This window comes from Nicotiana tomentosiformis, chromosome 8 (assembly GCF_000390325.3).
Source record: "Nicotiana tomentosiformis chromosome 8, ASM39032v3, whole genome shotgun sequence".
NCBI lineage: Eukaryota > Viridiplantae > Streptophyta > Magnoliopsida > Solanales > Solanaceae > Nicotiana > Nicotiana tomentosiformis.
Window position 1 is genome coordinate 72,195,035 of NC_090819.1, and position 72,089 is coordinate 72,267,123.

Sequence of the window (72,089 nt, forward strand, 5' to 3'; positions counted from 1 at the left end):
AGGGAAGGAAAAATCAATCATACAGAAAAAGGAAAAGGAGATCAGCCATACAGAATAAGAAAAAGAAATCAATCATACAGAATAAGGAAAAAACCACATGCAAACTAATTTCAAATCGGAAATATGAAAACGGGTAAGGCAAACCCTAATTAAGTCGGATTCGATGGAAATATGCCCAAATCGGAGAGATACTCCGTGTTTTTTGAGGTATCTAGCCGGAATCCCACGATATCTTCAAGGTCAAGCCCATTTGGACCCAATTTACACGGGATACACCTTCCATATATGGAATGATACTCAGTATTACCATATCAGAGTGGAAAGCGTTCAGAAAAGGCAAGAAAACCTCTGGTTCGAAGGCAATATGCAGAGAAAAGGTGAGAAGAGTTTGGTCCCTAGGGTTCAGGTTTGGGAGATGAAGAGGAGTATTTGAAGGCGGCGGAAATGATAAATGTGGTCTAGGGTTTGGGTTATGGGGATATAAGGAGAATGGAGGATTTATTATTGGCCGTTGATCATTTGAAATCAACGGCCAAGATTAAATATGAAACTGGGCGGGTCAAAGGTAATGGGTCATTTGGTTGGGCTGCTGAGGGATCAAAGAAATGGGCTGGGTATTTGGGCATGTAATTTGGTCCGAAAAGTAGACCTTATATTGGGGCTATAAATTAAATATGAAAAATTTGCTTAAAATAATTTATAAAATGTAATTTATAAGTAATAAAAATATTACTTGTGCAGTAAAAACAATAGCTTAACATTAAAAAATATAATAATCTAATAAAAAATATAATAATGTAATAAAAATGTAATTATGCATGAATATAGACTATTATTGTAAAATTATATAAATAGCTTAAAAATACATATATACTTAAATAACATAAAGTAAAATATACTGAAACATATATGTTGATGCAAATAAGGGGTAATTAATGAATATTCAAGTAATTTAAATGAAAGAAAATTAATTTTAAAGCTCTAAAAATTATGGAATATTATAAGAATACTTGTATAAATCTTGTAAATTAAATAATGATGCAAGATGATATCTTGAAAGTATATATACTATTTGAAAAATATAAGGGCAAAATTGGGTATCAGCAATGTCAGCCAAGACTTGAGACTTAATTGCATTCCTCGGTTTACATTCTATATCGAACTCGCTCATTTCGACGGCCCATTTGGCAAATCTACCCGAAAGCTTGTGTTTATTCAGTATCTTCCTCAGAGGGAAAGTAGTCATCACAGTTATCAGGTGGCATTGGAAGTAGGGCCTCAACTTTCGGGTGACGACTACGAGAGCTAAGGCCAGCTTTTCTAGATGTAGGTAGCGATTTTCTGCTCTCGTTAAAATTCTACTAACATAATAAATGGGAGATTGCATACCTTCGTCCTCCCAGACTAAAACTGCACTTACCGCAACTTCTGAAATGGCGAGGTAGACTAGCAACATTTCACCTTCTTTTGGTTTTGAGAGAAACAGAGGGCTTGAAAAATATTTCTTCAACTCCTTCAAGGCTTGCTGACACTCCGGTGTCCACTCGAAATTATTTTTCTTTTTGAGTAGTGCGAAGAAGCGAGGCCATTTTTCCAATGAACTTACTCAAAGCTGTCAATCTCCCTCTGGACTTCTTTTACGTTAGACAATTGATCCGGGATGTCCTCTATGGCCTTGATTTTGTCGGGATTTACCTCAATTCCCCTTTGTGAGATTAAGAATCCTAGAAACTTACCCAAACTGACCCCGAACGCATACTTCTCAGGGTTAAGTTTCATATTGTGCTCCCTTAGGATGTCGAATGTTTCTTGAAAATGCTCTAAGTGGTCACCTTCATTCAAAGACTTAACGAGCATATCATCTATATATACTTCCATAGTCTTTCCTATTTGTTTTTTGAACATCTTATTCATGAGCCGTTGATAAGTGGCTCCAGCATTTTTTAGCCCAAAGGGCATCATATTGTTACAATATATACCAAAATTTGTTATAAACAAAGTCTTTTCCTGATCTTCTGTGTTCATCTTGATTTGATTGTACCCAGAATAAGGATCGAGGAAACTCATTATCTTGTGCCCGGCCGTAGCATCAATCATCTGATCGATATTTGGCAATAGGAATGAGTCTTTCGGGCATGCCTTATTAAGATCCTTATAATATTCGCACATGCAAAATTTATTATTTTTCTTTGGTACTACTACTACATTGGATAGCCAGTCTGGATATCTTACCTCTCGGATTGAACCAATCTTAAGTAAACGAGTTACCTCTTCTTTGACGAATTTATTCCTAGATTTGTCAATAGGGCGCTTCTTTTTCCTTACCGGGAGGTATGTTAGGATCCAAGATTACCTTGCGTACGGATATCTCCATTGGGATTCCTGTTATATCCTCGTGCGACCATGCAAAATAGTCGGCGTCAGTTTTAACGAATTCAATAAAAGCAAACATTTGTTCCGGGTGCAGTCCTGTTCCTAAATTGAATTTCCTTTCTAGGAATTCTTCGAACAATGCAACCTGCTCTAGTTCTTCTGCCATGAACTTTGTCACGACCGTCTCTTCCGGTACTTGAAAATACCTTGGTACCTGATATTGTTCCGACTCATCTGTCCCCGGGTTATCTTTCTCTAGTTCGGGCGCAGGTGCTTGTTCCAGTAATTGCTATGCCGCACGTTCCTTTCCTTTGCTACTGGAAACTGAAATCGCATTCATCTCCCTTATTGCCGGTTGATTACCCCTTATCCGTTTGATCCCCTCAGATGTCGGAAATTTTAATAATTGGTGATATGTTGAAGTCATGGCTTTCATCTCCTGCAGCCATGGTCTTCCCAAGATGATGTTATACCTCATGTCTCCATCTACCACTTCGAAGAGTGTTGTCTTCATTACTCCCTCAGCGTTTGTGAGCAGCAAAATTTCTCCCCGAGTTGTCATGCTTGCGAGGTTGAATCTGGCGAGGAGTTTCGTTAACGTGATAATACTTCCAGTGAGTTTAGCTTGCTCCAGTACTCTCCATTGTATGATATTAGCTGAACTTCCTAGATCCACTAGAACATGTTTAATTTTAAAATCTAACACATTTAAAGAAATTACCAGTGCGGCATTGTACAACAGTATTAATCCGTCTGCATCTTCGTTCGTGAATGTGATATCGTCTTCCCGGAGCCTCTTATTATGAGTTATCGACACTTTTGTCTTCATTGCTGCCGAAAAGGTGACCCCGTTAATTTCATTCCCTCCGAAGGTCATGTTGATCATTTGGCGTGGAGGTTCTTCTCCTACTTTCGAGGTTTTCGCGTCGCCCCTGTTCCGACCATAGTTATTTTTAGCCCGATCACTCAAGAATTCTCTGAGGTGACCATTCTTTAACAGCGTTGCTACTTCTTCCCGGAGGTGTCGGCAGTTCCCGGTCTGGTGGCCATTAGTGCCATGGTATTCACACACCACCTCTACAACACTGACATTGAAGTCTTGGGAACCATTAGTGCCGGGATCAGATTTCATAGGTCTTTGGAACCGTTCCTCTTTGATATTTCTCATGGCCGACACCACCTCTACAACACTGACATTGAAGTTATATTCTGATAACTTTGGGTAAGAAGAATCTAGTGACGCCGAGATTTCTCTGTCCTGCAGCGATCTGTCATTCCGGTCATGATCAGTCCTTCTATCAACGGTGAACCTGTTTGCTGAACGAAAGTTCCTGCCACGACCTTTTGTCCGCTCGTAAGGGAAAAAAATTCCCCCTTGAAGTCTGTCTATCCATGTCAATATCAACTTTCATTTTTTTCTCTGTTCTTCTCCCGTCCTTTGGTCGACGATGGAAAGTCAATCTGATCATCTTCGATCCTTAATTTTGACTCGTACCAGTTGTGGACATCCGCCCAAGTCGTAGCTTGGAACTCGAGCAAACTTTCCTTCAACTTCCGGGAAGCATCCGAACTTCTCGAATTTAAACCTTTGGTGAACGCTTTAGCTGCCCATTCATCCGGGACTGCCGGTAGCAACATCCTTTTCTTCAGGAACAGGGTAAAGAACTCTCGTAATAACTCGAATTCTCCCTGCGTGATCCTAAATATGTCGGCCTTCCGGGCCTGTACCTTTCTCGCACCGGCATGAGCCTTGATGAAGAAATCTACAAGCACCTCAAAGGAATCTATGGAATGCTCGGAAAATAATGAATACTACGTTAAAGCTCCCCTTGTGAGTATCTCACCAAATGTTTTCAGCAACACAAACATAATTTTGTGAGGAGACAAATCATTTCCTTTTACCGTTGTTGTTTAGGTGGTAATATGCTCCTGTGGATATGAAGTTCTGTAATATTTCGGCACTTCGGCCATTTTGAACCGCTTCGGGATCAATTCCGGGGTTGCACTCGGCTTGTACGGTAACTGAATATACTTCTTCGAGTTCGGACCCTTCAATACGGGTGGCGCGCCCAGGATTTGATCCATGCGGGCATTTACTTCCTTCATAAACCGCAAGAGTTCATTCTGGAACGGATCGTTCTCGTTGTCGAGGCCGGATCTACTACCCCCAGCCCCATCGGAGCCAACTTCGCCCCTAGGAGTATTATTATCAACTCTCTGCGTCGTCTAGCTCGCGGGGACATCAGGAAGAATTGGATCTCGCCTGTTTGCATTATTTAAGGCACCTGATAGCGCCTGCTTCAGTTCTGTCATAACCTGATCCTGCCGCGTGAGATGGCCTAGAATGATTGCATGTTGCTCTTGCAGGACCCTTACTGCATCCGCCACATGCCCCTCATCAGCATCATCCGGAATTGCCTCCCGAACCTGTCGAGGGTACCGCCTTTCATGTTCCGGTGTGGCATCGTTCTCCTCATTGCGAGTGTCACTGATTGAATCCTCGAAATGAGGTTGTTCCCCTTGACTTTTAGGGTTACGTGTGCCGTTAATAGTGTTATCTGCCATTTCTTTTGTGATTTTTGCTAAGACAAAATAATCAAACATGTTAGTAAAAGAGGCAAGGATCAATTTAACTGCACGATTGTCTAGCCCCCACGGTGGGCACCAAACTGTTTACTCGTAAAACGGTACAATTGAATTTGTTCGTGATTTCTAGACAAGTGAATTAATTTGATCCAAAAAGTAATGAAATAACTGAGGAAATATAAAATACTTAGCCTTAGAATATAAATGAAACAGCAGAGCTAATGAGTCTGGGAACAAGATTTTCGGGTACAACAATGATGAGATCAAAAGCGAGAGAATAAACTTGTATTAAAATATTGTATAGAATATAGTATAAGTTTGCCAGAAAATTCGACCCCTTACAATGATAAGTGAGCTCATGCCCTTCTTTAATGTCAATTATGAGGGTCATTGATGAAGATGTAACGTTACACATAAATGCCAAATTCCTTTTAACGGGCCATCATCCTTAATGCTGTAAAATATTCCGTATCAAATGTTACCGGGCGCAAAGCATTTAATATTCCTTTTATGATCGTTATTCCTTCCGGTGACAAGCGGAGCAGCTATGTTCAGTGGACATATCCATCTTGTGTTCCACGTGACCTTTTAAGCGGTCACGTGTCATGTCGTATTTTTTCCTTATAAACCTTTCTGGTAGAAATTAGCATAAATCTAATCTACTGCTTCCAAAGTATGAATTGTTTTAAGGAAAACAATGTAAAAATTGAGGAGTGAACGTGAATGAAACAGGCTGATTTCGCAATGCTAGTAATCAGTAAACCAAGGGCAGAATATATAATTTTTCAAATTAAAAATAAATTATTTTCGGTAAGTGGCGGAAGCTCGAATTTTTGCTAAGAAGATCTAAAATATAAAGAATTAAATACACGAAAAAAATAAGAAAATTTACGTAAAAAGATTAACCCCGATCCGCCCATGTTTGCTTTGGTTCCTGACACGATAATTTTTCAATATTTAATATCTTCCAAAAACTTTTCAAAACCTAAGTAGTGCTTAAAGGTCAATATTGCCTCCCTTGACCTGATTTTTTAATAACCACAAGATAAGGGTACAATTCATCAGGGGTCCATAACGTATTAGATGTTTAGTTTTCAATTAATACTATTCTAGAATACGAAGTGTTTCTGTCATAATTAATAATAAGCAATTTTGAAGTTTTCTCAGTAAAAAAAGTATTTACGTTGTATTTAGTTTGACTTAATGCTATGGAAATTTAAAACGTTTCTTCGACTACGCACTCCACTGGGAATGTTGTTGTTAAGAATCTGCATATGAAGAAAACTACTAACCACAAATTTTTTGTTTCTACTTTTTTTTTTTTGGGACTAGCCACAATTTTATAACATACCAAATGGAAAATCAATATGATATTGGACAATAAAAGCTGTTTAAGTTATAAAATAATTTTTCTATCAGATTAACCATTTGATATTCTGGACTATTTGATTAATTTACCCCGGATTAATTTTTTAATCTTTGTCTATTACGTTCCTCTTAATTCTAGAATAATTATTGTTAAGGGCAAAGTTGAAAAATATAATTAATTAGTTCTCTTTTGATTTTATGAAATAATTAATATTTTCGAACAACTATTTTAATATATATGATAACTAAATGGGAACGAGAAAAGTATTAATAAGTTCTCATTCTAAGTATTCCAACTCAAAATCTCCGATTAGGTAGTAGAGGAATCTCCCATTATTACTACAACGTCCGGTGGCGATTCTAGAATATCGTTAAACCAAAACTAAAAAATACTCCCTCCGTCCAAATTTATTTGTCAAGTATACTAAAAATAGATGTTCATTCTTAGTTATTGAGATTGAAAAATCGATGGATACTTTACCAGTTTATACTTATTTTACTCTTATCATTTCGCAATATTTTCGATTTATAATAGTCAAAGTTATTTTTTCAACAATAATTGAAGGAAAACAATAATAATTGAAGAGTAATATAATAAAATAACCAAGAGTAATATGGTTATTTTATTATATTACTCTTCAATTATTATTATATCAACAATAATTGAAGAGTAATATAATAAAATAGCCATATTATTTATTGTTTCTTGAGGGTGTGCTACGTAGGTGTATCAACCGGGCCGGTCATTCTGAGTATTGGAGCCTCATTCCTCCATTTATTGCTTATTCTATGTTCATTTGTAGTTATGTGACTTGCCGGGGTGGTTGATTTGGTTCCGGTGATGTTCCGGAATGAATTGAGACACTTAGACACAAGGTTGGGAGCTTAAGTGGAAAGAGTTGACCGGATATTGACGTATGTATAAATGACTCTATAATGGAGTTTTGATGTTTTTGATAGTTTCGTATTGTAATTTTTTACTTAAGAGAATGTCCTGATATTGATTTGGAGGTTCGAAGGTCGTTTTGGCTTGAATTGGCGAAAGTTGAAAAGTTGAAGGTCTGGTAGGTTGAGAAGTTTAATCGAGAGTTGACTTTATTGATGACGGCTCAGATTTTGGTTTCGGGAGTTGGAATAGGTCATTTGTGTCATTTATGACTTGTGTGCAAAATTTGAGTTCAGTCGGAGTTGATTTGATATTTTTTCGGCATCGATTGTAGAAGTTAGAAATCAATTAGTTTCACTTGGATTGAATTGGGGCGCGAGTCATGTTTTTGGTGTTGATTGATGTGAGTTGAGGCCTCAACAAAGTTCGTATGATATTTTAGGAGGTATTGGTATGTTTGGATGGGGTTCTGGAGTCCTCGGGTTTGATTCGGATTGAATTCGAGTTGAGAATTGGACTTAGGAAAAATGTTGGAGCTTCAGTTCTTGTGCAATCGTACCTGCGAGGGATTTTCTGCAAGTGCGACGCTATAGAAGCGGCCTAGGGGAGCAGATGTGTGTTTGGCTAGGTTGCTGGTGGGTCGCAGGTGCGAGGGATATGCCGCATCTGCGAGCCCGCAGATGCGTGTTTGTTTCCACAGAAGCAGAGGAGGAGTTGGGGTTGGGAGTTCACAGAAGCGGATATAGGTGCAAAGAAGCGCGTCCGCAAGTGGGGTGGATGGTCCGCAGAAGCGAAAGGTGACTGGAGAGTAAGAGTCGCAAAAGAGGAGAAGATCCGTAAGTGCAAGCTTTGGCCGCAAATGCGGTGGGGCTTAGTTTAAGTGAGTTCCGCATGTGAAGAAATTGGACCGTAGAAGCAGTTCTGCAGAAGCGAAAGATCGATCACAGATGCGAAAAGCCTATCTAGTTTTTCTCTCATTTTTGGACTTGAGGAGCTCGGCTAGGGGTAATTTTCGAGAGGGATTTCACTATAATTCAAGAGGTAAGTGTCTTTTATTCACTTTTGTCCATAAATATTGAACACCCATTGATTTTTACACCTAGATTATGTGTGTTTGAGGTGAAATTTGAGAAAATTTGGATTGGAGAGTGAGATTTGGGGATTTTGGTCGGAATTGGATGATGTTGGTATGGTTGGACTCGTTATTGAATGGGTGTTCGAAATTTGTGAATTTTTTTAGGTTTCGAGGCATGGGCCCGGGGTTGGATTTTTGAATTTGGTTAAAGATCTTACCTTTATCAAATGGAATCGATTCCTATAGCTTATATTGATTATATTAAGCTGTTTGTGAAAAGATTCGAGTCGCTCGGAGGCCAATTCGCGAGGCAGCGATTTGTTGAAGCATTAAGTTGTGTACTTTGATGTAAGTAACACTTCTAAACTTGGAACTGAGGGTATAAATCCTTGAAAAATATGTTATGTGGTTTGTGTTGAGGTGACGCACATGCTAGGTGACGGGCGTGTGGGAGTACACCGTGGTAATCATGATTTGGTTGATTCTTTTGTACCGTGTTTTTAACAAGTCATGTCTTATCTGTGAAATCCTCATTTGTTAGAGTAATTGAACTGTGATTCATGTTAGAAACCATGTTTAGGCTATGTGTTTATTCTTTTGAGACCTAGTGAGGTTATTTCTGTTTTTTTGAGTTATATTCTTAAACTACAATTATGTGCTTAGTCATGATCCTTCATTTACATATTATATCTCAGTCTCCATTATTATTTACTATTACATTACATGTTTTTATTGTTGGGCTGAGTAGTACGAGATTGTGAGCCTATGAGACTTGAGAGATTGATGACTGAGTTAGGCCTGAAAATTGAGATATGAGTGTTATTGTGGATCGGGTTGCATGCCGCAGCAGGCCTTATTGGCTTATTTATTATCGTGGATCAGGTTGCATACTGTAGCAGGCTTATAGGGTTTATATTAGCGCATGGATAGGATCCGCCCCTCCGGAGTCTGACATATCAGCATTGAGTGCAGATATAATAATATGTACACGTGTTTTGGTGAGGGGCATTGATGTCAAGCACCCGTACACTATTAAGTGATTGTGTGAGAGATGAGTGGGTAATTGAGATAGATAGATTGAGTACTCTGAGAGTGTGAGTACTTGGAATATCATGGTGATACATTACATTTGACATGCATATTTGACAAGTAGGCACAGATATGTAACATTCCTCATGCTAGTTGTACTTGACATATTTTATCGGTGTTGGGCTTTAATTGTTGAGCTTGAAAGAATTTCTAAATTTCTATACCCTGAACGAGCTAATTATAGAATTTCTCCGAGTTATTTATTGTCATTGTCATTTTCCTACCTGTGTTGTTATTATATTGATTTTGATTGTATCATTTTGAGCTCGTTACTTCTTTTAGCCCAAGGTTAGTCCTGTTACTTATTGAATATATTGGGTCGGTTGTAATCATACAACACTCTAAACTTCGTGTGCAGATCCAGGTACATTTGGATGCGATGATTGCTAGATCATCACCAGTGCTTGCTTGGAGACATCAAGGTAGCCGCTATAACGTCTGTTGACCTTGACTCTCCTTCCTTTCATGTTTTTATGTATTGTTCTATGATTCAGACAGTTGTACTAGAATTTTGGTTATGTTGATATTTAGTATTGCTCATGTACTTGTTGACACCAGGTTTTGGGATGGTTGTAGTAGAGTTTTAGATATATTTATCAAATATTTAAGAGATCTTTCGCTATTAAGTTTATTAAATTATGTTTTATTTCAAATGATTAGTTGCTATGCGATTGTCGGCATACCTAGCAAGTGTGTTAGGTTCCATCACGATAGTTTGGGATTTTGGGTCGTGATAAGTTGGAATCAGAGCGTTAGTTTACTTAGGTCTCACGAGTCATGAGCAGGTTTAGTAGAGTCTTCCGGATCGGTATGGAAACGTCTGTACTTATCTTCGATAGGCTATTGAACCATTAGGAAACTTTACTTTCTTGTATTCTTGTCATGCGAATTTGTTAATTCTGGAATATAAATTTCTATTCTTCTATTCGCTCACAGATAGATAGGACACGTGCGACTGGATCAGGCGGACGGCCGCCAGTACCACCAGCTAAGGCCATGAGAGGTAGGGATCGCGGTAGAGGCCGAGGTGCAGCTCGTAATACAGCTAGAGCAACACCTGTGAAGCCACCGGTTGCTCCAGTTGAGGAGCAAATACCAGATATTGTTGAGCCGGTGGGTCCAGCTCAGGCACCAATTGTGCCCATTGTGATTCCTGGCCTTTAGGAGGCCTTTACCCAAATTTTGACTGTATGCACTAGCCTTGCTCAAGCGGTTTCAGTTCCGGCTGCACCAGCCACTTGTCAGGCCGAGGGAGGTGCTCAGCCTCCCGTACTCCAGGGCAGCTAGCCCAGGGACTTCAAACATCGAGGGTACTACCAGCCCAGCCGGTTGCAGCTGCTCGGGCATAGGTTGGCCCACCTATTAGTGATGAGGAGTATAAGAGAATAGAGCGGTTTGGGAGGCTTAAGCCTCCAGATTTCAGTGGGGCAATGTCAGAGTATGATCAGGATTTTATAGATAGGTGCCAGCGGATCCTTCGCACACCAGGTATTTCGGAGACCGGTAAAGTTTCATTTACTACTTTTCAGCTTACAGGGGTCGCCTACAGATGGTGGGAGGCCCATGAGTTGAGCAGGCTAGTCGGCACCTCACCACTTACGTGACACGAGTTCTCAGTTCTCTTCCTAGAGATGTTTGTTCCATAGACTCGTAGAGAGGAGTTGTGTAGGCAGATTGAGCAGCTACACCCAGAGGGTATGTTAGTGACTCAGTATAAGAAGAGATTTTCACAGTTGACTCGTCACGCGGTATCGTTGGTTCCCAATGAGAGGGAGAGGATTAGGAGGTTCATTTATGGCCTCAACTATGGACTACGTTTTATCATCACTTGGGAGATTCCGACGAGTGAGAGGTTTGACGAGGTGGTTGATATTACTAGATACCTAGAGTTGTTCACAGTCAGGCGCATGAGGAGAGGGAGTCCAAGAGGCCTCGTATTTCAGGTGGTTTCAGTAGTGCCTTATCTGGAGGGCAGTTCTATCACAGCAAGGGTCGTCCTTATAGGCCCTCACAGATGGCTCGTCGGGTTCATCGTGGTGTAGCAGCTAGCCATGATTTATATAGTGCTCGTCCGGGTCAGTCATCTTTTAGTGCCCTCCCAGCTCAGAGTTCATCCCATGCTCCATTAGTTCAGGGTTGGTTTGTACCAGGTTCTTCTAGTGGCTATTCTAGTTCTTGGGGTCCGATTCAGTACCCTCCACCATTGTCGAATTAAGGTTGCTTCGAGGGTGGAGAGTTGGAGCATGTGAGGAGGTATTGTCCCCGTCTTATGGGAGGTCCAGTTTATTAGAGAGGTCAAGCTATGAGTTCTGCACCAGTTACTTGACCACCAGCTCAGCCAGCTCGGGGTGGGACTCAGGCAGTTCAATGTCGCCCTAGAGAGGGAGGTCCATCAGGTGGCGATCGGGCTCGATGCTATGCTTTTCCCTCTAGGCCATAGGCAATTACTTCAGATGCATTGATCACAGGTATTGTTTCAGTGTGCCACATGGATGCTTCTATATTATTTGACCCTAGTTCTACTTATTCATATGTATCATCATACTTTGCTCGTTATTTGGATATGCCCCGTGAATTCTTAGTTACGCATGTTCATGTATCGATGCTAGTAGGTGATTCTATTTTTGTGGATCATATGTATCAGTCGTGTATGATGACTATTGGGGGATTGGAGACAAGAGTTAATCTTATACTACTTAGTATGGTTGATTTTGACGTGATCCTAGGCATGGATTGGACGTCATCATGCCATGCTATTCTGGATTGTCACTCTAAGACCGTAACATTGGTAATGCCAGGATTGCCCGGGGTTGAGTGGAGAGGTTCTCTGGACTATATTTCTAGTAGAGTGATATCATATTTGAAGGCCTAACGGATAATTGGGAATGGATCTTTGGCATATTTGTCCTTTGTGAGGGACGTTGGTGCTGATACTCCTACCATTGATTCAGTTCCGATAGTGCGACACTTTCTGGATGTAATTCACGCAGACCGTGAAACACTCCCGGGTCATCCAAAATATGATCCGAATATACGCCCAAGTCCAAAATCATCATACAAAACTATTCGGACCATCAAATTCCGATTCCGAGGTTGTTTACTAAAAATATTGACCCAAGTCAAACGTAACCCTTTTAAGCTAATATTAAGTAACTAAGTGTTCTGATTTCAATTTGAACCCTTCCAAACCCAGACTAACCATCCCCGCAAGTCATAAAATAGTAAAAGCACATACGGGGAGTCTTATTTAAGGGAACAAGAATCTAGAAGAAAAATGATTGGTCAAGTCATTATAGTTATCATCGGGTCTACGGTGCAGTGTTAGAGAAGTAGGAGAAAAAACTTCAGATTTGCAGAAGATCTAATCAGCGGGATGTATCGGTTGGAGATACTATAGAGTGCATGACAAGGGTATAAAATGGTTTATGGATGTTGATATGACGTGGTCTCGTGATTTGGGGTCACTCGAGATGTGTGTTGTTTGAAGCATGTTATGTATTTGAAGGGAGTAATTATTATTTCAAAGGTAAGTCAAGAGTAAATCGGAATAAGTTAGGTCAGTTAGTGATGGGTTGCATCATCATGGTTGGGGAAATGACCAGTTCCTTCGGTATGTTAAGCAATACAGGTGATTTATGGTTATATGTGCGGGCTTGACAGCCACCGTAATTTGATTGATTTGGAGGTATTTGATTATAATAGCTTATTATGTGTTGATGGATCCCGGAAGTGTTATGGTGGTTTAGACCACAACTTGAGGTTTGTATTTTCTGCGGTTATAGGAATTCGGTTGTGTGTTGCCATTATTCCTCTGAAATGTGTTGAGTGAAAGGGTTCTAGATGATGAAGTGTTTATTCTGTTGGTGATTCATGAGTTATGATGAAATTCTTGTACTCTCTCGTAGCGGCATGGTAAGTATAGTGAGCGGTATGGAAATTGGAAGTTGAGGATCAAAGGTGTGGTTTGGTGTTGATAAGAATGTCATGAACTCGGAGGAACGGGGGAGGATTTGAGATGTTCAGAGTATGCTCGCACTATTTTCGGGTAGCCTGAGGATGGTCTGTTTTGTGGTAGGAGTGTTGGGTATTGAAATGCGGATGCTTGTCCAGTATTATAGAAATACCATGGTTGATGGCTATTAATGTTCAGATTTTACTACCTGGTGTGTAAGGTTTTGGGATTATATCCTATGGGAAGATCATATAAGTGTGACGTGTTAGTTATTCGATTGTTAGAGATTTAAAAATAGGTATGGAGATTTTGGTACTCTCTCCAATGGGAGAGGTTATGACAGAGAAATGCTCTATTCCTTTAGTTGTGGACTGTGGAAGTTTGTTCCGGATTTGACGGTTGTTCTTATATGTCATGAATAGGGTCATTGTGGATCCACGGAAGGTTAGTGGCCCAGTATGGGATGATTGTAATCGGCTTGAGGTTCGCTAGTAGACTTAATGTGGATGTGTGCTCTACATTAGATCAGGTCAGATGTGTTCGTTCAGCATAGCACTGCTTATGGAGGAGTCTTTGGGTGTTGGGTGTTATTTATGTCGTTAGCTATTCTCTGTAATACTCTATTATGCCATGCGGGTTGAGAGACAACTTGATTATTCGCACGTGTGTGGTGGTCCTGCGTAGCTTACCGTTATTGCACCTTAGTCGAGCTCGAGTTTTGTAGCTCATGGTATTATCTGTCTCCCCAGGGTTGTACTTTCTCACTTGGCATGCTTATGGTCGATATTCGAGTATTTCGTATGTATAAGCATTATGGCTTGATGGGTACTTCCTTATTTATTATTATGTGTGGATCGGGTGGCACGTCGCCACAGGTATGTTATTTTGGATCGGGTTGCACGCCGCAACGGTATCATATGTGGATCGGGTTGCACACCGCAACAGTGAGATTTTGCGTATGGTTCCTTACATCTATTCTTGTGTATTTTGTTTCTCATTCTCTGAGAAGGGTTCATAGCCTCTGTTCGACCGTTTTATTCGTTATGCGGGCTGGGTAGTTCTTTTCCAGAGTCCATTCTTCCTTATGTGTCATATTCAAGTTGTAGCTTGTTGGCGCATTGATGGATTCATATGAGATTTTGGTCAGTGTTTGAGGTGGCTCATTGTCGGAGAAGCTTGTATTGGGTGAGACGAGGTTTTTGGACCTGAAATCGATGCGAGCGGATTTATGCAAGATGTATTAAAGAGAAAGTGTCACTATTCATTTCAGAATGAGGTAACGGTTCTTGCCAAGCGAAAAAACTCTGTGAGTTATTGATTTGACGAATGGTTATGAGTTACTGTGCATATCATTCATCGTTGTAGTATTGTGAGGATTGAAATCGGGCTTATATGTGTTATGAGGTATACTACAGGCGTCGGATCAGTGAATTTGCAGCTGTTGTGCTTGGAGGAGGTTGCCTTGGGCAAATAAGTTATGCGGTGTGTTGTCTGATATCAACATGGGTGCATGATCATGTGTGGGTTCAGCATGTGGGGATTGATACGGTGTTCGTATGTTAGAATCGGGTCTTGTAGAGAAATTCGGAGGCTGGAATTTGGTTCTAAGGCTTATTGACTAAATAAAAGGGAGGTTCTTCAGTATGGCTCGAGCTAATGTGCTCAACTAGGTTGTGGTGGCACGGGTAGGTGCACAAGGTATTGAACAGTGAATTTGGGATAACTCCTGAGCAGTTCTTAGCACGTTCGAAAATGAACGTATGTTTAAGTGGGGGAGAATGTAACGACCCGACCGGTTGTTTTGAGCTCTAATATGTCGTTCGGTGATTTGAGGCCTTGAGAAGCTTCACTTCATGTTTTATGACTTGTACGCGTGGTCGGAATTAAACTTCGGAAAGCTCAGAGTGGTTTCGGAAGAAACATTCTCAATTCGGAAGCTTTAAGTTGGAAGACTTGACCAAAATTTGACCTTTGAGTAGACGACCTTGGAATCGGGATTTGAAGGTTTCAATAGATTTGTATGATGATTTCGGACTTGGGCGCGTGTTCGGGTTGAGTATCGGGTAGCCCGGGAACATTTCGGCGCTTGTTGTGGAATATTGGCACTTTTAAAGTTCAAGGATTTCTTAAGTTTGATTTGAAATGCATTTTGGTGTTATCGATGTCCGTTTGGAGTTTCGAGCATTGGAATAGGTTCGTATTGTGATTTGTGACTTGCACGCAAAATTTGGCATCATTCCGGGATGTATAAGCATACTTTGGACGCGTTCGGCGGAGTTTGAATATTTGAAAGTTTAAAGAAAGGTTTTGATCGTCGATTCATAATTTTGATGATGTTGGATGTGATTTGAAGCCTCGAGCAGGTCCGTGTTATGTTTTAGGACCTGTTGGTATGTTTGGACGGGGTCCTGGGGGCCTTGGGTGTGTTTCGGGATGGCTTCGAGCCATTTTTCTTTGTTTTATGATTGCTGGTTTCTGGTGTATCTGGTAAGCAACATGATCACGGTTAAAGGGACGCGATCGCGAAGAGAAGCTGGAGCTGGGGAGGATTTTGTGCAATGCGAACGCGACAAAGGGGACGCGAATGCGTAGGTGAGGCTAAGGTGGTCTACGCGAACGAGACTGAGCATCGCGAACGCGATGAAGGAGGGAAAAGATGGGGCCTGGAGGCGCTAAGCCATCGCGAATGTGGCTCGAGGACCGCGAACGCGAAGCAATGAGATGTGGAGGCAACACAAACGCGGGGAGGCAACCGCGAACGCGAAGTAGGATTTTATGGTAGCTGGCTCTTGGCCTTCGCGATCGCGAGTGTGTTTCCGCGATCACGAAGAAGGGAATTCTGGGCACTGTTGTTTTAAATCGGGGGTTGGCTCATTTTTATCTCATTTCTTCCATGGGAGCCGGCGTTGGGGCGATTTTGGTGCACCATTTTTCATCATCAAACTTGAGGTGAGTGACTTCTACACTTTGTGAGTTAAATACATGATTTTTATGTGGATTAAAACATGAATATTTATAGATATTTTGGGATTTTAAGAGAAAACCTAGAAATTGGTATTTTTTGAATTTGACCATGAAATTGGACATGGAATTGAGAATAAATCATATATTTGAGTTCGTAATGTTATGGATAAATTTTATCTTCGAAAATTTTCGGAATCCGGACATATGGGCCGAAGGGTCGACTTTGTTGACTTTTCGAGCGGAGTTGGGATTGTTATAAATTAATTAATTATGATGTTGGAGAATATTTTTATTGGTTTTCATGATTGTTTGACTAGTTCGGATCGTTGGGCATTTGGTTTGAGGTCTTAGAGAGGCGTCTGAGCCGGTTATGGAATTTCGAAGCGAGGTGAGTCTCATGTCTAACCCTATGAGTGGGAATTTACCCCGTATGTGTTATATTCTTATGTGCTACATGCTGTGGGATCTATGCACGTATCAGGTGACGGGTGTCCATGCGTATGCTAGAATTCCTGATTATGTTCGGGTAGACTTAGGTTCACGCCATGCTATAATTGTACTATTTGAGTTATCCTTGCTCGCCTAATTCCTTTATTTCACGTTACGACTTGAGACTAGACTTGAATAGGGTGATAGACTCGCTATTGTAGAGATGTGACGAGCTACTTGATAATCCGTGAAATAATTTGTGCTTCCCTTACGAATTTCTCCCACGTTATGCGTATTCATTGCAAAGTTTTCCTTAAATTTCATAATTCACATGTATATTCGTGAGTGGTGTCAAGGACCCGTTAAATCTTCTTATTCTCATGGGATCATACCATTCGTCTAGGCAGGATTATGTACCACCCTCTTATGGGAGCGGGTCGTTCGCCTCGGTAGTATAATAAATACATTTATGGTTCGTGTCGTTCGACCCTTGGTGGTGTACACATATTATGGGATCGGGTCATTCGCCGCGGCATTATAATAGATGCATCTATGGTTCGTGTCGTTCGATTCTTGGCGGTGTATACATTATTATGGGATCGAGCCGTTCGCCTCGGCAGGATCATATTCTTATGGGATCGGGTCGTTCACCTCGGCAGTACCACATTCTTATGGGATCGGGTCGTTCGCCTCGGCAGCGTCGTGCATAATATTTGACAAGAAATCAATGTATCTGTGTATTTTCCTGATTTGAGTTGTGACGACCTATCTGGTGAGGTCCATTTCATATATACTCCGGTTGAGGAGGTAACTGATAATGGAAAGCTTGAGTTTACTGTTCAACGGGGGGGATTGTACCCCGTACCTATATTTGTTTATATTGTTTATTATCCTGTCGTATATTTGTTTACTTCCTATTGTATTTGATTTATTAGACCACTAGTAAGTGTCGATGTCCATCCCCTCGTCACTACTTCTCCGGAGTTAGGCTAGATACTTATTGGGTATGCGTTGATTTACGTACTTATGCTGCACTTATTGTGCAGGTATATGTGTGTGGGGGGGGGGGGGGGGTCTTTTGGACGCAAGGCGCGGCTGTTGCAGGGACTTCACGGTATGGTGCATTCCATGTTACGATCCGCAAACATACATAGTTTCCATTAGAGTTATTTATATTCTCCTGTCTAACTTGTATTCCACATAGATGTTGTATTTTATTATATTCCTAGTAGATGCTCATGCACTTGTGACACCGGATTTTGGGTGTTGTTCTAGAAATTATTTATGGATTGTTTTACTTTGGCACACTTTTACCTTATATTTTCATTAAACTGTAAGTAACTACGATTTATTTTAATGCACTGGCCTCTCTATTTAAACAAGATTTATGATTTTTTTTTAAATAATAATATTATTAAAAATGAATAATTAAGTGTTGGGTAGCCTGACGGCGACGTTGGGCACCATCACGGGTTATAGTAAATTTTGGGTCGTGACAAAGGCCAGGGGGACTGGCCATCACGAACGCGAAGGCCAGTAGGCTGTAATACTTCGCGATCATTTCAGGTGTCTCACGAACGCGATGAACACCTGGCGCCCCGTCTTTAAAACTTCTAAAAATAGGAAATCATCCTATTTTTCATCATTTTCAAGTTTGAGCTTGGCCTAGAGGCGATTTTGAAGAGGTTTTTCATCCCAACTTCATGGGTTAGTAGGTTTTAACTTGTTTCCTTACATTTCCATAATCACCCATTGATTGTAACCTTTAATCTATGCTTTCCGTGAAAGAAATTAGGGGTTTAGGTAGAAATTTAGACCTCAAATTGTGATCAGATTTCGAAAATAATCACATAACTAGGCTCGGGGATAAATACGTAATCAGATTTTGGTTTGAATCTCGGGTTTTGACTTAGCGGGCTCGGGGGTTGACTTTTGTTGACTTTTTCTAAAAACATTAAAGATTGAATCTTTTTCACTCGTGGGTAGTTTCTAAAGTTTATTTTGAATTATTTGAACTATATTTGGTTAGATATTTTGGAGGCTAATTCTAGAGGAAAATCTGTGGTTGAGCACTGATTTGGTTGCGGAGTGAGGTAAGTGTCGTGATTAACCTTGACTTGAGGGAATAGGACTTGTTGGTCCATTTTCTATGTGTTTTATGTGTGGGGACAACGTATATGTGAAGTGACGAGTACATATGCATTGTCATTGGGTTAAAGCGTGCAGGTGAAAATTCTTTCTTTGAATTATATTGTTCCGTTAATTATGATATATATGCTTAGGTTAGATTATTACTTCTTTGATTATTCGTTTCGTATTTATTGCTTAGTTCAAAGTTGTTGATTATTTTTGGAGGTTGAAGTTTGATATCATGGCACCATATTTGAAGTTAAATTTATTCTCCGCATTGTTTATTATTCGAATTCATATTATCATTATTACATGGTGAGGAAGAGAGTAAAAGCACGAAGGGTGATGTCGTTCCATTTCATTTACATTATCATTATTACATATGAGGACGAGAGTAAAAGCACGATGGATGATGTCGTACCATTTCATTCATATTATCATTATTACATGGTGAGGAAGAGAGTAAAAGCACGAAGGGTGATGCCGACCATTTTATTCATATTATTGCATGGTGAGGACGAGAGTAAAAGCACGAAGGGTGATGCCGACCATTTTATTCATATTATTGCATGGTGAGGACGAGAGTAAAAGCACGAAGGGTGATGCCGTGCCATTTTCATATCATTGGTTTGACTAATTTTCCCAGTTTTGGTGATTTACTTGGTTATTTCGTGATTTCATACATGTCGTAGTTATTATATCTTCCCTTTTCGCATGTCCCCTACCAGTTTGTACGCTATCATTCTCTGTTATTACAGTTGTTGTATATACATTTGTACAGGTTTATTTTATGTAGGTGTCTTGTCATAACCTCGTCACTTCCTCGTCGAGGTTAGGCTCGACACTTACGGAGTATATTGGGTCAGTTTTACTTATACTACACTTCTGCACTTCTTGTGCAGATACTGGTATTGGTCCTCGCGACGCTCAATAGCTTTCAGCTCGGATTCAGTCGCAGTCGGAGACTTGAGGTATAGCTGCACAACGTCCCCATCCCTGAAGTCCCCTTCCTTCTATCTTTACTGTTTATATTGAGTTTCAAAACAATTGTATTTTGTTCAGACCTTGTTTATAGCACTTTAGATGCTCATGTATTCGTGACTCCAGGTTCTGGGATATGTTTAGATTTCGTTGTTCGGTGTTATTTTACTCTACTTCAGACTTATATCGTTATCATTGTTAATATTTAGTTTTCAACTGTTAAAATCGATTAATTATATGTTTCATGTCGGCTTGCCTAACAAGTGGATGTTAGACACCATAACGGTCTCGAGGTTGGGATTCCGGGTCATGACAACAGATCCAAGTACATCTGGACGTGGTGATTGCTATATCGTTGCCAGTGCTTGCTTGGAGACTTCAAAGTAGCTGCTATGACGTCTGTAGACCTTGATTCTCCTTCATTTCATGTTTTTCTATACGGTTCTATTATTCCGACATATGTACTAGAGTTTTGTCTATATTGATACTTAATAGTGCTCATATACTTGTTAACACCAGGTTTTGGGATGGTTGTAGTAGAGTTTCAAGTATTTTTATTAGCTATTTATGAGATTTTTCCATTGTTAGGTTAATTCAATCATGTTTTATTTCTAATGATTAGTTGTTATGCGATTGTCGGCTTGACTAGCAAGTGTGTTAGGTCCCATCACGACAGGTTGGGATTTTGAATCATGACAGTAGGGGTACTTATCGGGTTTATCAGGCGGATATTTACGCTTAACCGTTTGGCTTATCGGTTGTCGTTTTATAAATGTTGTAATCCGATCTCCAACCGATAAGACTTCGGGCGGATTGTAATGAATTAGCGAGTATTGAACGGTTTATCGGCTAAATCTAATAGACATTAAAAAAGGAATTAGAGAATTAGAGATAAGGAAAAATTTAGGATATGCCATCTTAATATTGCATTCAATTACCACAGTGAACATTTGTCTTGAAACTTATACCTCATTAAACATTTTGTACTCACCATTAAACAAAAAGAAAAGATAGGAAACGGAACATAATCCTGATAACATAGGCAACAAAAGCAAAAGGGAACGTATATGAAGTCATATTAAAATGTCAAACACAAAAAAATTTAAGATATCAGTCTGGATTCTACTATACAAACAAAGGGTCATGGAAACTCACTTCCGCCACATAGATCAATTTAGATGGTAATTCTTGGGACCGGAGATTCTTTTTTGTCTCTTCTCTCAAAAAGCTTTTAATGTGTGTCACTCTTAAATATGTGATACGACGACATTATTTAAATGTCACTATAAGCCATATAAATATCATAAAATTATTTATCGATATTTATTTTACATTTACATTAAATGTCGAAAATTTCAATGTCGTTAATTTTGCGATATTTAAATAAATGTCGGTAACTAACTAACGACATTTATTTATGACGCCTATCAAATGTCAATAATTTGAGCTCTTGACTTATCTTGTTTGCGACATATATAGAAATGTCATAAATTTTTGAGATATTATTTGAATATTGAAATATTATTGATATATATGGCAAAGATTAGAAATCGAGAAATTATCACCAAAAATTAGTCCCTTTTTGTTTTGCTATGTATTATAGAAAGTAATCTATCAACTGTGATTGACTTTACAATAACATAAACATAAATATTTTTATTCATTGCAAAACTTTCAAGATTCATACACTACATACAATTCAAATAATCATTGACCCCAAAAAAATCGTAATGATATTGTTCCCTTGAGATTTACAAAAACGCCAATGCACTTCAAAGCTTCATTATCCATGTGTCTTTCTAAGTCCATGCCTTTACCAAGTCAAAATTCCTTCATATTAGTTGGTCTCACAACCTTCAAAAATACGTGTAACCAAGATCTGAAATTGAAAAGAAAAAAAAAGGCTATCACCAACTGATTAAGGGAAAGGGCAAGTAGCAAAACAACATTAAAGCCTTTTTACCTCATATGTAGTAACCGTAACCATGTTTGCAAGAAATTCACCTACACAAAGTAAATTGAAATAAACAATAAAGATAGAAAATCAATGCTTTTGATCTGAATATCACAAATCTCATTTATCTCGAAAAAGAAAAGGCCAAACTTATAAAAATGAGTTAGAGTTGATGAACCTGATCAGAAATCTTCACTCCGACAACAGGTATGGCGAAAATTTCAGTTCCGGCTAGCGGCACTTCTAGGTTTTGCAACGAAACAAAGATTAAAAAAGAAAATCTCCAGCCTATAGATTGCAAATCTAGGGCTATGAACATAACAACGAAAAGCTGCCAAAAACAAGACATAGAAGATTCAGATATATAAATCTAAAATTAAGGAAAATCTTACCCGCCTATTGGGATCAAAACCAACGAAAGAAGTCGAGATAAACTGATAATGGAGATTTTGGAGGTTGCGGCCTACGACTTCAAGAAGGAAATAGAGTTTGAATATTTTTAACTTTCTTTTGAAATTTTATAAAAAGAAAAGAAAGCCCAAGTAAGACTAATCGTCTCCCAAAATTATTTTTTTTTTCTTGCCAAAATAATGTTTTTTGACATTTATTACAAATGTTGCTAACTAAATGTAGTTGTATTTCTAATAATGTGACATTTGAATAAAATGTCAAAATGTTTGATGACATTTTTCCTAAACGTCGGTATTTTTGTGACATTTTTCTAACAAATGTCAATAAATTAACTATTCACCGATATTTATTATAAGTATCATCAAATAAATGTCGTCGTATCTCATATTTCCGGTAGTGTTGGTCTCTCCCTAAATTCCTATGGATAAGGATATAGGATACTACTTTATATACATAAATGTAAAAGTGTAAATATAAAAATTTTTAATGAGTTAACTGTTTATCCGATAAGTAAATTGAGTAATTCGTCTCCAACCCGTTAAACCGTTAATTATAAAATCTCAATTCGTTCACCAATCATTACCCCAATAACCCGATATCAATAAGTCAATAAGCTATTACAGTTCGATTAAAGGTTACGATTCAATTTTAAACGTCCTAATGCTAAGTCAATAACGTACGAGTAAACTTGGATGGAGGGAGTACAAAAGGAAAGCAAGGTCCATGTCTTCACTTTCTGTCACAATCAAAAAAAAAAAAAACAGTCGGAGTATTTTCTCTATTATAGGAAACGAACGCATAAAAATTAGGCCACGTAAAGTCTGTACACAACGCAAATTCTCTCCAAAATTCTTTCCAGACGCCAACCGCCAGAGGTACTCACCAGTTATAATTAGTTCAAATTAAATGGGAGGACAATCAAGAAAATGGATGATTTTAGTGGCGACCATATGGATTCAAGCATTCACGGGAACCAATTTCGATTTCTCAGCTTACTCGTCGGAGCTGAAGGCTGTTTTGGGAATTTCACAGGTGCAGTTGAACTACCTGGCAACGGCGTCGGATCTCGGAAAAGCTCTGGGATGGTCCTCTGGATTGGCTTTGATGTATTTTCCGTTGTGGTTCGTCATGTTCGTCGCTGCTTTCATGGGATTCTTTGGTTACGGGATTCAGTGGCTTGTCATTCTTGACCTCATTTCCTTGCCTTATTTTGTGGTTAGTATTATTTCACTCTTTTTTTTCTTTCCTCTTAATTAGAATTAGTTCTTGAGTTTAACTTAGTCTTGAAAAGTTCACACTTTCAAGTGATTGACTAACTGTCCATAAAGAATAAGATTAATTGTTGCAGAATAAGGGAGACAGTGTAAATATTTACTCCATGTAAGTTAAATCTTTAATTCTTGTGTTCTAAATTTTTCTTTTTCGTTTTATTCGAGGGAGGCATGGCATAGTGAAAAGGGTGCAAGTGAAAATGAATCGGATTTTCACTTGGATTTTTAATATCTTTTTCTTTTTCTTAATATCTTTTTAATTGTCTATTCGGATTTTTAATTCTTAAATTCGTAATACAATCCGATTCATTTTCACTTGCACCCTTTTCACTATGCCAATATTTTTAATATTTATGTTAATCTATACTTATATTAATATTTTTCAAATGAATCGATTTCGTTGGCTTTTTTATTTAAATAGTTCATGTTGTGTCAGAATTCAGGAATTTGATATTATTGTAGTCCGAAAAGGTCTAAAAAACAGTGCATAACCAAAAATATTTAAAACCATTTTGTTGTCTTTTTCTGATTTAAAATAGTTCATGCAGTGTCAGAATTAAGGAATTTGATATTATTGTAATCCGAAAAGGTCCAAAAAAACAGTGAATAACACAATATTTTAAAACCAGCCCAAAAAACAGTAAATGACCCGTGCTATCCTTTTCTGTTGCCTCCTTTTTCATTTTTGTTTTAGTTACCTGCAAGGGTCGTAAATATACGAACTTTAGATATACGGATTTTAGTTATGTGACGTATTTAAGCATGAATATCTGTTTCCTTTTCTCTCTTCCTTTTCTTATCACAAACAAAGGTATATATCAGTAATCTGTCATCTAATCAAGCTGTCTTAATCACATAATTATTTCCAAAAAAAATATCATTCATTTTATATTTGATATACGTTGCTCCATCCCAATTTATGTGGCATTTTATGTTTATTAAGAATCAATGCGACTAATTTTTAAAATTAATTTGATTATATTAACTCAATATTTTAAAATTAAACTTTAGATATTAAAAAAATATACGAAAAATATTATAAGTTGTAATTCTTCTGATGTCAATATAAAGAAAAATACATCTTGAAATATTGATCAAAATTCACGTAGTTTAAATCTAAAAAACTGAGAATACTCCCGATGAAGTAGTTGTTTTGTTTGGGGGTTGAAATTTATTTTCATCAAACAGTAAAAATTGAAGTTACTAAGAAGTTCGAAAACATCAAGTTTTCCCAATAACCCATCATATTTTTGGTCCAAAGTTCATAAATCTTCTTCCTTTCTTGTTCTTATTATGAATTTACTCAAAAGGCTACGAAAATTCTAGGATTTCCCACATATAACATACGTATTGCTTGCATCATCAATTTATTTAATATAGGCCCTTTAGCTATTTCATACATGTACTGTCTGTTATTTGTGGCTAAAAAGAATGAATTTTGCCATGCTCGAAGAACACATAAAATTCGAAAAATCGAATTCTGAACCGAACCGAAACGAAATAATTTGGTATTTCGGTATCGGTTTTTTCAGTATTTCGGTATTCTTCGGTATAGGATTTTCAATATTTCGGTATGGTACTCGGTATTGAGATTTTAATATTTTGATATACCGAAATACCGAAATATTTTAAGTCCAAGCCCACCTCTATTTCTATTTTCCAGCCCAATAAGCCAAAGTCCTAACACACCAAGCCCCCTAATTCCTAATCTGTGTAAACTTAAATTCTGCTGCTCGTTAGAAGCTGGCCTGATGCTCGTTAGTTGCTGTTGCAATTGACGAGTTAGAAATTTAAAATGATTTCATTTTAATGAATTCTACTGCTGGCCTGATGTTGCTAACTTGCAAATGCAATTGTACTGGTTGCTTAGGCTTCCTTATCAAACTTTCTGGTCTTCTTGCTTTCATATGGCTTACTTCATTTGTTATCATTATGCACAGAATTGTTTAAGTTATGGATGATGAGAATTGAGAAAGGAACTTTATTTACATTAAAAAAAAAAATGCAGCAGCTGAGCCCCTTACAGTGGAGAAAGTGCCGCTTAATACTCTTTTTCAATTGCTTGGTTCCACATATTTCACACACAATACTCATATGTGAAATGCTTCGTATAACCTGCTAGCTTAGCACAGGGTGTCCACTGTCCACTCTCCATTTATATCAATTATTCACGTTTGTAAATAATTTCCTTTTAAAAGACACGAATCGAATGTATCAAATCGAAATCGTACCGAACTACTTTGGTACGGTATTTGATATACACAATTGATAAATCGAATACCGAAATATCGAACCGAAGTACAGAATGTCCACCCCTACCAAGAACCACAAAATTCAAACTATTCTTTGATTAGTTTCCAAATAACTCCATGCATTTCCTCGTACCTTTGGGAAGGTTCCTGAAGCAACGACCTTCCCAAAGGCCCATATATACCATCCTAGCTCCTTTTCCTGTACCCTACCTTGAATTTTCTCATAGAGGCCATCTATATACTCTTATTTGTGATTATTTTTAACTTCATATGTTAATAGTTTAAGAAAATCCAACCTTTTTCTTAGGTATTTAATTCTTATAATCTTTCACTAATTCCTTCTTGCTGAGCCTGTAGCTGGTAAATTCCTTTTTTGTTCCAAAGTCTCTGTGTGGAGTATGTATTGTAATATTACTTGTTCACTATAAAATATACTTCCTGAATTCCAATTTATGTGAGTTTATTTAACTGGGCATTAAATTTAAGAAAAAATAAAAATCTAATTAATACTTGTAATCCTAAACAAGTTATAATATTTGTGCGACTATAATTCTTTTTGAAACTTGTGGTGTTAAACATGTCAGAGTATTAGTATTGCTATAAAAATTTCTCACTGAGGATAGAATTAAAAAATAAAATTAAACTGTTTTCAAATTTAAAAAGAGATCATTCTTTCGTGAATGGATAAAAAGGAAATAGTTTGAGAATATAGTATAATTAAGTTGAAAACATTAGGAAAAATTTACCACAGCATAGAAGTACAGATTTAGAAGACCACATGAAGATCAACACTGAAACATCTGGTGTACGTTACACCAACACTGAAACATTTCATTTAGATTTCAGAGTGGTCGACATTATTCTACAATTAAAAAGAGTTAGTGAAGAAAGCTGAAAACTCGAAGTTCTTCTTTTTCCATTTTTTTTTTTTTTTTTGGTTCTCTCTTTTTAGAGCATATATATTCTCTGCTTTTTTCGACGAATAGTTCTTATCAACATTTCTGATGTAAAATATGAAGGGAAAATAAAAAAGAATATTTGGTTTTAGTCAAGTAAAGGATATTCTTAGAGGGAAAGTTTTTCCTTGTAGCTTAAGACAAAAGGCATCAAAGAGACACTTGTCCTCCTCTCATTTTGTTCGTTCCTGTGAAAGCTCTCTTTGAAGTTTGAACGGCATTTTGGGGTATGGTCTTACACTATACCTTCCCTATTCCTTTCGTCAGTGAACTTACCTTTCAACCGCTAGTTACAAATCCCCTAACAACTAAAATCATTTTCTTCTAAAGAAAAGTACAATAACAACAAAAATATACCTCAAATCCCTAGTAAATTGAAGTTAGCCATATCAATCACCACTATTCATTTAGTTTCATTTAAGCTCATTTAACTTAATATTATATATAATAAAATTAAAAAGAAATAATTTTAATTTTGGCTCGTATATAAATCTAGCAGGGGTGGCTCTGATGCACAAGTCACTAAGGCAAGTGCCTTAGGCCTCCAAATTTTAGGGGGCCCAATTTTCAATAATAGTTAGTAATTGTAGCAAATAGGCGTATAATTTTCTTTAAATATTGAATTAAAATATAAAGTATAAATTTCTAATAAAAAGGAAAAGACAATTTTTTTATTTTATAGTTTACTTGACCTTATTTATGAATGGAGACCTTTTTTTGGCCATTTGCATTTGACATAAGCAGTGGCATATAACCCAAATTTTGCGTCTCTTTTATTCTTTCTCACTGGAAATGTATATGTTTATTCATTTTATCTATTCTTCCGAGAGAGTCATTATTTTGTCAAAAAACAAGCTTTAAGTGAATTGAAACAAGTAAATTGCATATTCTTTCTTGTTCATTTTCGAATTTTCAAACTGTGCAATAAGCAAATTGAAGTAGTAAATTATCAACATAGAATCAGGTTTCGAATGAATGTATGGATTGATTTAGAAATGAGATTGCAAAAAAATTATAACAATTAATAAAGATATACAAAGAAAAAATTTAGAGACATAGAGCGCTAGAGAGAAGTATTGTCAGAAATAATATCTTAGTTAATATACTTCATCACATAAGAAGACTTGATTCTTTGCTAAATGCCTATATTGCTTATATAATAATGTTTAGCGATTCCTATAATAATTGTCTCAACCGAAAGAAGTTTTTCAAAATTAATATTAATACAATCTTTCCTAAGATCAGCAATGTTAGTAAGCTTAAATTGATTGGCTATATTGTCAATTGAGAAAAAATTAATTATAAAAATAATTAATAATTTTGCATCTCAAAAGCTAATTAAAAAAGACTTCATTAATTATATAAGAAGATTTTTCAAAAAAGGAAAGTCCTCATATTAATGTTTGGCGTTAGGCCACTAAATCCCGAAATCTAGGACTAAAAAGCTAGCGCTCCTATAATGCAATGGGCTTAAATGTAACCTACTAATATGACTAAGACGTAATCTCAACCAATTAGTATCACCAACATATTATTTTCTTCCATGTTAGGAGAAATCAAACAAATTATTTTTAAGATAATGGAAGAAAAAGAAAGCATATTGTTATTGGTTTGATCTTGCACTTCTTTAGTGCTTGTAAATATGTCAGCTCCTTTTGACTAATTGTTGCAGGTATTTTTCCTTTGCTTGTTAGCTGGATGCAGCATCACTTGGTTCAACACAGTTTGCTTTGTTCTCTGCATTAAAAACTTCCCTTCTAACAGACCATTAGCACTTGCACTCACAGTGAGTTTCAATGGAGTTAGTGCAGCCTTATACAACCTCGCTGCAATGGCTATAAATCCTTCTTCTAGTCATATTTACCTACTTCTCAATGCCTTCATTCCCTTAATCACCTCAATTGTAGTCATTGTCCCAATCCTGCGACAACCCCCTATCGATTCTCTGCCCTCTGATGCCATCAAACACGAACAACTCATATTCGTAATTCTAAATTTCCTAGCTGCAATCACTGGCCTCTATCTTCTCTTTGTCCATTCGACAGATCCATCAACGGCTCGTGTAATTTTTGCTGGTGCAATTTTACTTCTTGTTATTCCATTGGGAATTCCAGGCATTATCTATGCAAGGAAATGGTTTAAGAAGAAAATTTCTTCAAGCTTTCCCCTTCAAGGATCCGGCTTACTACTTGTTGATGCTGATGATCTTGAATTTCATAAAGAATTACTTAGTCGCGAGAATAGCCAAATCAATGTAATGTCCTACGGTGTAAATGGTGATGGACCGACTCTTACACTAAGACTTGCGAGGATTATAGGCACCGGTGGAGCTAGTGATCAAGGATGTTGTGAAAAAATAATTGGGAAGGATCAGTTGTACATGCTTGGAGAAGAACACAAGGCAGGGTTGCTGGTTAAAAGATTGGACTTTTGGCTATATTATCTTGCATACTTTTGTGGAGGAACAATTGGGCTTGTGTATAGTAACAATCTTGGCCAAATAGCACAGTCACTTGGACATAGTTCAATGACTTCCACTCTCATCACACTTTACTCATCCTTCTCCTTCTTTGGCCGCTTGCTCTCTGCAGCTCCAGATTTCATCAGATTGTAAGTTAAAGCTCACTTTTCCTCTGTTTTCTTATTTTCTTTTGGGTGTATGAAGGGGTGGGTGTGGAAGAAGGGAATGGATCATAACACTCTGCATAATGACTTTGGTTTTAGTAGGTGTAGAGGCGGATTTAGAGCAGGTTCTATTTTTTTTACTGATCCCATTATTACTTTCTATAAATTAAAAAAATTAAAAATGCATACATGTAATACCATTATACTCATTCTGAACCCACTGACACTAGATCCCGAATTCGTTGTTGCTTGCCATAAATGTAGATATGATGATTTGAATTGAGATGGGAATTGAATGAATTTTACAGGAAACTGTATTTTGCAAGGACAGGTTGGCTAGCCGTTGCATTAGTTCCAACACCAATAGCATTCTTTTTGTTAGCAGCAACAGGAAATGAGGCAGCAATCCAAGCAGGAACAGCTTTAATTGGATTGAGTTCAGGATTCATATTTGCTGCAGCAGTGTCAATTACATCAGAATTATTTGGACCAAATAGTGTTGGAGTGAACCACAACATTCTCATAACAAACATCCCTATTGGATCACTCGTCTATGGTTTTCTTGCTGCTCTCATTTATGACAATAATGCTGTTGGTGCTACTTTTGCACAACACATGATGACTGATACAGTGGTTTGTATGGGGAGGAAATGTTACTTGTCAACTTTTCTCTGGTGGGGTTGTCTTGCTCTTTTAGGACTTGTCTCGAGTGTGTTGTTGTTCTTAAGAACTCGGCCTGCTTATGATCGATTCGAGCAAAATAGAAGAGCAAATTTGTTGGATTGATGTTGATCATGGACTGTAGCCAACAATAATTTTTGAAGAGTTTAAGTGGGTCTATCAACAGGTGGGCTAGAAGATTTTCTTTGCTTTTGGGTTCTCTGGACCTCCATTAGAACATGTGTACAAATTGTTCATTGGAACATCATGGATTCTACTCTTTCAAGGGTAGAAATGACACCAAGTAGCCACTCTAAAGGGCTACTATTTAGAAATTAGTCATTGCGTCCTGAATTTTAGTTTTTCAGTTCAATTTTTCAGGATAAAAATGTCTTGAAGTTAAAATTTTTAGTTTAAAATTTCAGAACAAAATAAGTACCGGCTAATCTCTAAATAACATTCATGAGAATGACTATTTGTGCACTTGCCCTCTTTTAATGCCGCATGCCGTTTATATCCACAGGCCCATCAAAGGAGAATGACACAAATAGTGTTAAATAGCTTGGATTGGTCAGTTTTTAGATTGCTAATTGAAAAATAGTCAGTGTTTGCAAAATAACTGAAAAGTAATCACTGTTTAATACGGAGATGAAACTTCAACAAAAATATTTTTTTAGCTGAAACACGAAAAAATCTTGCTTAATATGCTAGATTTTGAAACTCCTGCGTATAAAACTCCAGCATATTATGCTAGAATTCCAGCACATTATGCTAGAATTTCAAACGTGAAAAATTTGAACTCAAGCATATTATACTAAAAAATATTTGAATTTTAACTAAGGGTAAATTTTATTTCACATGAAAAAGTGGCTAAAATTTGATCAAATTTAAAACTATGGCTAATTATCAATGGGCAGTTGTAAATCAGACTAACTCCGGTAACAAAGTTTTGAGAAAACAGTCTCACACCAAATTTTAAAGCACGCTCGTTAGAATTTCAGCAAGTTTTGGCGATCGTAAGATTTATGACACAATCCTGACGATCACTAGAATTTTCAGCCACAAAGTTAAAAAAATCTAGTGATCGTCAAGATTTTGCCACAAATCTTGAAGGATCACCGGTATTTTTCAGCATTATGGCTGAATTCCTGGTGCTTCATAATTTTGATGTTTGCCGGAACCGCTTTTTAAAATTCTGACCAGCGTACTTTAAAATTGGAGCCGGGGACTTATTATTTTCCCCAAGACTTTTACACCAATTGATATGCAGAAGAAGACTCAATTTAATAGAATAATCGAGCGGAGACTTAATAGAAGGTTCAATTGAATGCCACAGATACTTTTTGGGTAGGATGCAATTATATGCACGCCCTTTGTAAATAAAACTAAACATAATTAACGTTGATGCGGAAATTACCAGAGAGAGAATGAAACAATTTCTATATATATACCCCTCAAGAAAATTTCCATGCCTAAAGTAATCAATAACATCAAATATTTTCAAAGAAAATACTAAGTGTAGCTACAAAATGTTGCATTCTTGATGCAAAGGAACAATCTCTCATAAGCCAAAGCCATCTTCTTTGCAGTGAACATAGAAGTTGCATATTCCCTACAAGCTTTTCCTCTTTGTGCTAATTTCTCTCTTCCTTCTTCAACCACTTTTTCAAGTGCTTCTACCAAAGACTCCACATTTGGAGAAAACATAAATCCAAATTCATCATCCACAATAATTGTGCCCTTTATACTAGGAAACCTTGAAGCCATAACTGGTTTCCCACTCATCATTGCCTCCATTAATGTAAGATCAAGCCCTTGTGGTCTAAGTGTAGGGTTCACAAAAATATCTATTGAGTTATAGAATCCTCTTAACTCAGATGAGTTCATTGAACCTAAGGCTATAACTTGAGGTCCTAAATCTTTGTACCTTTGTAACCAAGGTCCTGACCCTGCTACTATTAAATAAACATTAGGGTATTTTTCTTTGAGTTGTGAAAATGCTTCAAAAAGTAAAGGGTGCCCTTTATCCTTTACCAATCTTCCAGCTACACCTAGTACTATGCTTGCATTGTGGGGCACACCTATTTTGGACCCAAAGTCATGGCCTAGTCTTGAATCTTCACAAAATTCTTCTTCATCCACTCCATTAACAATCACATGGACTCTCCTTCTAGGAATTTGATAGACATCTCTAAGCATTTCTCCACAGCTATCACTTATGGCAACATGGTGTGCATAGTTTTGAAAAAATCGAATTTCATTCAACACCTTTGGAATCATGCCCTGTAGGCTTTGATTAAAAGCAGGTGTCATAGGCTCAATTGGATTTCTTGCTAAATCTTGGAAGATGCTTGAATGTACACTCTCTAGAGCTATTCCATGCCAAGATACCACGAGATTCGAAAGGCCAAGAGCTACGTGATTAGGCAATGCCACGCTTTCCGAGTGAATTACATCAAATTGTTCTCTTTCATTTTCCTCTTCATATTGTTCCCACGCCTTATTGTAACGCCATTTCCCTGGTTCGCCCTCGTGCCAATGAATAGTTGGTGAAAGATATGGACTTAGGGCAGAGTCATCCATCATTGGTGGTGATGTGAAGACATGCACCTTGTGGCCACGACGCGCCATAGCCATGTGCAACGTATAGGCATGACGCTCCATGCCACCTGGGGTGGCACTCGTAGGCCATTTCCTAGAAAAGACCGCGATTTTTAGAGTTTTTAATGGGGGATTTTTATCAATAAACTTCAAACGGTTCCATGAAAATTCAGCATCACGTAGATCACCAGACCAAGACTCGATATTCGAAGAAGAGGTGCAGCAAATAGAGTTGGTAGGGGTATGAAGGAGGCGAAGGATAGGAATGGTGAAAAGAACAATGAAAAATAAGGTGGTGCAAAGTTTGGAATTAAGAGAGAGAAGGGGCTTTTTAGGCTTGTTGAAGGCCATAGCGTTTGAGGTTTAAAGAGTGAAGGGGGTATGGAATTATAGCTATATATGACTTTTGTATAATGAAGGCTGGGTTTTTCAAAGTTGAAATGCTAAGGAAAGTGGTGGTGGGAAAGTTTGGCAAAAATCCACGCACTTAAGCAAGTGCACTTGGACTGTTGGATTGGCATTTTGCTTGCTTTTAGTGCGTTCCTCACGCTTCTTCTGAAAACTACTGGAAAATTTAAAAGTTGGACATTATAGTGAATGAAGTTTCATGTGAAAGGCACTAAAAGATGGTTCTGACTTCTAAATGAATTTTAGGTATAAAGCAGCCTAAACGGACTGTATTAGGGATATTACAAAAGAGTAAGATAAAATAAGAAAATAATTACTCCATCCAATTCTTTTCATCTATCACTTTACCTAAAAAATATTAATCTAAAATATTTTTCATAAAAAATATAGAAGACATTAATTTTTTTTATAATTCCATCCTTACTACTTGAAGAATGTTTTACTTGCTCATTTAAAAAGAGATAACGGTATTCTGTCAATTACCCCCCCCCCCCCCTTTTATGATTAATAATTAATACTATACTATACCAGATTATTTTCTTAATGAGTTTGGCAAAGATAAGAAGTGTGAAAGGCGTAGTTTACTAGCTGAGGAATGAGGTTATTTCTTAAAATCAAAGTTTTACATTGTTCTTTAACTTTTGGCATTTTTCCACGATTAAGTTGAATACTACTATTACGTAATTACGTACGCCTTGTAAAATGACCAGAGTCGCGATGCTGTTGCCACATGTAAGGTGTGAATTCGTTTTCGTAAACATCTTCACAAGTAACCTATACTTAACTTCCAATCTCTACTCAGCGCCCTCCATTTAATTTTTCTGTTACTTATAGAAGGGGATTATAAAGTTCTTTTAAATATAGGTAAAATTGTCTGAAGAAGAATTTAATTTGTTATTTTTAATCATGATATAAGTAAACTATTATATTTATATATTCAGTGTAACATGCCTAAAAATATGTAGCATGAGAATAAGTTAAAAAAAAAAAAAAAAGACCGTACAATATTGGTTTGATTCATTAGATATGTAGAATTAAATTAAAAATTCAGTTACTAACATTTAAAGTCACTTTCGTAGAATTGAGCGCCCATAAAACTCAAATCGTGGCTCCGCCACCACCAATGTTATTCATATACTCCCTCCGTTCACTTTTACTTGACATGTATACTAAAAATAGATTTTCATTTTTACTTGTCACTTTACGCATATCAAGAGAGACAAATTATTTTTTTCCTGTTATACCCACAATATTTATTACTCATTTCAAATTATTTTTTCAAATCTAATAAAATATGCATCAATTAATATGGGTATCATGATAAATTAGGCACTTCATTTATTATTTCTTAAGGGGCGTGAAAAGTCAAAATATTTCAACTAAAAGTGAACGGATTGGATTATATAGTTCCTGACTTTGAAGAGTTATTTGTCTCAATAACTTGCCAAAGGCACAGAAGGATATTGCTTTCCTTTATAGAAAGCTAGAGAGAAAGAGAGATGTATAATTAAGTTTATTTATTTATGAAAGTCAACCATTCAAAGTTAACCAAGGTAGACGCATTTGAAAATTGGATTTTGACGTTCTATAGAGTCTAACTAGTCGTATTTAGTATGTTGCGATGCACGTATGTTTTTTAAGAAAATCTTTTCATGCATAGTTTTGTTGACCTTTGCAAGTCTCCCTCTATTAATTTTGGTTGACTTTCTTCTATTCACATAATTATAATTGTTGGTGCTTTTATTTCTTTACCTCTAATTAAACACTAGAGTTGCCTTTGCTACTTTCATGTTCATGCCTAAATATCCTCCTCCCCTTCCCCAAAAGTAGTACTAATTAATAAAATGAGAGTTAAATAGCGAGGACTTTAAGGATTCAACAAGAATTTGCCCCGATACTTTTCGACGATATGGATATTTTATAGAAAGAATTACAAGAAAATACACGTAACTTCACACCATAATAAAATATGGCCTATATTTTTAAGATTTTACCCGATCTAGCCTATATTGTACATATTTTGAAAGCACTAACAAATTCAAAATCTATATTCTTACAACCATTGCTTCTAAAAGCTATGGAGTTAATTAAATCTGTGTCCTCACAACCATTGCTTTCACTCTCTCTCCTTCTCACATCTTCTACATATGCTTTAAGGGGTCGTCCGCCATTACTGCTTCTCCCCCTGTATCACCTGATTGTAATGTAAGAAAATTAAAAAGTAGAAGTACACAATTGAAGGCCATTCAAAGCTTTGTTTTTGAAAATAGGATTTTTTTGAGTTTGTTAGTTGTTTGGATTGGGTGTTGTTTCAATTGATTGAAAATATCATAAGATAGTTCAAAATTTAAATTTGAAGTGATTTGGAATAGATTTGAGCAACATTTGAGTTAAATTTTAGAAAAAACGCAAAGAAGAAGACGAAGTCAGTTTTTTATATAATTATGTATAATCTTATATAATATTGTATAAGAGTGTATAAACACATCTTATACACTTTTATACACCTTTATACAAGCGTCTGTAGACGAACTTCTTCCACGATTTTTAGTTGCAATTCTTGTTCAAAACCAGTCCAAATCTCCATTAAATGACTTCAAATTTTATATACAACCTCCTTATACTATTTCTAAAAAGTCTAAATAACACCCACTCCAAATTTCTCACAAAATCAAATTCGAAATTTAAACCCACATATTTAAGCTTGTTAAAAATCTAATTTTCATCACCCAAATGGATTTAGTTTGTTGAACTAATATTTGAGTCACAGTTACTGATTCGAAAATTAACTTAAAAGCTTGAGCAATCTTTTTAAAAAATTAAATAGTAATTTCGAGAACCTATTGGAGTTGAATGTTGAATCTTTGTGAGTCAGTATATTTTTTCAATTGAATTGAGGATATATTAACTTATTTTTTAAAAATTAAACTTCATATTTTAGAAATTGAGCATAATATATTAAAAGCGATATTTACTTCACTAAAGTGTGAAAATGTTAATGTAATAGTCAAAAATAAATTTCAAAGTAAAAATACTGACTTTTTTTTTTTAATTTAGTGTGTATGGGAAGGGAAAATAAGGGAGGAAATTATAGTTTGAGGAATCAAATCTTTATTAACAAGATGAAAGTTTAGGTAGTGTAGACATATAAATTTTATTAGAATTAAATTCATAAAATAATTTGGACTATATTTTAAATTTAAGATATATTAGTTCAAATAAATTTATTAGGCTAATATAAGTGGATTAATTGTATATGTCTAATTTATATGGGTTAAATAAATAAGCCTTAATCAATTGGGTTAGCCCATTAACTGGGCTAAAAACGATGAGCCCACTTCATGGAACCCAATATATCATCTTCCTAGAGGCCCAGTTTGGTGCCACGTGTCAAATGATGTGGCACGCCAAGTCAAACAGAAGAGCCAATGGGATCATGCCACGTGTCAAAATAACAAGGCATACCAAGTCAAATCAAAAGGCCAATGAAACCGCGCCACATGTGCAAATGGCATGTTCTGGCCAATCAAATGCGGTCATGTCACGCTTCAATTTGATTGGTCGGAAAGAATTTGTTCTTATCATAACACCTCCCTTCCACAACTATAAATAGAGGTCTTAATAACTCACAAAACACACCAGAAGTTATAAAAAGAAGTAAGAGAGAGCTCGTGAATCAAACACCGCAAATTTCTCTACAAGTTTCAAGCTTCAAGCAATCAAGTTCAAGTTCAAGAAATAAAGTTCAAGCTCAAGAATGAAGAATAAATCAAGTTCAAGCTCAAGAACGAATAAATAATCAACATTCAAGGAGTACGAGTTCAAATCAAAGTTCGTGCTAGTTGAATTCAAGATCATCGTTCGTGGCAACAAATATAGATTCAAGATCAAGCTCAAAGGCCCTTGAATTTATTTACTATTGGAAAGAAGAATGAGAGGATTCATAGGAATTGTAACACTCAAATATTCGAAATAAAATACTATGATTGTTGCGATATTTTTCGGTCTCGATTATTTTCTTGACGCCAATTTTATTGTTTACAAATTCTGGCACGCCCATTGGAACAATCTCTACCTCTCATCTCAACTTTTCAATCACCAAAGTTCTAGAACATCGAAATGGCTTCAAAGAAAATCAATTCCAGATCAACTTCCACTAAAGCTGCTAATTCCAAGCTCTATGCTGACGTGGAAAACATCCTCAATATTACCTCTAGAAGCTTTGGGCCAGTCACAAGGAGCAAAGTAAGCTCTTTAGGACAACAAACACTTCAAGTGTCATCCCCATTAAACCCTATTGTCGGATCTTCATCCTCAAAAGAAACAAGATCCTCTACAAGCGCGACCCAAAAAGGGAACGATATCGCCGAAACGATCGAAGAGGTTCTTGCTCAACTTAGTTTATCTAACTCCAAGAAACCTTTCATGCAAGCCGATGTTGACTTGAGCGTTGGATCTCCTCATAAGACCTCTAATCTCTATTCCAACGATGATCTATATTATTCTTCATCCTCAATAGCGATCATGCAAGCAATGGTTATTGAAACTTCTACTGTAGAATAACAACTGGCAAATTTGACGAAAGCAATTGAAAGCTTATCAAAGCACATGCAAGATCAAGATGCTAAACTTTTGAAGTTAACAGATACATTGGATAGCATAGTAGAGGGGGAATCAACACAAACACCTTTAAATCTTCAAAGATTACAAGAGAAAGAAGACTCCTCCAAAAAGCAAGCAACGACAACTAAGAAGATTCAAGTCTCCGCTGAAGGTCTGATTCCCGTTGAGAAATTAAAGGACTTCATCATGGAGTCTATCAAAGATAAACCTGAGTCACCCAAATTATCACTCACATATGCAAATTCGTATACGCAAAGAATTGATAGCTTGAAGATGCATGTTGGTTATCAACCTCCTAAGTTGCAATAATTCGACTGCAAGGGATATCCGAGACAACATGTAGCACACTTTGTTGAAACTTGCAATAATGTTGGAACATATGGTGATTATCTTGTCAAACAGTTTGTTCGATCTCTCAAAGGTAATGCATTCGATTGGTACACACATCTCGAATATGGTTCCATTGATAGTTGAGAGCAGTTGGAGCAAGAGTTTCTCAATCGTTTCTATAGCACAAGACACATCGTAAGCATGATCAAACTTACAAACTCTCATCAACGAAAGGATGAGCCAGTTATTGACTTCATCAAACGTTGGAAGAGCTTAAGTCTCGACTACAAAGATCGCCTTAGCGAAACTTCTGGCATAGAAATGTGCATTCACGACATGCATTAGAGTCTTCGCTACATATCTTACAAGGCATAAAATCCAAAACATTTGAAGAACTAACAACTCGTGCACATGATATGGAATTGAGTATGGCTACAAATGGAGATCAAAGGTTTCTTGACTTTGAGCCTCATGACGAAATAGAAGCAGACGATGCTCAGAATGGGGGCAAATATTCATCTGAAGATGAAACTGAAGAGTCTATGCATGTTGCTATGCTCCTTAACGCATGAGCCTAAACTGCAAATTATATTGCTCCTTGACGCATGAGCCTAAACTGTAAGTCGTAATGCTCCTCAACGCACGAGCCTAAACTGAATGTCATGAAGCTTTTCAAATTTGAGCAAAATCTTCAAGTTGCAAAGCTCCTCAAAATACGAGATTAAGTTGCAAGTCGCTATGCTCCTTGACGCACGAGCCTAAACTGCATGTTCCTATACTCCTGGCCCGCATGAGTCTAAACTGTATACGGCTCACCAAAAAAAAAGAGTCTGCTAGTTTAAAAACCTCGAAAGAGGCGATCTAGTCAAAAGTTAGAACATAAAAAAAATTCACCCATTCTGAACTACGGCATGACTTGATCCTCTTCACCGAGGTACGTAAGCATATTAGAGTTTCATTCTAAGTTCAGTCGCATGAGTTCAAAATATACATGTTACCCCAATTGTTATTTGAAGGAAGAATGATGGAATATAATCCACTTGATTGGAACTTCAAAATCGGGCTTACATGAACTTTGTGCTTTATCAAGGATTAGTGGTTCAATGGGGGCAAGCCTCCATAGCAAATTGGCATCTCCGATGGATGGATGTAGACTTTTAGTATAAGTCCGAATCTTCAATTTGAAGTCATCAAGTTTGCCGAATCTTTAAGTCCATCAAATCTTCAAGTTTGTCGGTCTTCAAGTTGAAGTCTGCAGAATCCGCCAAACTTTAAGTTGAAGTATTCAATTCCTCCAAGTCTTCATGTCTGCCGGTCTTCAAGTTGACTTATTTAAGCCTTACAGGTTTTAAAGCTCAAGTCTTCGAAATTCGCCAAGTGTTCAAATTGAAGTCGTCAAGTCCACCAAGTCTTCGAGTTGGAGATTTATAATTTTCCAATCTTAAGGTGAACGTTGAAGTCCCTTTGCACCTTAAGTTGGCCTCTTTGTGGGTTTGTCCTTAATAGGAACTATAATTTTCCAATCTTAAGGTGGACATTTAAGTCCCTTTACACCTTAAGTTGGCCTATTCGTGGGTTTTGTCCTTAAAAGGAACTATAATTTTCCAATCTTAAGGTGGACATTTAAATCCCTTAGCACCTTAAGTTGGCCTCTTTGCGGATATGTTCCTTAAAAGGAACTATAATTTTCCTATCTTAAGGTGAACGTTTATGTCCCTTTGCACCTTAAGTTGGTCTCATCACGGATTTGATCTTTCTATATGTTATTGAGGATTTGTCCTTTTATAGGTTGCCATGGATTTGTCCTTCTATATGTTGTTGCGGATTGATGCTTCTATATATTGTGAATTTGTGCTTCTATATGTTGCCATGGATTTATCCGTCTATATGGTGATGTGAATTTATCCGCCTATATAGTGATATAGATTTGTCCGTCTATATGGTGATGTGGATTTGTCCGTCTATATAGTGATGTTGATTTGTCCATTTATATGGTGATATGGATGTGTCCGTCTATATGTTGATGTGAATTTGTCCGTCTACATATTGATGTGGATGTGCCTGTCTATATGTTGATGTGGTTTTATCCGTCTATATGGTGATGGGGATTTGTTCGTCTATAAGTTGTTATGAATTTATCCGTTTATAAGTTGTTGCGAATTGATCTGTTTGTAAGTTGTTGCACATTTGTCCGTTTATAAATTGTTGTGGATTTAACCGTTTATAAGTTGTTGCGAATTTATCCTTCTATGGGACGTCATGGATTTGCCCGTCAACTTGGCACTCGATGACTTTTCTCTTCTTGGCCTACCATAAAAAAAAAAAAAAGGGGGACAAAAGAAAACGCACAGAAAGAAAAAAAAATTACCTACGCGTCAATGCTTCCGAGTCCATAAAGCTAGATTCAAATATCTTGCAAATACTGAGAATTGATGCTTAACAAACACAAACTCAAACACAGGGGTTTATATAGATCTTGTAAGGCGGCTATTTAGGGATATATTCCGATGTGAGACAAGCAACTAATTAATCTCCTAATTGAAATGGGTAATGAATGGCGGTTGCTCACGAGAATACCGATATGTATAAGATAGCGTAGAGTCCTCTTTTGCATAGGGTAAGGATGTCTACGTGTTCATCACTTCCAGGTGGCGACAAATAGTTAAAAAAGAAAGTAATTGTCGTTGGTAATATAAGACCAGAAAAATCAGCTCTCCGGGAATTCAAATGGCGCAAGAAAAGAGCTTGGTGCATCAAGAAGGGGCACGTGGTATTTCTACAAAGAACTGGCAGTTAAATTGATGTCATGTTAGATGGAAACAAAAATTCTAGTTGTTAGAATAATTATTGCAGCAAAGAAATTCCATGCATTTTGGTCTACGTGGAAACTGATGGTCTTTTCCATAGTCATTATGAACATCAATTGCAATACAATCATTTTTTCAATTCAAGGAAGAAACAAGTCCCAACATGAATCGCATGGGTATCTTGTTTGATCAGCTAAGATGAAAGACATCAACACCATCCTATGACAGAGAGGTGATAACTTTTTATTCTCGGTGCTTTGGCGATCACGTCTTAGAGAGCATTCTTTTTTCTCAAGAAGAAAATACATGTAATCTCTAAGTACTTCAAGCCTAGTCGAATGTAGTGTGGCAAATTCGTACTCCTGACGAAACTTGAAATAGGGGACATTTGTAGACATATAAATTTTATTAAAATTAAATTTATAAAATAATTTGGACTATATTTTAAATTTAAGATATATTAGTTCAAATAAATTTATTGGGCTAATATAAGTGGATTAATTGTACATGTCCAATTTATATGGGTTAAATAAATAAGCCTTAATCCATTGGGCTAGCCTATTAACTGGCTAAAAAAGATTAGCCCACTTTATGGAGCCCAATATATCATTTTTCTAGAGCCCAGTTTGGTGCCACGTGTCAAATGACGTGGCACGCCAAATCAAACAGAAGAGTCAATGGGATCATGCCACGTGTCAAAATGACAAGACATACCAAGTCAAATCAAAAAGCCAATGAAACTGCGCCACATGTACAAGTGATATGTTCTGGCCAATCAAATGCGGTCATGTCACGCTTCAATTTGATTGGTCGAAAAGAATTTGTTCTTATCATAACTCCTTCCTTCCACAACTATAAATAGAGGTCTTAATAACTCACAAAACACACCAGAAGTTATAACAAGAAACAAGAGAGAGCTCGTGGATCAAACGCAACAAATTTCTCTACAAGTTTCAAACTTCAAGCAATCAAGTTCAAGTTCAAGAAAATAAGTTCAAGCTCAAGAACGAAGAACAAATCAAGTTCAAGCTCAAGAACGAATAAAAAATCAACATTCACGGAGTAAGAGTTCAAATCAAAGTTCGTGCTAGTTGAATTCAAGATCATCGTTCGTGGCAACAAATATAGATTCAAGATTAAGCTCAAAGGCCCTTGAATTTATTTACTATTGGAAAGAAAAATCAGAGAATTCATAGGGATTGTAACACTCAAATATTCGAAATAAAATACTACAATTGTTGCGATATTTTTCGGTCTCGATTATTTTCTTGAAGCAAATTTTATTATTTACAGGTAGATAACTAACTAAGTTACTAAGACTCCATAAAGAAAAGGTAATGATTGTAGTTGAAAACTAATCATGTTCTAAGGCTCCAAAAAGTTATTAGTTCTTAGAATATTTCGGTTTAGAAATTTTTACCTGATATATTATAAACTTATTAATTCCCACTAGAGAGGTTAATTATCACTTATTTATTTTTCATATGCAAATTTACTAAAAAATGCCTACAGTTATGAGTTACCCCACCATACTTACGTCGCTCATCTAACCCGCTTACTTACTTACTTACTTTGGTAACTACTAAAGTTGCTTAAATAATTCAATCAAATGTTTAAGCAACTCGATCAGTTATTTAAGAAACTCAATTAATTAGTTAAATAATTAGTGACTTTGTTTAAATATATCAATCATTTATTTTAACAACTACCGTAGTTGTTTAAACTACTACTGAAGTTGTTTAAACAACTCAACCAATTATTTAGTTTCAGTCCATTCCTTCACGGGAATGTATATAATTTATGGGAAAGGGTCAAAACTGTCATTAACCTATTTGTTTTGGTTTAAAAGTACTCCTCGTCCACCTATTTTGTTAAAACTGTCCTCACTCTTAAAAATCTGACCCATTCATGCCCTTATTTCTGATGGACCTTTGGTGAATAAAAAATATTTTATTATATATGATTGACAATTGCTTATTGGTCAAAATTAAAAATCCCACTCTAATCCAAATCTAATCCGTAAATAACCCACCCATGACCCATCTTAATCATTCCAACCCGTTAAACTCCCTTTAGCCCCTCAAACACCAGATTTCATACCCGACTCATGATCTAATCGTTACTTAGGTTTCATTTGTCAAATTTTCATATTTTTTTTTTATTAATTTATTACTTGGTACCCTATCCCTTTCTTGTTCTTGTTCTCCAACTTAATCGGCGACGACAGTTTTCCAACCAAATCACCGCCGACGAGCTGTGAAGCTAATTTGCTCACATGATTTCAATTAATTCCAAAAGGTTACATGGTGGTACAACAAATATAACTTTGGCATAAAGATAATTTATTAAACCATAAAATATTAAAATAAACCATTAATTTAATTTCAAAGACTATCAGATTTCACTCAAAAAATTGATTTTATAAAAAAAATAATTAAAAATTAAATTAAAGCCGAAAAATCTAAGCGGGAGAGGGAGATCCGCGGGTGTTGAAGGGTGAAGATCTGAAAGTTGAAGCCGATGGTGAGTTATTGTATTTTGGATATGGAGGAGGATGATTAAAGAAAATATGGAGTGGGATGGCAGGGATGGAAGAGGAGAAGTTGAGAGGTGAAGATAGGGCACTTTAAAAATCGGGTTATGGGTCAAGTACGGATGTTTTGGGTCATGGGGTGGGCTAATAAGAGGATGTGAGGTGAGGTTTTGATTTAAGCCAATAAGAAATTGATACATAATAAGTAATACAACTTTCTCATAATCAAAGTAGGGTCGCTAGTTTTTAGGGCATGAATTTGCCAAATTTTTAACGGTAAGGGCAGTTTTAACAAAATAGGTGGACGAGGGGTATTTTAAACCAAAGTGAATAGATTTGGATCGGTTTTGGCCCTTTTCCGTAAAACTTATAAAAAAGAAACAGTTAATTTTGATAATTAGTAAAACATAATTAAACCGGATAAAATTATTTATAATATAGTATATATTAGAAAAAATCCCAACCTTATGTTGACATGGCAAATGACTGAATGATATGTCATTGGTGATTGGACCTTGGTTTGGTCCACATGGGCTTTACAAACAAATGATCTCCCTAGGCCGAATATGCGAAAACCTTATGATGGGAAGATGTGGACGATGCATTGTAAAGAAATTTTTATAAAGTACTAAAGTTTAGAATAATACATAACTATAGTTTGTGTAATTATTGTCCGTAACTTATGTTTTGTTTTACTTAGTTTTATATCACTTGTATGTATTCGCATGTATTCGTACAATTTTCCTGTATAAACGCATACAGTCGCTCTGCATACAATTATGATAGGATGTATACATTTGCTCAATTTCGCTAAATCAAAGCATACAGTCGTGCTAGATATAGTTTCGCTGGATAAGTCACGATAGCTTGTATGCGTTCGTTCATTTTGCTATGTTAACGCATACAACCACGATAAGCTGTATGTGCTTGTTCAACAGACTGTATTTTTTCTTATACAACGAAATACATTGTAGATACATACAAAGAAGAAAAATAGAAGGTATCACACCTCCTTTTTCCGGAGGGATAGGGGAGTTTTTTCAATTAAAGTGACATTATTCGAAATGAGATTATTTAATTAATCAGAGTCGTCACTTGGGATAATTTATGGTATCCCAAGTCACCGGTTTATTTTAAAATCCTAAATCGAGGAAATTGACTCTATTTTTGGTCCGCGAAACACAAAAGATTGGGTAAGGAATTATGTTAACCCGGGAGAAGGTGTGAAGCACTCCCGAATTCCGTGATTTTAGTACAGTCGCTCAGCTATTAATAATTAGCCTAATTATCTAATTTATTAGATATTTTAAACCTATGGTGCATTGTTTTACCCTTTAAACTGCTTTTAGTATTTATGGAATTTATTTGAACAAGTTGCGATGTCGCGCACTCATTTGTTTTTGTACACATTGCGAATCACACCACGTGAAACGCACCCGCGATTTACATGTTTATTTTTATTATTGTTTGAAGTTATGGTTGAGTCACGTGAAACGCACAGTCAGATTGGGGATTACGTATCATGACTATGCCACAAAAACCGTACTCATAGTCACGATGATTTATTATTAATCGCGCCTAAAGCAAGCTAGGATGTTTGTGGTTCTATTGTCCTAAAATTTGGGATTTTGCGTGTGAAGTTCAGATATGAAAGAGTTTTGGCAGTTGAATTACTACACAAATTTGTAAAGAAAAACATTTGATTCTACAACTTTAAACGGTTAAAGCCTTAACCATGTGAACGCTTTTAACGCCTAACCATCGTGAATCTGTAAAGTGAATTTAGGCACAACATTAATCCTTATTGGACTCATGCTAACTGAATTAATCCAATGGCATATTTATGAGTTCCAAAAGTCTGAAAGCACAAATCAAGCCAATAAAGTGGCTGGCAAAGAAATGGCCAGTGGGCCCATCGAAAATTGATCTGATAGGCCCAACTAGACTCTCAATAATCGAGTCCAGCCCGATTCTCGACAGGGCATCAAGGACTACCCCAGTAGGCCTATTTTCCACTCCATCAAGCCCAATTGCATCAACCATTTAGCATTTCCAGTTACTAACTAACAATTATACTTCTAACAAAAGAAAAATTACATGTGTTCGTTTAGCTTTACAGTTTACAATTCAAATTCATACAAGGTCACGAAGGAATGAGCTATTACATCTGAATCTTCTAATTAAACAATTGAAACACCCCAATGAAGAATGTACTATGCTATTGGACCTATGGATTGAAATACTTGATCCAGTTATGAACTCAATTGTTTTCTCCTACTTTCCATAACTTCTCAGCCAAATCTCCTCGAACCAAATTACATGACAAATAGTAAGTAAAACAGATTTTTTATAAACAAAAAAAAAACCATCTTCTAACATGATAAATATAGTAAACTTAACTTACAACTCAATTTATGTTTTCATCACGGCAAACAAATAGGATATTCTATAATGAATATTAACCAATTGACAGCAAGGAAACAACAAAGCATGAACACATCTATAAAACTTTCAGTCAAACAAAACAGAGTTTACATCATTTGATCAAGGTGATACCTGGATACAGCAAGTAAACAGAATAAGAAAATAGATCTCCAAAGTTGGAAAAGAAACAGCAGAAAATAGCAGAAGCAGCAGCAGTAACAGCAAGAAAACAGCTTCAAATCCACTCTTAAAATCCAACGAGAATTCAAGAGCTACTGAAACAGTGCAATGGAATTCATAATGGCTTTTCAACTCTCCTTTTTTTTTTTTGGTTTTTTCTAAGTCTAAATTCAATTTTCAGATTGTTTTTCTGCGGAGAATCAGTGAATGTGTAGGTGAGAATGAATTAACATATGTGTGTGAGGGGTGTATGGTCTCTTTTATAGAGTGTGAGAGTGTATTAAGATAGAGATTAGGGAAAAGGGGAGGGAATCAAGGGAATGTGAGCTGAAAATTCGGGAAGGGCATCTTTTAATAACCAATTTGTACAGCTGTCCCATTTTTAGATATTTCAGCATCTTTTCTTAACCAAAATAGGACAGCTGTCCTTTTTTCCAGCTGCTCTTTTCTTCTAGAAACATCTAAAATATTTTTCTAAATTCTTTATTTCAATTAATTCTATTAAATTTCAAATATTTACAAAACAATTATAATAAGAAAAACATGCAAATCCAGAAATCAAAACAAACTACTAGTACGTAATTTAACAAATAAACTGTTTTTATTATATAAGATTAATTAACCTAATATTATGCAATTTAGACCAATTGAACTACTTAATCAGGCAAACTAATTATTGACTCTAAACATAAAACTAAGTAATTTACAAACTACAAATGCAAAGTTGCAATTAATTAAGAACTAAACTACTCTGATTAACACTAAACCGAATGAACAAGAAACATTTGCAATTACAGGCCACAGTAACAAAAATAAAAACCAAAAATGAAGACACAATAGAGTGGGGCGAGAATATACCTATTGAAAGAAAGATGAAGCTACTAAAACAATTTTCGACGAAGCTCGGCCGGTCAGTGGCCATTTGACGATGATCCGGTGACTTCGGAATGAACCAAAACTAACATGAATCGATTGCTCGTGTCAAGAGCAATCGATTCACGTTAGTTTGAGCCAAAATGAATCCGAGATTGCAGAAGTAGACAGACTTGGAAATTTCTAACTTTTTCTTCTTTCTTAGATTTGAAAATCGAACCAACATACAACGATTTGAAGGGAATGACTGTGGGATTTGAGGAGGGGGGAAGGTGAAGATTATCTGGTGAAGGTTTGAAGGTGTTTTAGAGGTGGGCTGCCGGCGGCGGGTTCTTAGGCGGCTAGGTTTTATGTGGGAGATGGGAGAGATAAGGGAGATAGAGATGAGGGGAAATGAAATTGTTCTCTAGGGTTTGGGGGGGGGGGGGGGGGGGACAAGTTCGGACAGCTTTAAGGAGAAAGAGTGATTAGTTCCTGATCGTTAGATTGAAGAGAAGGAACGGCCAGGATAAAGCGAGGGGAAACGGGGTCGTTTTGGGTTAGTAGTGGGGCCAGGCTGGATTGAAGTGGGATGGGCTGGGGCGGATTTGCACAATTGGGCCATTGAAATTGCTTTCGGCCTAATTTTGACTAAGACCAAACAGACTCCTTATTTCTTTTCTTTATTTTCTTTGATTTTAAATTTTACAAATTTAATTAAAAATCCTAATTAAATTCTAACTTAATTCTAATTTGCAAAATTAACCTACTTACTATTTTCTAATATTTCAAATAATTACTAACTTAGCACTAACGAAAGGAAATTATGAATTTAAAACTAAAAGCTAAATGTAGGAAAAATGACCATTGTGTTTTTGTGATTTTTATTTAATAATGCAACTAATAAACATAATTAAATCCTAAAAATGCAAAATAAACAATGAAGATTTTGGATATTTTTTGATGTTTTCTTATGATTTTAAAATATTAAATATGCAACTAAATGCAAACAATAATTAGCAAGAAATTTCTAGAAATTCTATGAAAAATTAAAACAATTAGAAAAATTTATTTTTGTGAATTTTATAGGAGTATTTTACATTGGTCAAAAATTACATGCTTCGACTCAGATTTTGCTATATCAACGCAGCTCAACAGATTGTATTTTTTCTCTCATATAACAAAATACAGTGTAGATACATACAAAGTAAACGAAGAAGATGGCGTAGATCTATACATACAACATACCGTGTTTTGCAATTAAAGATACATACAATATACGTTCGTTGAAGAAGAAGATAACCCAGATCTATGCATGCTATTCTCTCTCGCAGACAAAGAAATACATTAAAGATACATACAAAGAAGAAGAAAAAGACTACTCAGATCTATACAGACAACATACAGTCAGCTCCCAAAGCCGCTCCATCGTCGAATTATCGCTTCATCGGCAATTTTTTTTTTCTCTTCCTCCGACTCTATAACTTGCATCATCTTCTTCTTAAACTCATTGTCGCCGGTGAAATTAGCGCAATCGATTTCTCCGCCGTCGAATTGCCGCTTCATTTGATAGATCTGAATAAGGAAAACAAAGGATATAGGAAGTGGTCTATTATTCCCTCGATTCGGCGGGGTTGCTTGTTGGGCTATTTGCTATAACAGCTTGTTTGGATGAGTGTAACTCATTGTATCGTATTATATTGTTATCAATGTTTGTTTTTATTATTTAGTCAAAATTGATTGTATTATATTGTTAAATTATTTCGAAATAATAAAAAATTTAATTTTTTTAAACAACTAATTTAGTGTGGTGGGATTGCTTACTATTTTCCTTTTCAATTATGTCCTAACTTATTACTTTAAAATTATATTTTACCCTTTACTTTTTAACTCCAAATCTCCCACTTTTAACCTACTTTGTTTTTGTCCTTTTTTTTTTTTCCTTCCGTTGCATACTATTCCCAACTCCAACGTAAAAGGTAGTAAGAATAGGTTTTGCCTTCTTTTTGTTTAGTTTTTCTCTATTTTGAGTTTAACTCCAATTTTAATTACTTTAATTTCCAATTAGCTGTATACTATTAGTTGTTTTCAAGTGTGCAAAGTGTTCGTACTTATTTATCTTTGATCCTTTGTAACTGCACGATCTTCGTTCGTTTTTCTGTCATCGTTCTTTATTATTATTTCTCTAATAATAGTTACTCTTTGATTTTAGTAGAAAGGAATTTTCTTAAATTATTTATATGCGTATTTTTTGATAAATTTAATATTTAAAACAAGTAAGGATATATTTTAGTAAACTTATCAGCTACAATACAATATAGTTAAAACAAACAACAAAATATTATTTAACAACAACAAACAATACAATTTATCCAAATATTGTATTCATAAAATGATACAATATAATACGATACAATACAATACATTATGAAACGATGGATAACAATGATCTAAACAGAGTGTAAAACCCAAAATGTAGTTATAAATTCTAATTATTTTAAAATGTATTTATGTATGATAAATATAGTGCAAGTTAGTTATACTATGTAAGTTTTCCTAAAATGTAGTGTAATACAATAAAAATAAAAGGAAATTAACTTGAATAATCACTCGTCGAAAACAACTTCTTGATTTTCCATGCTTTTATAGAAAAAATTAGATTTTGGTCTCCAAACTAAAATCTCCATGGTTAACAGTATATATCCCAACATTGTTGTCGATGACTATGTAATGTGTATCTTTTATATACACGTTTATCACTTAATCACAACAATTAATATGTATTTTCTTATCAATTTACTATTTACCCATGGCAAATTGATATGCTTAGTATAAATAACGCGAACGAATAAGTTTTATTCCAAAATTATTCATGCCAAAAGAGATAGCTTTATGTCAAAAATTGAAACGAGTGTGTCAAAATACCTCCACCACTATCGCATCGCTATAAAGAAGATTTAGTATATTAAAAACCTTATTGCTTTCATTTATTTACATAAACAAGTTAGACTTCACCTCAAGTACTCCATATATACTTTAGATACAATATTCATATATAGATACTTAATTATACCAAAGCACAATCTCTCGTAAAGAAATTTACTTGCTCTTACTATGAAAAGCCATACGAGAATTCTTGATAACCACTATTTTGCTGTCCTTGTTGCCTTTTGGAGAATAAACAACATACTTATTGCTTGATTTTGGAGAGGGTGGCCATTGTCCACAAGCCACAGCCATGTCCCTTAGTGGTTGAAGGCTTTCTAAGGTTTCAATAATAGCTGGCATTTTGGGCCTGTCCTTTGGGTTCAAACTTGTGCATTGTGAAGCTAAATGGGCCATTTCTTTTGCTCCTTTCACTGAATATTGTCCTCCAAGTCTAGGGTCCATTATGCAACGCAATCTTCGACTACTTGACAAGTAAGGCCTTGTCCAATCGACTAAGTTTTGTTCATTCTTTGTTCTTGTTTTGTCCATTGCTCTTCTTCCTGTTACTAGTTCTAGCAAGACCACTCCAAAGCTGTAAATGTCGCTTTTGGTAGTAAGATGTCCTACATCACAAGTGGAGCATGAAAAAGTTTCACCTTAGTGTATTTAAATAAAAATAGGATAAAGAGAGGATAGAACTATAGAGTGACATGTTAGCATCAACTGTAAGGAATAAATTGTACAAAATGTAGATCATAATAGTACCTGTGCTAACATATTCAGGGGCTGCATATCCGTAAGTGCCCATTACTCTAGTAGTGACATGGGTGTTTGAACCTTCTGGACCCATATGTGCAAGCCCAAAATCTGATAATTTAGCAGTAAAGTCCTGAAAATATGGCACAGAAGGGAAGAAGAAAAAACTATTAGCAAATAATACTTGTTGTTAGTCCAAATAACAAATGAATGAAAACTACAAGAAGGTATAAATACAAAGAGGAAAGTGTAAAATAATAGGAGTACATACAGAATCGAGCAAAATGTTGGAGGTTTTGAAATCACGGTAAATAACAGGTTTCTCAGCACCATGCAAGAAAGCAAGGCCTTTGGCTGCTCCTATTGCTATCTTCAATCTTGTACCCCATGGCAGTGAGTTTGATAACCCTGCAATTTGTTGCAAGTTATAAAGAGGTCAGAAAATCAAATTCTGATTACACAAAATTGTTATAAAAGATATTGTACGTAACTATATATGCCTTATGGTCTATTCTAATTAACTTCTCGAGTCATATTGAAAAATAATTTAGGTTTTGCTAAAGAAAAATGGAGCTTACTCTTAAAGAGATGATTTTCAAGGCTGCCTCTAGGCATGAATTCATAAACAAGGAGGCGCTCTTCATCCTCGCAACAGTACCCAATCAATCTTACTAAGTTTTGGTGCCTTAGCTGCCCTAGAAATATTACTTCCGCCTATCACCCAAAAACACATATAACTGTTAAATAATTGAAAGCATACCTTAATTATTAAAAAACAAACAGAAAAAACAAAAGATTCTGTATTGAGCTTTGACCTTTTAGCTCCTACTAGTAATTTTTGCCTATACAAAAATAAAAAGAAACAAGCACCAATTATTTAGCAGAACTCCTGTGGACCCCAATAAAACTGTGAAGTCCATACTTAATCTTATACTCGGTAAGTCCGAAATTTCAGTTTTTTTTAAGAGCTCCTGTCTCTAATTGACCTCAGTAAAACAGTATTTTCTTAATATATATTACTAAAATAAAAAGATATAATCTGAAACTTCGACCAGTTCTACAATATACTTGAAATTGCTAAGAAAAAAGAAGAAAAAAAAGAGGAGGAAATAGGTAACCTTACCAGCCATTCCCTGTGGCCTTGAAGTCCTTCAATATTAAGAAGCTTAACAGCAACAGCTTGAGATTTCAAACCAGTCCTCAAATTCTCATCAACATAACCTTTATGCACTGTTCCAAAACCACCTTCACCAAGCAAGTAATTAGTCGAGAAATTCTGCGTAATGGCACGCAGTTCACTCAACTGAAAATCAAATAAGTCAGGTCCAAATGATTGTGCAAGATCCTCATTAATCCTAGTTGATGATGATCTGCTCAAATCCGAGAATGACAACCTACGAAAAGATGGCAATGGAGCTATGTTCTTTGAAAATTCTGATTTCGAGGTCTTGCACCTGCTAAAATTTCCAAAAATGGTTTGATCTTCGACAGAACAGCAGTTTGCTGTAAAGGGTCTCCAAGATTTTGAGTCCTTCATGATTTGGTGAGGAAAAAAGATGGAGAAGTTGATGAGAAATATAAGAAGGAAGATATGAGGATTAGATAAAGGTAATTAATAAAGATAAAATAATTGAGGGGTTTTTAATTAATTTAATCAAGTATGTACAATTTAGTTTTCCTTGATTATCCACAATGAGGCAAGGACATTCTTTCTGTAACTGCTCCAACCACTCTACTAAATAGGGTATTGCTGTTCTAATCTTTTTTCTATGGGATTGTTTTTGTTGCTTGATTTGTCAACTACGTACTTGTCTTCATGCAAAAACGGTGTCCATTTTGTAATAAAAGAATTGGGAACAAATGTCACCTGTGTCGACTTGACTTTGGGCGAATCAAATTGAAGAAATTGTGTACTTTTCTGGTGTGAAAATATATGCAAATATCATTTCATTGGTGGTTTGGAAAAAGTATGATAAAGAGAACTAAAGTTTGAATTGGAGATCAAAGAAAACTGAAACGTATACAAAACACTTGTAATAGAGATGCTATTTGTTGTACTTGATATACACAAATGGTGTAAAGAATGTTTCTACTAGTATTTTAACTTATGGTACTAATTAATCTGTCTTACAATTTTAGTTACTAATCTTGTTTTCTATGGACAATTATATATTTAGCTAAATTTATTTTAGCTGACTTGGTTGTGTAAAAGTTCTTTTACACAATTAGTATATAAAAGTTAAATTATTTGGCTTGCAACATTAAACGTATTTTCAGTAGTTGCCTTTTTCTTCTTTCTATTTTTTGTTGTGAGCAATAGTAATATTGTTTAACATACTACTCTCTTAGCTTTGAAAATAATACAGATTCGCAGTACCTAAGTTAATTTATATAATTGTACGTGTGAAATCAGCGTTGATTTCTTAAATTTTTTGAATAAAATTGTGTATTTTGAAATTACATAAAAAAATAATGTAAATCATACTATGTAGAATTAAAATATAGTATAAAGGTTCAATTAGTGTAGATATATAATATCTAACTCTTCAAATGATAGTAGTGTGAATATGTTTGGGACTAGAAAGAAATATTTCTCTTTAAGGGTTTCTGCTAGTCTTGAAGAGCTTTTCCGAGCTGGTGTTACTTCTACATTTTCAAATAACAACTTGAGGACATTACTGTATTTCACCTTATCTCGTTAACTTTTAGGGTAGGGAAACAATATCTTGGCATAGCTAATATCTATAATTAAATATGAGATAAATATATTTTTAAAATTTATCCCGAGATTATTATATTTATCTCTTGTACCAAACAACCCCTAAAAGATTAAGGAAGTAAAGTGGTAATTCGCTCTTTTACATGCTCCATGGAATATCTTCTGTTTTTTGTAAATTTTCCACCATTCACTTTTTTCGTCAAGGAATCCAGGGATATGTACTTATATTGTACACTTCTTTTCTAATAAACATTTCTTAGAAATAGATAAACAACTTGCATATTAAATAACTCGTAAAATCCATATACAGGACACGAGGTTCTTAGACAAAAACAGAAAGATATATTTGAGATCAACGTATGCTTCTCCAAAATTTTCATTTGCTTCACATATACATCAAATATCTAGGAGTAGTTAAGTGAATGAGGTGGTAAGTGACGTTAGAAACTTCTTTTCCTGCTCCACTATAACAACCATACTTTGGATGCTATACTCTTTATTTAATTCCTATTATGTCACATTCATATTCATATATATACACAAAAAAGATGTGATAATTGGTGGTCCCATAGGTATATACAGCGTCACTAACTTTGGATAATGTTGCTCGGAGTCAACCTTTATGACCAAAGTTGGTGGCATATATATTTTGCCCGTACATACTTAGAGGTCAATTAAATTAACAGAGAGGAATATCCTAATTAATTAACTACAGAGTTTAAATTATATGTAATCCCTCCCGTATCAAAATCTTTTGTTATATATCAATTTAATATTGGTTTTGGGTTGCTTCTGGCTTCTGAAAACCAAGAGATTAATGGTTATTTACCACTAGTGAGCATGTTTGTGTGGTAAAGTACTATAGCCTGATCCATATCAAGTCCTGCCTATGCTGCCTGTATAACTATTATTGGCCGTATGATGCAAAAGTTTTGTTAAAGGAATGTTTGGTGTGAAATAAAATCTTTTTCTATAGATCTTCGAAAAGATTTCGTAAAAAATTTGAATAGTAAAGGTTGGTAATAATGTCTACATGTTAATGGAAACAATTTAAATAAAGTAAGATCAGTTCAATTAGTTGCAGAAGAAAATGCCTTATTACGACGACCATGAATGTAACGGCGCAAGTTATTTTTCTTATTTGGTGTAACATACATTCTTCTACGGTAGACAAATATTTTAAGGCATATAAACACAACTGTCAAAGATTCTACTGTATTGATATTATTGACAGAGCATTTGCTTGTTGACTTCTACTTTTGAAATCAATACGAATTAATGTTGGTTTTACTTTTACCAAATACTGCGATTAGGATGGGAAAAGGACGAAAGATCTAATACCCAGCTACAGTCTTTGTTTACTTTCTCCAATATATTGATGTGTTACTACCTCCTTTGATCTAGTTAATGGACTAGCTTTGTGGTGTCTCTTAATTAGCTCATTCCAACTCTTTGATTCTCATGGACTTTAACTTCAGTACAGTAAATCATTTTTATAGCAACCTCGTTTGTTTTGATATTTTTTGATTTTTATAATAATAGCTGTTATACACCTATAACAGTATTTGATAAAAGATATACATATTTCACTAGTTAAATATTAAAAAAAAATTAATACATTATTAATAAATTAATAACTAAACGTATAAAGATTTAAACTCTAAGACAAACATTTTAAAGTTACCTAGAAAAATAAATTCTTTCAAGATTAATGGAAGAACTTTATAATTGTAGCTTATTTCATAGATTTTATTCTCTTAATAGTGATATAACACTTGAATTGTCGAAGATTCGTGTCCAAATTTTCAACAAAAAGATATCCAATAGTTTTCCCTTGAAGACAATCTAAGAGTTTAATAGTTAAATTTTCTATCTAAATATTTTTTGGAATTTGTCAAATAGAAAAGATATCATGTGCAAATTTTCAAACCTTATATCTTATGCAAGATATAAACTTTATTTAATGGAAATGATTATGTGCATAATTTTAGAATTATTATTAGTAATCTTAAAGATTTTATATGGCTCCAAAATTTGATCACACCTAACTATGCCTCCGAAGAGGACTAGCGGTCGTTGCAAATATAATCCGGTTTACAAGTCTGGAGTTGAGTCCCACAAGGAATTAACCTACTAATCTCAACCACTAGTTTCACAAGAATTCAAGTAATCAACCTTCAGAAATAGTAAATAATGGTTTGAGTGTTTAATAACTAAAGGCAAGGTAATTAAAAAGTTGTAATTTTAATACTAACAAGGAAAATATTGTAGACAAGATTGGAAAGCTCTAGGGTTACGATTTCCCCTCTCGTCGGAATCCTCCCCGCCACGTCTCATATAAATTCGCCTAGATATTCTTTACCGATCGTGAGCACTTTAGGTGTCGTAATTCTCTTCCGAGAAAATACAACAATTTACTAGACGTATTCTTCCGAACTACGCTAGCTGGCACTAGTTTACCGTTCACTAAGATCGCACCAAGGTTTCGTTATTCCTAATCCCACCTTTAAACCCTCCGTATTGATTCCTCACATGCGTTAGGAGTGATGTTGGTCAACAACTACTTAAATGTGTACCATTTTCCAAGCAATACACTCTAAATAGGCGCAGTCAATTGAGAGCTCACAATAATCATATTGTTGAACAAGTAGAGAAAAATCAAAGGAAATCAATATTAAATGTAGTAGAAAATCATCCTCCAATAGGTTCCATCAAACCCTAGATTAGAAAGTTTAGCTACTTATAACTATACTAACAATTATGATAATAATTGAAAGCATTAAAATACAGATTAAGGAAGAATGGAAGAGAAAAACTCTTGCATTTCGTTGCTTCTAAGTGTTCACGTAGCCTTTTTCCTCTCCAATAATGTCTAACCCCTAAGAAATAGGTTTAGAACCCCTTTTATACATGTTAGGGGAGTGTAGTGTTGAAACTACCATAGCCAAATTAGGACGAAATTCGCCCTTAGCCATCTCGCTTGGCGCCAACCAGGACACCAAAATTTTACACTATTCTATCTTTGGCGTTTTGGTTGGTGTCTGGCACCAACCTGGGCACCAAACCCATACTCCCTCCAAATTCTTCTGTTTTTACTTCACTTTGCATGCAAGCTTGCCAAATCACTTCAAATTGACTCCTACACATAAAAATACCTTTATTAAGCTCGAGTCACAAATATTTACACCAAAGTTAACAAGATTGAGGAATAATGCAAGGCAAAATTACATGCGAAAACATAAATTTTTAGCCTAACATCACTGTTTTAGAGGGGTAATTTTACAAAGAGCGTTTCTGTTATAAATATGGATGTTGCTGTTATAGGTAAAAAGTTATTATAGAGTGGTAAAATATAACATAAAAATTGGTTCTAAGGAAAACTTGAGTTTATAATGAATGACTGTCATGTAGAGATGTTAGTATAGAGAGGTTTGACTGTATAACAAGACTATTGGAGATAGTAGTACAATTACCTAGTTAACTAGTCTAGTTAGTTAAACTAACTCTAGTCAGTTTAATTATTGATGATGTTAAGTCGTTAACATGTCGTTACGACGCCATTACTTGTATTCCTTGTTCTTCACCCCTAACTCCTTGAAATATAATGGGCAAGTTGCCCAAATACAAGAAGATCGGTAATTGAAAGTCATTTGGTAGGAACTCATTAATTTCTTGGAAATCTAAGAAGAAAAATGCACAGTCTCAAGATACAACATAAAGGTGACGATAATTGAATATGAAGAATGCCCAAAAGTTGAGTTAACGGAGCATATAGCTAGATATTAGAGAATGGTAAGAATACTATTATATCTCACAATCACTAAATCAGATGTATGTAACGACCAGACTGATCGTCTTGAGCGTCGGTATCATGTTCGGTGGTTTGGACTCTTGAGTAGCTTCGTATGATGTATTACGACTTGCGTGCATTTTTCGTTTCGATGTTTGAATGGTTTAAGATGGATATGGAGAGACATTTTTATTTTTTGAGGCTTAAAGTTGAAGAGTTGACCAAGGTTTGACTTTTGTGTAAACTGTCTCGAATTCGTATTTTAATGATTTTAATTGGTTCGTATGGTGATTTTGAACAGGCGTGTGTCCGGATTTGGATATTGAGGATCCTAGGTTGATTTAACTCTTTATGGCAAAAGTTGGCAATTTGGAGGTTAGAAATTTCCGAAATTTGACCAAGAGCTGACTTTGTTGTTATCGAGTTCGGATTTTGGTTACGGTACTTGAAAGAGGTCCGTTTTGTCATTTGGAACTTGTGTGCAAAGTTTGATTTCATTCCGAGTTGATTTGGTAGAATTCAGACGCTTTCGGCGAAGTTTGATGATTTAAAGTTAAGAGAATGATTTTGATCTTCGATTCTAGGTTTTGATATTATTTGTTATGTTTTTAGCTTTTGGATAAGTTTGGATTAGGTATATGGACTTGTTGGTATAATTGGACGGGGTCCCGAGGGGCTCTGGTGAGTTTTGGGGTAGTTTCAGATCATTTTTAGACCCTTTTCAATTGATGGTTTTTAGCTATAGGTATGTACATCGCGATCGCGGAGCTCTAGGCTGTGTTAGCGAAGAGTAAAATGTTGTTCTGGAATTGTGAATCGCTTTCACGGAGGGACAGATCGCAATCACGAAGAAGAAATTATGTTGTGACTAGGCTGATTTCTAAAGCTTATATCTTGCTATCTATAAAGAAATTTAAGGTGATCTAAAAATAAAAGTTATAGCTCTTTGTGTATAGTTTTCAGAAAGTCAAACTGTTTGTTATTTGGAGTTCTCTACAAAAGGTTAAGGCCATTATACTATAGGCTATCTGCAAAGAGTTATGAAAGTTCTAGTGAAGTTTGTCCATCGCGATCGCGGGCTTCACGGCCGCGATCGCAAAGGGTAAAATTGTGTTGAATATTTTTGGAATAGCAATCACGAGGTTGGTGACCGCGATCACGAAGAAGGAGGCCAAACAGTGAATTTAACATCCAATTTCGAGATTTTTTGCTCACATTCTTTACTTTTTGAGTTTTTGGAGCACAAGTAAGGCGATTTTGGAGGAAATAAATACCCAAATCGTGAAGGTAAGTATTTTATCTTTATTTTGATTATATATTTTGTTTTTTCATGAATTATTATACATAAATTAAGGATTTGAAGAGAAAAAATTGGGGGTTTTGTCTTGAACTTAAGAGAATGAATTTTGGGGTTTTGAACATGAAATTGAGGTTAGATTTGGAAACAATTATATATTTGGACTCATATTCGAATGTCGAAATTTGTGAGTTTTATAAGATTCTAGGTCTGGGGGCATGGGTTTGACTTTTTGGTTGTCTTTGAATATTTGATTAAGGATTTGACCTTTATCATTTGGGTTTGATTCCTATGGCATTATTTGATGTTATTGAATTATATTTGGCTACATTCGAGCCGTTCAGAGATCGATTCGTGCGGGAAGGTATTTTTAGTGTGTTATTTTGGCTTGTTTGAGATAAGTATCTTACCTAACCCTGTGTGGGGGGAATACCACTTAGGATTCGGCCTTAATTGTTTATTCGTGCTATGTGGAAAACAACGTGTACACGAGGTGACGAGCGTGTACACGGTTGCTATACATGGATTATGACCTGATTGTATGTAGGCTATTAATAAGCCTTAGTTTGATAATGTAACTTATACGAAACATGCTTAAACCACTTTATGGCTACGTGATAATGATTGATACATTTGACTTAGCCATAGTCATGCTTAATTTGTTGAACACCTCCTGCACATTTATGCGGTTGTCATGTCCTTGTTGATAAGTCGTGAGCTTCTAACTTGATGAAACTTTGGTATTATTATTTTATGATATTGTGGCACATATGGACATTTTGTGTTGATTGATTGTTGTTGTGCGGAGTATAAGGGTGACATTTCACTGTTGATGTTATGTGGAGCGATATAGGTGGCTATTGTGATATTATTAGAGGGGAGTGATAGGGGTTGCTATTGTGGTATTGTCATAGTGGAGCGATACATGTGGCTATTTTTATATTGTCAAAGTGTAGCGATATGGGTGGCTGTTGTGATATTGTCAGGGCAGATCAATACAGGTGACTATTATAATATTGTCAGGGCGGAGTGATACGAATGACTATTCTGATATTGTCAAGACAGAGGGATACGAGTAGCTATTGTGATATTGTCAGGGCGTAGTGATATGGGTGGCTATTGTGATACTGTCAGGGCGGAGTGATGTGGCTATTGTGATATCGTCAGGGCGAAGTGATATGGGTGGCTATTATTGTGATAAAAATATGGGCACGAGGTGCTATTAGTGTATGTTTCTCTGTGATGACTTGTCAATGAAACTGGGCCTTTACTTGCATTGAATTGTTATTACTGTTTCTAATGAAATTACTGTTATTACTTTTCTACTATACTTTTTGTTGCCTCTCTTTGATTTATTGCATATGTTATTTGACTAGTGAGTTTCACATGACTTGAACCTCGTCACTACTTCATCGAGGTTAGTCTTGATACTTACTGGGTACTGACCGTGGTGTACTCATACTACATCTCTGCACCTTGCGTGCAGATTCTGGAGCTAAGTGGCTATAAAGACGGAGCTTTGCATTTGAGACGTACAAGCGTACCAGATTCATGCTACCTTTTGTTCATGCTACCTTTTATTCAAACATATATCATATTTATTTCTCATATCAGGTTTTTAAATCTAAATCATAGTGGCTCATGACTTGTACTACCAAGGGGTAGTTGTATTAAATTCTTTTACAGTATTATTTATAAATTTGATGATTCTTCCTTGTAGTAGTAGCTTATACAGTTTGGCTTACCTAGCGGGTTGGGTTAGGTGCCATCACGATATTTTGTGGGACATTAAGTCGTAACAAGTTGGTATCAGAGCTCTAGGTTCATAGGTTCTACGAGTCATGAGAAGGTGTCTAGCAGAGTCTTGCGGATCGATATGATGGCGTCTAAACCTATCTTCGATAGGCTATAGGGCATCTAGAAAACTTCCCATCTTTCTCTCCTTATCATGCGACCTAGTTTCAGCTTGAAGCATGTATCTTCGATTTTCTTCCGTTCACTCATATGTGAGGTTGCGCACTCGGTATCGCATTTGATGTACTAACAAATTGTGATGTTGTGGATGGACAACGAAGGAAGTGTGTTGTAGGTTAACAATGATATGTTATATGGCATCGAGCCAAGTGGGGGAGTTTGCTATTGACGATCAGATTGCATGGTCATGTGTTATATCAATCTCTGAACTAAGGGATGGTTGTGGATTAGCTATGATTTGAGAAAGATTTCATCGAGGAAGATTTCAAACAAAGGATCGGTTGGATATATAATGTACTATGTATTGACTACGTGATCATGATCACTATATTTGGCTTAGCCATAGTTATGCTTTATTTGTTGAACTCCCCGCACTTTTATGCTATAGTCATGTCCTTGTGCACTTTGTTGATAAATTATGAGATTATATCTTGATGAAACTTTGGTATTATTATTTTGTGATATTGTGGCACATGTGGACATATTGTGTGGATTGATTTTTGTTGTGCGGAGTATAAAGGTAGCATTTCACTGTTGGTGTTATGTGGAGCGATACAGGTAACTATTGTTATATTGTCTGGTTGGAGCGATACGGGTGGCTATTGTGATATTTTCAGGATGAAGCGATACGTGTGGCTATTGTGATATTGTCAGGATGGAGTGATATGGGTGGCTATTGTCATATTGTCACTGCGCAGTGATACGGGTGGCTATTGTGATTTTATCAGGGCGGAGTGATATGTGTGGCTATTGTTCTTGTGATAAAAATGTGGGCACGAGGTGCTATTTGTGTGTGTTTCTCTGTGACAACTTGTCATTGAAACTGGGCCTTTACTTGCATTGAATTTTTATTACTGGTTCTGATGAAATTACTATTATTACTTTTATGCTATACTTTCTGTTGCGTCTTTCATTTAATACACAAGTTATTTGACTAGTGAGTTTCACATGACTTGAACATCGTCACTACTTCACCGAGGTTAGTATTGATACTTACTGGGTACCGACCGCGGTGTATTCATACTACATCTCTGCACCTTGCTTGCAGATTTTGGAGCTGAGTGGTTGTGAAGATGGAGCTTTGCATTTGAGACATACAAGCGTACCAGATTCATGCTACATTTTTCTCATGGTAGCTTAGGATTTCATTTCTATTTATGTAACTTTCAAACATATATCGTATTTGATTTATTACACAGGTTATTTGACTAGTGAGTTTCACATGACTTGAACATCGTCACTACTTCACCGAGGTTAGTCTTGATACTTATTGGGTACCAATCGTGATGTACTCATACTACATCTTTGCACCTTGCGTCTAGAATTTGGAGCTAAGTGGTTGTGAAGACGGAGCTTTGCATTTAAGACGTACATGCATACCAGATTAATGCTACCTTTTGTTCATGGTAGCTTAGGATTTCATTTCTATTTATGTAACTTTCAAGAGCGTATTTATTTCTCATATCAGTTTTAAAATCTAAATCATAGTAGCTGATGACTTGTACTACCAATCCTTGGGGTAGTTTTATAAATCTTTTGCAGTATTATTTATAAAATTGATGATTTTTCCTTGTAGTAGTAGCTTATGCAGTTTGGTTTACCTAGCGGGTTGGGTTAGGTGCCATCACGACATTTAGTGGGATTTTAGGTTGTGACAAGTTGGTATCAGAGCTCTAGGTTCATAGGTTCTACGAGTCAAGAGAAAGTGTCTAGTAGAGTCTTGTAGATCGATTTGATAACGTCCATACCTATCTTCGATATGCTACAGGGCATCTAAGAAACTTCTCATCTTTCTCTCCTTATCGTGCGGTCTAGTTTCAACTTGAAGCCTGTATCTTTGATTTTCTTATTATCACTCGTATGTGAGGTTGCACACTCAGTATCTGCGATGCACTGATGACTTGTGATGCTTTGGATGAACACCAAAGGAAGGGTGTTGTGGGTTACAGATGATGTGTTCTATGACATTGAGCCAAGTGGGGGAGTATGCTATTTACGATCGGATTGCATGGTCATGTGTTATACCAATCTCTGAACTAAGGGACGCTTGTGGATTAGCTATGATTTGAGAAAGATTTCATCGAGGAAGATTTTAAGCATGGTATCGGTTGGACATACAATGTACTATGCCTTATGGGTATGTGGATGCCTTGGGATAATTCAGTTTTGATACTCGTTGTGGATATAGTGGGCAAGAAAATGGGATCGCTTGGTTATTTCTTTTGGACATGCATGTGCTAGTGGAGCGCAGGTTGTTCGGTGCATATTGGCTGTGCATTGGGGATTAGAGCAAGGTGAATGACTTTCGAGAAGGTTCAAATGGTCTCAGGACTCAAATGTGGCATTTAAGGATGTTCAGAGTTGAGTATGGATATGACTTGGGGCTTGCATTGGATGGTGCCGAGACTTGTGGTATTTTTATCATTATTAATTCTACATTGCAGTATTAGAAAGGAGAAAAAAAAACTTCAGATTCATTAAAGGTTTCTTCAGTGTAGGCATATTCATGCTTAGGTACTCTTGTTTTTAGCAGTCTACATGACTTGGTTGATTTAGAGGGACTTAGTTCTAATGATTGGATTATGTGCAAATGGGTTCTGAAGAGTTGTGATGGTTTGACCACGACTTGTGATTGATGTACTCTATAGGAATGGGGAGTTCGTTATGTGTTGTAATTTTGTTCTACGGGATTGAGTTAGTAGAAGGTTTTGGGTTGATGAGATGTCTATCCTACTTGTGATTCAGAGTTGATAGTGGGATCTTCGTATTTTCATATGATAGCAAGATAGAGGTGGTACTCCATGTGGGATTGAGATTTCATGGGCAAGGTTGTGGTTCATTTTTGAAAAGAAGGTCTTGAGTTCTAGACGGCATGGGAGATTTCAGATGTTTAGAGGATGTTAGTACTACCTTGTATCGCTTGAGGGTTGTGCGTATTAGGAGACACATTGTGTTATGACTTGTGGATGCTTGACTAGTATTACGGTAATCGCCTAGATGTTGTCTGCTAATGTTCAGATTTTTGCTACGCGGAGCAAAAGATTTATGTGAGTATTGTTTTGTGAGATGATTGTGTATGAGTGATGTGCCAGTCATTTGAGTGGTAGAGTTGAGATAAGATATGGAGATTCATGTATTCTTGAGGTTTAGAGACTGGATGTTCTTAGAGCCAGACTATTCCTTGATTGTGGACTATGAAGATATGTTAAGAGTTATACAACTGATGGTGTGTGTTATGGATAGGTTACTATGGACTTTTGAAAGGTTATTTACCTATTTTAGGATGATCCGGATTGATTTGGGGCCCATTTGTAGGCCTAATGAGAATGTGTATCCATCATCGGATTGAGTTTACTCACTCTTGCACATCATTTACTGTGGGTTTGTCATCGGGCAGCAGGATGTTATTTGTACCCTAATTTATTTCATATGTTGCTCTCTTATGCTACGACGAGTTGTGAGACTGCTTGGCTATTCACACGTATGATGTGGTTCTGTTCAGTCGTGGTGGCATGATTTAGAGCGAGATGGCGCTTGGGATGTTGAGTTGCTTATTACACCTTAGTCATGCTTTTTCCATCGGTGGTATATGTTGTTATCCGTTTCTCTATGGTTATGGTCATACATTTCGCGTGTTTGCTATTGATACACATGTGGTTGTTGATTGTGAGCATTATGACTCGATGGGTATTCCATGTGAATCGGTATGCTTGGACCGGGCTACGTGCCGCAGAGAGGCTATGTTAGGATGAGATTCTTTATGGTTATTTCGTGTGTTTTGCTTCTCCCTTGTGGGATGGATTCATAGTGTGGTACCGTTAGGATTGTACCTATTGAACTTGTCAGATAGTCTTCTTATTTTGTTCTCTTTCCATCTTCGGTTATATTCGAGTTGTTGCTTATTGGGTACGGATTGAGTCGTATGTGACTAGGTGGCATTTGGTGTGGCTTGTCGATCGAATAGCTTGTACTGGATGAGATGAGATCATTGGACCTAGAATTAATGAAATCGGACCTGGATAAGGTATGTTTGGATAAGAATGTCATTTATCAACTTAGAGTTTGACAATGATTCTTGTCGAATGATAGGACTCCACGACTTGTTGATTGGGTGAGTGGTTATGAGTTTCTACATGTTTCATACATCATTAACAATGTTGTGAAGGTTTGAAATAAGGTTTTCTTTGATATAGGTTATATTACCGGTACCGGGTTTAGTAATGAGCAGCTATTCTGGTCGGAAGATATTACTATGAGTACGTTAGTTATGTGGCAATGTGTGATTGTATGTTGGAATATGATTATGGCTTAATGCAGCTTGTTTAGACTTATATAGTGTATAGACACGAGATTCGGGTCTTATAATGAATTGCGGATATTGGAGATTGGGTGCTAAGTTTTATGGACTAAGGTTGAAGAAAGGATCTTCAGATAAGTGTTGTTGGCAGGCCTACATGGATTGAGGTAGCGTGGAATCACCAGTGGGTATGTGTATGGTAAGTTTATACAGTGATTTGATGGCTTTGGAGAGACTCTTGGCACGTTCGAGAACAAACATATGTTTAAGTGGAGGAGAATGTAACGACCCAACTGGTCATTTTGAGCATTGGAATCCCGTTTAATGGTTTGGACTCTTGAGTAGCTTCATATGATGTATTACGACTTGTGTGTATGGTTGGTTTCGACGTTCGGAAGATTCAGGATGGATTTGGAGAGAAATTTTCATTATTTGAGGCTTAAAGTTGAAGAGTTGACCAATATTTGACTTTTGTTTAAACGATCTCTGATTCGTGTTTTAATAATTTTAATAGGTTTTTATGGTGATTTTAGACTTAGGCGTGTGCCCGGATTTGGATTTTGAGGCTCCTAGATTGATTTGGCTCATTTTGGCGAAAGTTGGTAATTTGAAGGTTTAAAAATTTCCTAAGTTTGATCGAGAGTTGACTTTATGAATATCAGATTTGGATTTTGGTTCTGGGACTTGGAAGGGGTCCGTTTTGTCATTTGAAACTTGTGTGCAAAATTTAATTTTATTCCGAGTTGATTTGGTAGGATTCAGACACGTTCGACGAAGTTTGAAGTTTTGAAGTTTTGAAGTTAAGAGACTGATCTTGATCTTTGATTCTTGGTTTTGATATTATTTGTGATGTTTCGAGCTATTGGATAAGTTTATATTAGGTATATGGACTTGTTAATATGATTGGACGAGGTCCCGAGGGGCTCGGGTGAGTTTTGGGGTGGTTTCGGACCATTTTTAGGCCCTTTTCAATTGCTAATTTTTGGCTACAGGTATGTATATCTCGATCGCGAACTCTAGGCCATGTTCGCAAAGAGTAAAATGTTGTTCTAGAATTGTGAATCCCGTTCGCAAAGGACAGTTCACGATCGCGAAGAAGAAATTTTTGCTTTCACTAGGCTGATTTCGGGAGCTTATATCTTGCTATCTATAATGAATTTTGAGGTGATCCAAAAATGAAAGTTGTAGACCTTAGTGTCTAATTTTCAGAAAGTCAAACGTTTGTCATTTATAGTTCTGTACAAAATGTTATGACCCTTATATTATAGGCTATCTGGAAAGAATTTAGAAAGTTCTAGTGAAGTTTGTTCATTAAGATCGCGGAGCTTCACGACCGTGATCATGAAGGGTAAAATTGTGTTGGGCATTTTTGGAATCACGATTGCGAGGTTGGTGACCGTAATCACAAAGAAGGAGGCCTGACAGTAGTATTTAGTGTCCAATTTCGTGATTTTGAGCTCATTTTCTTTACTTTTTGAGTTCTTGGAGCACAAATGAGATGATTTTGGAGGAGATAAACACCAAAATCATGAAGGTAAGTAATGTTATCTTTATTTTGATTATATATTTTATTTTTTCATTGATTATTATACCTAAATCTAGGATTTGAAGAGAATAAATTGGGGCTTTTGACTTGAACTCAAGAGAATGAATTTTGGGGTTTTGAACATGAAATTGAGGTTGGATTTGGAAACCGATTATATATTTGGACTCGTATTCGAATGGGTTGTCAGAATTTGTGAGTTTTGTCGGGTTTATAGTTGTTGTCCTGGGGTTGACATTAATTTTTTTATTGTCACGACTCAAACCTGAGCGCTCGTAGTCCGATTGCCTTTCCTTCGCCGGAAATAAAATACTAAATCTCTGAATCATGCACTGAGTAAAACATATTTCCAAGTCATTCACTGCCTCGACGCATAGACAAGCATCCTACCATTACACGAACACTATGCGATAGCAACGCACGAATTGTCATAACAATCAATGCCAAATCTCGAAACCTTAGGTAATACTGATACTGAGCTGAAACGACAGAGCGACCTTCCACAAGGCGACGACAATAGCCCAATCAAATACGCAGGGAGAAACGTCCTGCACCACATCTGTAGTACCATTAAACTTCCTCGATTCCCAATTTATAACAAGCGCTTCACGTCGCATAAGATTGAATAGTAAGGAAATGAAGGCATAAGCCTCAAAGGAATCAATTCGCACGATGAGGAATCAAGAAGGGAAGTGCTCCTAACAGTCCTGTAGCCTCTCGAAGATAAGTACAGACGTCTCCGTACCGATCCGCAAAACTCTACTAGACTCGCTCATGACTCGTAAGACCTAAGTGAACCTAGAGCTCTGATATCATGTTGTCACGACCCAAAATCCATTAAAGGTCGTGATGGCGCCTAACACGTCTGTCAGGCAAGCCAACCATAATTAATTAACTTAATTACTCATTTTAGTATTTTTAAATCGGAATTTCCTTCAATTATATAGTAAAGGTAGTACTCATAGAGTAAATGATAAATATTTAGCAACTAAATTACTACACAACCCATAATCACTCCCAAAACCCGATGTCACAAGTGTTTGAGCATTAACTAGGAAGTAAAATAAAATACGGTATGTGTCCGGAATACAAATTAGACAGAAAAAATATAAATCACTCTGAAAGGAGACTCTGCTGTCTGCGGGTCGTAATATAGAATGCAGCTCACCTAAGTCCCTGCATTTAACCATACCTCTGCGCCTACAAGGCCACTAGACATATATGTACTTGCACAAAAATGTGCAGCAAGTGTAGCATGAGTACGTAAATAACGTATACCCAGTAAGTATCAAGCCTAACCTCGAAGAGGTAGTGACGAGAGGTCGACTTTAACACTCACTATAGGTCAATAATATTAAATAGAAATATTTAAATAAACATGATTTATAGAAATAACAATAATTTTCTTTAACCAACAGAGATAATTAATTATTCCAATTCCAATAAATTCTAATTTATTAATTAGCTTCACAAGCTGCAATAAACTATCAAGGTATTATGTAATTATTATTATTAGGAACGATGTCTGTCGAGGTTGTTCGACTCGATCCAGAGTGTCGTGTACAATGCCGAGGGACGTGCAACACGATCCATAGATGCATCTATATTGCCTAGGCATTCGGCCCGCTCCACAAGAAAGGAGGCCATTTTTTTATAAACCTCCGGAATGAGAAGTTATTATAATATTAACACGTAGGATGTTCAATCTCTATTAACAATTTAATAATTTACACAAAATTCTAGTATATGAAGTTTCGATCTTTTACTATTTCTTCTATCAATTTACAATATAATTCCAGTAATTTAATTAAATAAAAGGAGCAATTATCACAAGTAATTCATGATTTGAGTCCTAAACTACCCGGACATAGCATAATTAGTAGCTATGCAAGAACTCTCGTCACCTCGTGCGTACGTAGCCCCCACATTTAGCAACAATTATTATTTAGATCACCTATAGGGCAAATTTTTCCTTACAAGTTTTGACAAGAGACTTACCTTGTCTCAAAGCTCACTTCCCGATCACAATGTCGCGAAAAATCTCAATTCAGTGCCGAAAATCCGAAACTATCCAAAAGTTATATAAAATAATTAATACATGCTCAATAATTCGAAATTAGACTATTAAATAAATTACCCTATCCAAAATGATAAAATTTCTAAAATTCACCATGGGCCCACGTGCCCAGATTCAAGAAATTTTCATAGGAAATTGTTACCCATAACCTCAAGAACTCAAATATACCATTTCCGTCCAATTCCATAGCCATTTTCATGGTTAAAATCCAAAAATACCAATTTCTAGGTGTTTCTTCAAAATCCCAAATTTCTACAAATTTGCATGTTTAAATCCATATATAAACAAAGTACTTAACTTGCAATAGGTAGGAACCTGTCACGATCCAAAATCCCAACCTGTCGTGATGGCGCCTATCTCGATATTAGGCAAGCCGATAATCACGATAAACCACAATTTCTCTTAAGTTTGAAAATACAATAATTTAATACAATACAAAATCCTATAAATACTGTCACAAACACTCCCCAAAACCTGGTGTCATTGAGTACATGAGCATCTAATATGGATACAAATCTGGAACATAAGGTCTATAATAGTCTAAGACCAAAATACAGTAAACAAGGAGATAGGGAAAGAGAGACAAGGTCTGCGAAACACGACAGCTACCTCTGAATCTCCTGAAAATTAAATGCGTGAAATGATCAATACCCGCTATGTCCGGGAACACCTGGATCTACACACGAAGTGCAGTGTTAAGTATGAGTACAACCAACTCAGCAAGTAACAATAATAACTAAGGAACTAAAGATAATGACGAGCTACACAGTTACAGTTCACTTTCAATAATTCCAGCAAAGAATAGACATGCTTTCAAATCCGGCAGTTTAAGTCAAATCAATTTTATACAGTTCAATTTCATGTAATCCGGATATAAAATCTTTTAGAGATTTCACAACAATGACAGATAGCAATCAAGTGCAATAACAAATGCAAAGCAAGTACAACCTCTCAGGTAACAATCACTCAACTCATCACTCGGCTCTCAGCCCTCAGCACTCACACTCAATGGGCACCCGCGCTCACTGGGGGTGTACAGACTCCGGAGGGGCTCCTACAGCCCAAGCGCCATAATCTGCACGGACAACTCACGTACTATAATATCCTGCACGGACAACTCACGTGGCATAATATCCTTACCTCACCGACAGGCCCTCGACCTTACTCAGTTCTCAACCTCTCTAGTCTCTCGGGCTCTCAGAAATCACAAAGATCAGCCCAAACAAAGATAACATAATGTATCGACAAATATCAAGAAAGACTGAGGTATGATACGCAAGTAAAATCATGACTGAGCATAAGATAGAAATTAGTAACTAATTCAATAAGTATGTGCCTTTTGTGGGTCCCAACAGTACTATCACATAGCCTAAGCATGATTTCTAACATGATTTATAGTCAAATTTTTTCAACACATAGAGAGCATATAGCTAACAATAAAATATTCAACTTTACAGTTTCACGGGACAGACCAAGTCATAATTCCCTCGGTGCACGCACACACGCCCGTCACCTAGCATGTGAGTCACCTCCAAAATAATCACATGACATAAAATTCCGGGGTTTCATACCCTTAGGACCAGATTTAAAACTGTTACTTACCTCAAAGCGTGAAATTCTTTACGCTGCTATGCCTTTGCCTTGCAAATCTGCCTCCGAATGCCTCGAATCTAGTCACAAATAATTCGTTTCAGTCAATAAAATTTATTGGAATTAATTCCATAAGAAAATGCTAATTTTCCATAAAAATCCAAATTTTTAGCTCAAACATTGCCTGTGGAGCCCACGTCTCGGAACTCGACAAAAGTTACGAAATCCGAAAGCCCATTCAATCACGAGTCTAACCATACTAATTTTATCCAAATCCGACCCCAAGTCGACCCTCAAATCTTCAATTTAAACTAAGAGAGTTTTCAAACTTTTCCAACTTAATTCACCAATTATATGATAAAAACAACCATGGATTCAGGTAATTTAACTAATATTGAGTTAAGAACACTTATCCCATTATTTTCCTTGAAAAACTCTCGAAAATCGCCTCTTCCCGAGCTCCAATCCGTCAAAAAATAAAAATGGGACGAAGTCCCATTTTAAGAACTTAAACTCTCTGCCCAGACCTCTCTTCTTCGCGAACGCGACAGGTCTCTCGCATTCGCGAAGCACAAAATGTGCTTCCCAACATTTGCTCTTCGCGAACACGAGACACTGCTCGCAAATGTGATGCTTTACGAAGCCCTTCTACGCGAATGCAAGCTCCCCTTCGCGAACGCGAAGGCAAAAACCCATGCCCACTATTTTCCCCTTCGCGAACGTGATACCCCAAACGCGAACGTGATGCACAACCCAGCTCCTCTTCGCGAATACGAAGAGTAAATCCTGCCTGCCTGAAATTCCTCTTCGCGAATGCGAGGGCCCACTCGCGAACGCGAAAGAGAAAATCTGAAAAATGCAGCAACAGATATCAGTAATCTCACCAAGGCCATAAATGATCCGTTAACCATCCAAAACTCACCTGAGCCCCTCGGGACCTCAACCAATATACCAACAAGTCCTAAAACATCATACGAACTTAGTCGATCTCTCAAATCACCTAAAACAACGCTAAAATCATGAATTACACCCCAATTTAAGCCTAATAAACTTTGAAATTTCTAATTTCTACAAACAACTCTGGAACCTATCAAATCACGTCCGATTGACCTTAAATTTTTCACACAAGTCATAAATGACATAACGGAGCTGTGAATTTTCAGAATCGGATTCCGACCCCGATATCAAAAAGTCAACCCCCCGGTCAAACTTCTCAAAAATTAAACTTTTGGCATTTTAAGCCTAATTCGTCTACGGACCTCCAAATAATATTTCGAACACACTCCTAAGTCCAAAATCACTATACGGAGCTATTGGAATCATAAAAATTTAAATCCGAGGTCGTTTACACATAGGTCCATATCCGGTCTACTTTTCTAACTTAAATTTTTAATTATGAGACTAAGTGTCTCATTTCACTCAGAATCCCTGCGGGACTCGAACCAACTAACCTGGTAAGTCATAAAATAACTATAGAGCATAAATTGAGCAGTAAATGGGAAAACGAGGTTATAATACTCAAAACGACCGGCTGGGTCATTACAGAACCACTTACCTTGCATTAGATGGTGAAAATACTCCCTTGAAGAGCTCCAAAAATCGCCCAAAGCCGTGTGAAACATGGGTGAAATGAACCCAAATCTCCTTTTTAAAACATTCTGCCTAGCACATTCGTTCCTTCTTCGCGTTCGCGACCAACGCCTCGCGTTCGTGACTAATGCCTCGCGTTCGCGAAGGCCAAATGTCTCTGCCCCTAACTTTCTCTTCGCGTTCGTGACCTCTTCGTTGCGTTCGCGATGGCCAGCTGACCTTGCTCCTTCGCGTTCGTGTTCCATACTTCGTGTTCGCAAAGGCCAACGACCTCAGGCCCATCTCCTCCTTTCTTCTTTGCGTTCGCGTCGCCTTGGCCGCGTTTGCGAAGGCTTGCCCAGCTCCTGCTTCGCATTCGCGTCCACTTGTTCGCGTTCGCGAAGGCAAACCCAACCGCCCCATAATTTCCTCTATGCGAACGCGAGACTTCTTTCACGTTCACGAATAAGGATACCAGACACCAGCAACAGCAGTCCAAAACAGCCCAAAATGATCTGAAACCATCCTGAAACACACCCGAGGCCTCCGGGACCCCGTCCAATCACACAAACCAGTCCCATAACATAACACGGACATGCTCGAGGCCTCATATCACATCAAATAACATCAAAATCATGAATTTCACCCCAATTCAAACTTAATGAACTTTAGAACTTCAAACTTCTATACCGATTCCGAAATCCATCCAATCACGTCTGATTGACCTCAAATTTTGCACACAAGTCACATTCGACATTACGTACCTACTTTAACTCCTAGAATCGGATTCCGACCCCGATATCAAAAAGTCCACTCCCGGTCAAATTTG

General features: G+C 36.5%; 3 protein-coding genes and 1 long non-coding RNA gene across 5 annotated transcripts; 1 reads left to right on the forward strand and 3 right to left on the reverse strand.

Annotated features, from left to right (window-relative positions):
- The first annotated feature begins 22,982 nt into the window (after positions 1-22,982).
- Positions 22,983-30,300, forward strand: LOC104094632 (protein NUCLEAR FUSION DEFECTIVE 4). Of its 2 annotated transcripts, none has more exons than XM_018770244.3 (3): positions 22,983-23,413; positions 28,350-29,287; positions 29,634-30,300. In XM_018770244.3, exons 1-3 carry the CDS (start codon positions 23,105-23,107, stop codon positions 29,698-29,700), a joined length of 1,314 nt encoding a protein of 437 aa, XP_018625760.1. In that variant the 5' UTR covers positions 22,983-23,104; the 3' UTR covers positions 29,701-30,300. The 2 variants fall into 2 exon arrangements, with proteins under 2 accessions (XP_018625760.1, XP_009598890.1); XM_009600595.4 differs by having other exon boundaries at positions 22,986-23,413; positions 29,611-30,300.
- Positions 30,301-31,375: 1,075 nt separating this feature from the next.
- On the reverse strand, positions 31,376-32,962 carry LOC104094631 (uncharacterized). Its single transcript, XM_009600594.4, has one exon. The coding sequence runs from the start codon at positions 32,912-32,914 to the stop codon at positions 31,475-31,477; it is 1,440 nt and encodes a 479-aa protein (XP_009598889.1). The 5' UTR covers positions 32,915-32,962; the 3' UTR covers positions 31,376-31,474.
- Positions 32,963-45,313: 12,351 nt separating this feature from the next.
- LOC104094630 (uncharacterized) lies at positions 45,314-47,151 on the reverse strand. The gene is made up of 2 exons (XR_011410402.1): positions 46,727-47,151; positions 45,314-45,565 (listed from the first exon to the last, which is right to left on the reverse strand). It is a non-coding gene; the product is annotated as an uncharacterized lncRNA (long non-coding RNA).
- A 2,514-nt stretch (positions 47,152-49,665) lies between these two features.
- LOC104094629 (probable serine/threonine-protein kinase PBL15) lies at positions 49,666-51,991 on the reverse strand. Its single transcript, XM_009600593.4, has 5 exons — positions 51,528-51,991; positions 50,983-51,118; positions 50,676-50,812; positions 50,414-50,537; positions 49,666-50,271 (listed from the first exon to the last, which is right to left on the reverse strand). Exons 1-5 carry the CDS (start codon positions 51,939-51,941, stop codon positions 49,820-49,822), a joined length of 1,263 nt encoding a protein of 420 aa, XP_009598888.1. The 5' UTR covers positions 51,942-51,991; the 3' UTR covers positions 49,666-49,819.
- Between the last annotated feature and the right edge of the window lie 20,098 nt (positions 51,992-72,089).

Bases quoted from the DNA above. Each gene is read 5' to 3' on its own strand.
- LOC104094631 (XM_009600594.4), bottom strand. From the start codon at position 32,914: ATGGCCTTCAACAAGCCTAAAAAGCCCCTTCTCTCTCTTAATTCCAAA.
- LOC104094629 (XM_009600593.4), bottom strand. From the start codon at position 51,941: ATGAAGGACTCAAAATCTTGGAGACCCTTTACAGCAAACTGCTGTTCT. The intron at 50,813-50,982 runs GTAAGCTCCATT...AACAAATTGCAG, and splicing joins TGAAAATCATCTCTTTAAGA to GGTTATCAAACTCACTGCCA. The intron at 50,538-50,675 runs GTATGTACTCCT...CCATATTTTCAG, and splicing joins CCAACATTTTGCTCGATTCT to GACTTTACTGCTAAATTATC.
- LOC104094632 (XM_009600595.4), top strand. From the start codon at position 23,105: ATGGGAGGACAATCAAGAAAATGGATGATTTTAGTGGCGACCATATGG. The intron at 23,414-28,349 runs GTTAGTATTATT...TAATTGTTGCAG, and splicing joins TTTCCTTGCCTTATTTTGTG to GTATTTTTCCTTTGCTTGTT. The intron at 29,288-29,610 runs GTAAGTTAAAGC...TGAATTTTACAG, and splicing joins GCTCCAGATTTCATCAGATT to GAAACTGTATTTTGCAAGGA.